This window comes from Camellia sinensis, chromosome 15 (genome assembly GCF_055761805.1).
Source record: "Camellia sinensis isolate YWXY chromosome 15, ASM5576180v1, whole genome shotgun sequence".
In the NCBI taxonomy this organism is placed as follows: domain Eukaryota; kingdom Viridiplantae; phylum Streptophyta; class Magnoliopsida; order Ericales; family Theaceae; genus Camellia; species Camellia sinensis.
This window is the reverse complement of record NC_138975.1, coordinates 52,924,542-52,996,630: the sequence shown is the minus strand read 5'-3', so window position 1 is coordinate 52,996,630 and position 72,089 is coordinate 52,924,542. Positions and strand designations below refer to the sequence as shown.

The 72,089-nt window shown below is 37.5% G+C and overlaps 1 protein-coding gene across 1 annotated transcript; it reads right to left on the bottom strand.

The window, feature by feature from the left end:
- Positions 1–45,685: 45,685 nt before the first annotated feature.
- On the bottom strand, positions 45,686–68,397 carry LOC145812692 (putative alpha-mannosidase At5g13980). Its single transcript, XM_082907705.1, has 30 exons — positions 68,024–68,397; positions 67,837–67,920; positions 65,950–66,038; positions 65,564–65,738; positions 65,231–65,350; positions 64,203–64,286; positions 64,038–64,109; positions 63,460–63,573; positions 63,035–63,135; positions 62,848–62,941; positions 62,580–62,747; positions 62,388–62,477; positions 60,817–60,882; positions 60,651–60,707; positions 59,526–59,745; positions 59,256–59,395; positions 58,813–58,872; positions 58,592–58,651; positions 58,437–58,508; positions 56,815–56,862; positions 56,560–56,679; positions 56,319–56,384; positions 53,258–53,370; positions 53,029–53,113; positions 49,992–50,102; positions 49,812–49,907; positions 49,631–49,678; positions 46,434–46,502; positions 46,124–46,358; positions 45,686–46,043 (listed from the first exon to the last, which is right to left on the bottom strand). Exons 1-29 carry the CDS (start codon positions 68,219–68,221, stop codon positions 46,125–46,127), a joined length of 3,054 nt encoding a protein of 1,017 aa, XP_082763831.1. The 5' UTR covers positions 68,222–68,397; the 3' UTR covers positions 45,686–46,043; position 46,124.
- Positions 68,398–72,089: the final 3,692 nt, after the last annotated feature.

Here is a 72,089-nt window from a genome sequence, read left to right as displayed (position 1 = left end):
GTTAGGCCAAGCTGTTAAGTTTTGAACCGACGTACAGATACAGCGGCCGCCGAAAAGTGAGAGTGAATGACTTTCTGCTAGAGGAGGCCCCCGAACCGGACCCAACCTTGCCACAAATTAGACTAATCCCACTGACCGCTGAAGAAGAAATGGCCAAGAGAAACAGAGTCAGGGCCCTCTTGACCGAGACAAACAGGGCCGAGGTACCACCACCAAACCAAACACAAGAAGCCGTGATGGCCCTACCATCCCAACAGCCTTCATCATCTCGGGCGAATAAGCGTGCCCAGACTAGCCAAACCGAGCAGCGCCTTGTGGACGAAGATGAGACCATTCTTCCGCCACCAAGCCTTCCACCGAGCCCTCAACCGGAGCGATCCGACCAATCTAGCTCTTCCAAGTGGGCACCCAAGCTCATTTTCCAGAACCGAGATATACAGGACACCGACTCGGTGGTCGCAGAGAAGGATCACGTACTGGCCTTCAATCTGGCCAAGAGTGTGTGTCTTCCAAAAGACATGGAGCACCACCACAACCAACTGAACACCGAACTGAAGTCCATCCGGTCTTCAACGAAATCAATGATTCTGGTAAGTAGGTTTTTTCGATCTTTCTAATTCTTCCAAGTTTCAGTTCGGCTAAAAAAGAAACAATTCTTTTACAGGCCATTCAGAAAAACAATATCACTCACAGGCGAGTGTTGGAGCTAAGGAAAACAACTAGGCAAGCCGTGGCAGAAGCCGAAGCCAGGACTGCCGAACTAAATCAATCCTAACAGAGGACGGCCGAGCTGGAGGCCGAGATAACTCGTCTAACCGGACTAGTTACCTCGGCTAACACCGAAAAACAAAGAGCGCTAACCGAGATAAAAGACAAGTATTTGCGGGAATTGGCGAAACTTGAGGGTGTTAAGGACGCCGAAATAAACGTTTTGAAGAAGAAAGCTGAAGATGCCGAGCAGAAGGGCTTCAAGGAAGGCGAAGCTGCATACATCCAGCAGTGTGAAGCTGCAAAGGACTTGTTCTTCAAGTGCGGCTGGAGGGGTGCCGTGGAGCAACTCGGTTGCGGTCCCGACACCGAGGTCAACAATGCCCCTCAGTATTTTATTCCGGCCTCACTGGCGGAGTATGCAGCCGATCTTCAGAAGCAATTCCTTGAAGCGTCTGACGACGACGATGAAGAGAATGACACACCGGTTGACAATGTTCCAGCTAACCAATCAATTCGGGCAGAGCCTGCGGTAGAAGATCTGACCATTGAGCAACCTGCTGAAACCGAGCTCTAGGCCGAGACCGAGCTCCCAACTCAGACTGTAATTCCGTCTGAAACCGGACTTCGGGTTGATGCCGAGCTGGATATTGAAATAGATGACCTTTTTAGTTGATTTTGTATTTTTTTCTTTTTCTTTTTTTTGCTTTGACTTGTAGCCAGGCTGGGAGCCCCTCCCTTGTAATCGCTTTGAACTTGATTAATGAGAATCATCTTCTTTTGCACTAATTGTTATTCCGGTTTAAACACTTTATTTCGGTCCTTGCTTATCAATCTGACTGGGCTGACTTGCCAACCACTCTTTAGCCGATATAAATACTGCGGCTGAAGAGTACAAAGAGTTGGTTTAATCCCGCCAACCATTTCTTCAGCCCAAACCCTTACTTCGGCTGAAGAGTACAAAGAGTTGGTTTAATCCAGCCAACCACTCTTCAGCCATATCCTTACTTCAGCTGAAGAGTAATAAAAGTTGGTTTAATCCAGCCAACCACTTCTTCAGCCCCTAACCTTACTTCGGCTGAAGAGTAATAAAAGTTGGTTTAATCCAGCCAACCACTCTTCAGCCATACCCTTACTTCGGCTGAAAAGTAACAAAAGTTGGTTTAATCCAGCCAACCACTCTTCAGCCATACCCTTACCTTGGCTGAAGAGTAACAAAAGTTGGTTTAATCCAGCCAACCTCGAAGTTAGTTTTTTCCAGCCAACTTAGAATAAAGTGTTTGGTTATTCCGACCAAACGTCCTGCAGCCTGGATCCTTATCCTGGGCTTAGGAGGGGTATTGGTTTAATCCAGCCAACCTCTAAGTTGGTTTTTCCAGCCAACTTAGAGTAAAGTGTTTGGTTATTCCGACCAATCATCCTGCAGCCTGGATCTTTATCCTGGGCTTAGGAAGGGTGTTGGTTTTTCCAGCTAACCTTTAGTTTGGTTTTTCCAGCCAACCTAAAGCAAAGTGTTTGGTTATTCCGACCAAACGTCCTGCAGCCTGAATCCTTATCCTGGGCTTAGGAAGGGTGTTGGTTTAATCCAGCCAACCTCTAAGTTAGTTTTTTCCAGCCAACTTAGAATAAAATGTTTGCAATGTTCCTAACTTCACTAAAACTAACTTTTACAGAGAACAACTATGTTGAAAAGAATCGATTTGTTTTATTGAGGAAAGAAAAAATTACACATGTTTGAAAGAGGAAAGCTAAAAATAAAATAACTTGAGATTGGCGGTGTTCCATGGCCTAGGGATTGCTTTGCCGTCCTTGTCTTCTAGGTGGTATGCCCCTTTGCCTGCTAACCCACCACTTTGTAAGGACCTTCCCAATTAGGCCCTAGCTTGCCATCTCCTAGCACCAGGGTATTTCCCATCACTTTGCGCAGCACCCAATCTTCGATCTTGAATTGCCTTGGATGTACTGTTTTGTTGTATTTCCTGGATAACTCTTGTTGATATGAAGCAATGTGGACTAGTGTTTTTTCTCTTCTTTCTTCAGCGAGGTCGAGCTCCAATGCTATGGCTTCTCCATTCAGGTCTGGATCAAAATTTTCGTTTCGAATTGTGGGGAGGCCAACTTCCAGTGGGATTACTGCTTCCATGCCATAGGCTAAGGAGAATGGTGTTTCTCCTGTCGATCGTCGAGGTGTGGTGCGGTAAGCCCATAAAACATGAGGAAGTTCCTCTGCCCATTTGCCTTTTGCCTTCTCTAACCTTTTCTTCAGTCCATCCAAGACAACCTTGTTTGATGCTTCTGCTTGGCCATTTGCTTGAGGATATGCTGGTGTAGAATTGTAGAATTCGATCTTGTATTCTTCACAAAAGCCTCTAAAGATTCTGCCATCAAACTGGGTACCGTTGTCTGATATTAGGGCTTTAGGTATGTCGAATCGAGTAATGATATTCTGCCAGACGAACTTCTTCACATCTTTTTCTTTGATTGATGCCAATGCTTCTGCTTCCACCCACTTTGTGAAGTAGTCTGTTGCTGCGAGAAAGAACTTTCTGTTTCCGGGTGCTGTTGGAAGTGGTCCTACTATGTCCAAGCCCCACATTGCAAAGGGCCATGGGCTGGTCAATGGTAGGAGTTCTTTGGCCGGCTGATGTATTTGATATGCGAACTTCTGACATTTCTTGCACTTCTTTACATACTTCTCTGAGTCAGCTTGCATGTATGGCCACCAGTATCCTTGCGAAATGGCTCTGTAAGCTAACGATTTTCCTCCTTGGTGGCTTCCGCACACCCCTTCATGTATTTCGAACAAGAACGCTTCCACCTTTCTGGGGTGAACACACTTTAGATAAGGTCCAGAGAATGACTTTTTGTACAATGCCATGGATGGAGAGAGCCAAAATCACTGCGACTTTGCTCTAATTTTGTTGGCTTCTTTCTTTTCTTCCGGTAAGATGCCGTCTTTTAAGAACAGTATAATGGGATCCATCCATGAGGGGCCTAATTCAGCGCAACATACCTCTTCTACTTTGGGGTCTTCAATGCTTGGCCTTGGTAGGTAGTCAATTAGTAGTGGGTGAGGGATGGATGTATCTGCCATTGACGCAAAGCCTGCTAGTTTGTCTGCTCTGCTGTTTTCCTCCCTGCCAATCTGTTCTATCCTTACTACTTCAAATTTCTTGATCTCTGTTCTGACCAATTCTTGGTACTTGGCCATCCTGTCATCATTTGCTTCATAGTCGCCAGAAATTTGGTTTACCACCAGCTGTGAGTCACTGTAGACCATTAATTCGGTGGCCTTCATGTAGAACGCTGATTTGAGTCCCGCAAGAAGTGCTTCATACTCCGCCTCGTTGTTTGATGCTGGGAAGCCAAGGTTGATTGCTTGCTCCACAACCAGGCCGTCTGGTGAGATGAGGACTATGCCAAGTCCTGCACCATGCCGGTTGGATGCTCCATCCACAAAGAGTTTCCACATCTCATCAATGAACAACTTCCAGCAAGTGGAGGGGTCAGATGATGTCGTAGGGTCAAGAATGTTGCTGGTGTTTTCTTCAAGGTCCATGCTTGCTGTCTGCCCCTCGCTATCTGATTGTACTAAGTCTTTATTTGTTGGTGAGTCTTGGCTTGGTGTAGCATGGTTTGCTTCTTCCTTACTGTCTTTAGTCTGGTCAGCCATGGGATCTGATAGAGTACCCTGCACCAGGGGTTGCGCTATTCCGGCGTCAATTTCTATTCCTGGTTTGGTTGTATCAGTCAGGTCGACTGGGCAGATATGATGACTTCCTGGAGTGAATTCTGCGACAAAGTCTGCCAAAGCTTGGGCTTTTATCGCGATTCTGGGTTGGGATTTGATGTCAAATTGTCCCAACTCTACTGCCCACTTTAAGATTCGCCCAAAAAAGTTTGCCCTCTCAAACAAAGCTTTTAATGGGAAAGCTGTGAGGACGACTATAGTGTGGGCGTGAAAATAGTGTGATAACTTTCTTGAGGCCATCATCAAGGCCAATGCCAGTTTTTCCAGTGGCAAGTACCTTGTTTTGGCACCCAGCAATGTCTTGCTAACATAATAGATGGGCAGATGTTGGATTCCTTCCGCACGGACCAACACTGCGCTAATTGCGTGCTGAGAGACTGCCAGGTACAGGAAGAGTTCTTCCCCAGGAATTGGGGTCACCAGCAGTGGTGGAGAAGACATATATTCCTTTAAGCTTTCCAGAGCACGGTCGCATTCTTCGTCCCACTCAAACTTGGCTTTTAGGGCATGGAAGAATGGTCGTAGTCTGTCCGATGACCGGCTTATGAACCGATTGAGCGCAGCTGCCATGCCGGTGAGATGCTGCACTTCTTTTACTGAGTTTGGTCTCTCCAAATCCTGGATTTCTTTGATCTGAGAGGGGTCTGCTTCTATACCCCGGTTGGTCACAAGGAAGCCCAGGAATTTGCCAGATCCTACTCCGAATGCACACTTAGACGCATTGAGGCGCAACTTGTGCTTTTTCAGGATCTCAAACATCTCACCTAGGTCCTTGAGATGGTCATTCTCATCCTTGCTCTTGACCACCATGTCAACGATGTAAGCCTCCATTGTTCTGCCTAATAATGGTTCAAACATCTTGGTGACCATCCGTTGGAATGTTCCCCCTGCGTTCTTTAGGCCAAAGGGCATGACCTTGTAACAGTATAGTCCTCTTGGAGTTGTAAAGGATGTGACCTCCTGGTCTGATTCATGCATGGCGATTTGATGGTAGCCTCTGTATGCATCCAGAAAACTAAGTCGGTTGTGCCCCACCGTTAGGTCGACCAGTTGATCTATCCGTGGTAGAGGAAAGCTGTCTTTCGGACATGCCTTGTTGACTGTTTTGTAGTTGACACAGACACGCCACTTGCCATTCTTCTTTGGCACCACAACTGTGTTGGAGATCCATCTTGGGTAGTGCACCTCTCTGATTGCTCCTGCCTCCAGCAGGTTTCCTACTTCTTCAGCCACTATCTCGGCATGGTGGAGTGCCGATCTACGGGTGCGTTGAATGATTGGTCTAGCGGATGGGTGGACATTGAGTTGGTGACACATGAAGTTGGGATCAATGCCTGGCATGTCGTATGGTGTCCAGGCAAACACTTCGATATTAAAGGTTAAAAATTCCAAGACCTCTAATCTCTCAGTGCTGGACAACGATGAACCGAGCAAAAAAAACTTATCCAGGTTCTTTTCATCTATTCTTACCTCTACCAAGTCTTCCACCGCTTTCTGATTAGCTGCTTTGCCTACATCTGCAAACAGTTCATTGCTCTCAGGTTCTTCCACCGAATGAACGTATCCTTTGGCAGCGCAACTGCCATTCACCATGATAAAGCATTGCTTGGACATAATCTGATCTCCATAGACCTCTTCAATTACACCGGTGTCATTGGGGAACCGCATTACTTGGTGGTAGGATGATGCCACCGATCGCATGGTATGCAGCCATGTTCTGCCCAAGATGATGTTATAAGTGGAGGGGACCTTTAATACCCAGAACTCCACTTATTTCGTCACGCTTCCTGCCTTGACTGGGAGGATTATTTTGCCAACGGGCCATTCTGGCATGGAGTTGAATCCAATCAGGGGAGATACGGCTGGTGCCAAGTCTTTATCTTGTAATTTCAACTGTTTAAAGGTGTCGTAGTACATTATTTCACATGAACTGCCTTGGTCTATCAAAATCCGCTTGACGTCAAAATCCTTGACTCCGAGAGTGACAACCAAGGCATCATTGTGAGGGCAATATATCCTTGCCAAGTCCTTATCCGAAAAAGACATGATGTTCATGGCCTCTGTTTTCCCCTTCTTGATGGCAGGTTGGGCACTTTGTACCTCTCTTAAATGCTCAGCCTTTTTGATTGATCCTCTGAGCTCGCATACATGCTCAGGTTCGAAAACTCCATGTATCACATTGATAACGCCTTGAGGTGGGGCGTCGATTGGCATTTCGTTGGGGTTGTTATGGTCTTGGGGGGTTGGTTGGGCCCCTCCTTCAATGTATTTATCCAAGTGACCTGCTGCCACCAGCTCCTCCAGGTGCTGTCTCAATGGCGCGCAATTTTCAGTGCGGTGCCCCTTTTCTTTGTGGAAGGTGCACCGTGATCTTTCGTCATAGTCCTTCTGAGCTTCCCCAAGCTTAGCTGGCCATCTAACGAAAGGCTCATCTCGTATTTCACTTAGAATTCGGTAGATCGGTTTCTTGAAGACCATGGTTATGGCAGTGCGGACTCTCAACCATCTTTTATCCTGGTCCTCTTCGTTGCCTTGCCTGCCTCGTCCGTTTCTGCTTGGACGATCTACCGCGTTGACCTTTATCGAGGCCTATTTCTCTGGCACTGTGGTGGTGCCAGATTTTGTTTTGGCACGGGCATTATCCTCTTCCACCCTGATGTGCTGATGCACTCTTTCCATCAAGGCTTCCATGGTGAGGGATGGTGTCATGGTGATCGAGTCCCTTAGCCTATTCCCGACTGGAAGGCCTCTTTTGTACTGTGCAATGGCGAGATTGGTGGGGCAGTCCCCAATCTGGTTGAATGTCTCCCAGTAGCGACTATTGTAGGACCTCAGCGTCTCTTTTTCACCCATGTCGATGGAGAGTAACTGGTCAATCTCCACCGGGGTTTTGGTGTTTGTTCTGAACCTTGTGACAAACGCCTCCGCCAATTGTGCCCAGGAGGCTATGCTGCCTTCTAGAAGTTTTTCAAACCAAGTCAAGCCTTGATCGCCAAGGCTTGACGGGAAAAGGATGCACATTAGAGCCTCGTTTCGCTGATATACCGCCATAACTTGGCGGAAGTGGCTTAGGTGAATGTAGGGGTCCGTTTTCCCCTCGTATGTAGTGAATTTGGGCTGAAGGAAGCCTGTAGGTAGGGGTGTGTTTTCAATTGCCGGAACGAACGGCGAGGTCTGCAGCCTCGCTAATGCTTTGTCCGTCAGTTCGTAGGCAGGGCGTGGTAATGGCATTCCAACCTCGACGCTTCCATGCAATCGAGGAGCCAATCGTTGAAGGGCAGAAACTCTGCGAGGGTCGCATGCCCTGGTGTCCTCCTTCCATCGTGCCTTTTCTTCTAGCATGATCCACAAATCGGATGATCTGGGCAACTCCGTCTGTTTAGATGATGTTTGGTGCGAGTGTGAGGGTCGGTAAGTACTTCCCTCTATGTAAGACCTCAATGATCTCGTTCTCTCAGACCTGGAGTAACGAGTTCTGGAGGTTCTAGACTGAGTATCGCCTGTCCTGAGGCTTCTACTCTCTGCTTGTGATGGTGTGGAATGCCTTCCATGGTCTTCTGAGCGGCGATGGGGCGTCTTGTTTTTGCGCCCCTCTCCTGTCGCCGCTCCTTTTCCCTTTATCTGGCGCTTTAAGGCCTCCATGTCCGCCGCCATCTTCCTTATTAATTCGCCTTGCTCCTTCACGCGGTCCTCCAGAACTTGAGGATCAATCCTCCGCCTTTGCCTGTCAAGACTTTGTGAATGAGAGTGACGGGGGCTGTTAGTCCGCCTCCCCCTAGTATCCCTCATGGAGTTATGTCGTTGGGGCTCCAAGTCCGCCATGGGAGGGATAAAAGGTAGTCCTTCACGCCTTGCACCCCCATCTGGTGTTTGCCCGTCGATGGCGGACTGCGGTAGATCTTCATTGTGCGCCATTGTTCCTAAAGAGGTAAAGCTTGATCAAGAGGTTTTGTCCTGTCTGTTTTTCCCACAGACGGCGCCAATTGTACGGGAAAGAAATAAACATTCTCGTATAATCCTATTGATCAAGTCTGCGCTCCTCCGTACGACGTCGCTTTACTCCTTGAAAATACAAACGTGAGCTAGCCGGCGGGTGTGTGCCGAAAACCTCTCCGATGCCTAAGTCAGAAAAATAGACAAGTAGACAAAAGCTCTGTGTATTCAGGAATCAAAGTTGTGTTACCTCTCCAAAGGTGATGTTTGTGAGCTTTTATAGGTTTCGTGTGGCACAATCCTAGTAGGACTTCTACTCCTCCATGCAGAGTCCTCCTAGGATTCATACTCCTGAAGGATAATGCTTATCCTTCAACACCCCCCTCACTGCTTAAACCAAGTGAGATGGTTTTACCATGGCCGAACTACCATACGACCGAAGTAAGCATAGCCCTACTTACCCGAACTATAATTAGTTTGGTTCTCTGTCCTTTGTTCCTCTTCCACTTACCAGGGTATGCCCAAAACCGAACTATCTTTTTACCAAGGTATAGACCGATCTAGTTTAGCTGCGCCATGACCGGTATACGTTCAAAGTATCCTTCAACCGAGCTAATCACCAAGAGTCCTTCAGACCGGTCTAACTTCTGGCCTTGAGAGCAGACTAAATTTAAGCCTCTTCAAGACCAGAGTAACTTTTTGGCCTTTTTACTCACCCTTCACACCGAGGCCCATAACAACCCAGCTCGGCCCAATTCGCATATAAATTACCCTCTCAACAACATAAAATATTCTTTATGATTTTAACAGCAAAACCAAACATATTTAAGTGAAATCGTTCTGAAGTTCAAGAAGAAGAGATCAAATTGTTCAGGTGGGAATTTATTACTTAGGGTAGAGGCCAAGAGGTTGAAAGAGAAGCAGTTGATCATCTTTATCACGAAATAGATGTCAAACTCGATGAAAACAAGAGCTTCAATTCCATGCCTGATGTAAATTCTATCAAATTAATCATCTGTAGTCTTCCTTTTGATCACGTAGCAGATATATATATATATATGCAGTTTGTGACAAAATTCTAGGAGACATTAAAAGCTGCAATACGAATTAAATATATATATGCAGTTCAGTGAATCAATTTCCTCCAAACCAATGTTCGATCAAAAATGAAATTGCTATCTCATTTCTCTCTCTAGGAGTACGAATTAGTTACCTGGTGAATGAGAGAGGAGAGATCTGGATTTGTGTAATTTAAACTGCAGATCAGTTAAAAAAATAATTAGAAATTAGAAAACGATTTATGGAGAAAATAATCAGTTAAGAAAATAATCAGACAAATCATAAATTATATACGATTGATTTATATTTGTAGAGAAATAGAGTGTAGAGAGAGACAATGAATCGAACTCACAAAGAAATCGAAATCGAACTCACAAAGAAATCGAAATTGAACGACCTCACCGTAGAAGAAATCTGCCGCCAGAGATGCCAAGGCCAACAACGGCAGTGGCAGATTTATGGAGGCGAATCAAACTCCAAGGGGAATCAACGCCGGAGATGCATTCATGATTCTGAATCGGAGGAATAGTGGTTGGTGGTGGTGTTTGTGTGTTTGTATGAGACACCGATGAAGAGCGAGAGAGAGAGAGAGAGAGAGGGGGTATGAATATGATGTAAATAGTGATATAAGCATGTAAATTATTTTTGTATTAAAAAAAAATCTAGATCATAAATTTTTAGTTTATTAGAAATCAAAATAAAAAATTTTCATATCTACTATATATTTATAAATATTTAAGAATATTTAGAATTTTGTTTTTATTATTTATAATTAAAACATAATTTCTCTAGAGATTGAGAAGGTTTGGGACAAAAATAGGTATGGATTTAAAATGAGAGGGATTGTGGCGTAAGTTTTTAAATAATTTTTTTTTTTTTTACTTTTTATATTCAAATAATTTTCATATACTTAGAAGTAAAATATTTTTTAATTTTCTAAAAAAATCACTAAATTCAAAAAATATAAAATTTAATATTTTATGACATGAAATGTATGTTGTCTTAAGTGCAAATATTTTATAACATATTTTTGTATGTCGTGAAAATATACATTTTTTACGGCATACTTTTGCATGTCATAAAAAATCAGATTGAATTTTTTTTTAAACTTTTTTTTTAAAGAAGTTTTCACGACATTCATTAGCATATCGTATAAAGTTATAATATTTTACAATATGAAATATATGTCGTCTTAAGTGCAAATATTTTACGACATATTTTTGTAAGTTGTGAAAACATATATTTATTACAACATACTTTTGTATGCCATAAATATATGAATTAACAACTTACATGGTATGCATGCTGTTATTAACAAAACATTAACTAGAGAAGGCCGCTTCGAATTCGGCCACAGACATGTTAAGTTGCTTGAGGTCTTGGAACTCCTTTCTCAACCTCTCCCTAGCCGTGGGAGGAAGATACATGTCTTGGAAGGCCACTACAAATGCCTTCCATGTTGGTTCAATTCGGCCCTTGGCATACTTCCACCATTAGCCCGCATTCCCCTTGAGATAGTAACTTGCAAGAGTCACTCTAAGCTCACTGTCTTCTATGTGAAGCATCTCGAATGTCTTCACTATCTGTTCAAGCCATTCATCCGCCTTTGTTGGCTTGGGGCCACCATGGAATTCCTCCGGTTTGGCCCACAAAAACTCCCTCGTGAGGAAGCTCGCCCTTGTCTCCACGGCATTCTCCCTAGCTTGGGTCTCCACCCTCAAAATGTTCATGGACTCCCTCAATGCCCCCGCCATCTCCCGGGCTAGGGCCCCCATTGCGGCTTGGCCAGCTTGTCCCGGTGCCTCCGCTTGCCCCACATGCTCGGCCATGTTAGCTTGGCCTAAACCCTCTTCTTGCAGCGGTACCTCATGGACCGACACCCCATGCACACCCCGGCGACCCCTTCCACGTCTTCCACCACTACCACCATGACTTTGAACCCTTCCTGACATCCTAATTAAGGAACAAGATAAATAATTTAGCACACAATCCCAAATGTGCTCCCAACTTGACTCATACGTTAAATTGTAACAACTATATACATTCTACACACAAACAATTCAATTCATTCCACATAAGCACGTAGTCACTTAAGCACATACGAATTATCCTTTAGTGATGAGATTCATCCCATGAGAAGCCAAGAATTCTTAGTAGAAGGAGTATTGATCAAGCACCCTTCTAATAAGACCTCAAGGAATCTAATAGGCGCAAATAACATCCCAAAAGTCCAATCTCATACCCACATAGTCACGTAAGCATGCTATCACATAATCACAATTAAACAAAACATTTCCTAATCATACGAAATGAACCTATTGTGGTATAGCAACCACTTCCCGCGAGCCCCAAGTATTCAAACCCGGTAGCTCTGATACCAAGTTCTAACGCCCTGAAATAATTCAACATGAACTACCCACTTTAATGAACATTCACTAAACAATAACAATAATCCTTCCATCTTCACATATTTAATAAATGAGTTTAATACAAAAGCTCTACATGTGGTATATATTCAATGAAACAAAAGAACACATGAATCTGTAGCATATGAAGCATCTAATCTCAAAACAATAAAATGCCCTTAGGGGCTTACATCTTCCAAGGCTATAGCCTGGTTACACAAAATGGTCTCTCAGACCCATACACATTTAGCCCTTGGCTTTACAAAATTCACAACAAAAATAAGAGAGTTATTTCCTCTTCACAAAATATCCACGCCCTCAATTCGGCGGGATCACCACATCTTTACCTGCACCAAAGTCCCATAAGGGTGAGCAATAAGCCCAGTAGAGAATTCTCACAAAGTATATACAGTTATGCAATTCTCAATGTTAATGCAATGCCAATGTCATACAATGCTCTTTTTAAAGAAAATTTCATTTCATGCTCGTCTCAAGGATTTCCATTTTTCAATACAAGCTTGCAACCTCAACACATTTCAAAATTTCAATTTTAATCAACAGAGGCGATAAATACGACACTGGTAATCCCTAGGCTGGTGTCTGCAAGTAAACTCTACGAGTACTACCAAATTGTCATTTTTATCGGTATTAATCGAAAGGCTCGACACCTATTCACGCGGGTTTCTGGTCTTTCACCATAGACACTCAGGCCAACTTATCAAATTCAACTACACCCCCTATCAGGACTTACCACGTATTTACCCCATTACACAATTCTGTTGATTCTCATTACAATATAATCCTTCTCAAAACAATCATGATGAGAATGTGCAACAATGATAATAATTCACTTCATGCGCATTAATGATGATAAATCAAATGAGAATGCAATATAATAATTAAGATCTCAAAACATTTCTCTATCTTCAAATATCTCTACAACAAGATTAATGAATTTCATCTCTCATTTCTTCTTTTGCAATGTTATTTCACAACATGACCATAAGCCATCAATTCATAACAACAACACTCTCTCACCATGCACAATTCAAACAAGTTGGTCTCTTCATGACCACATGTGGTGTTTTTCAAACCTCAATTCTCCATGTTTATAATTTTTGCAACCGTATATCATCATATATATAACAATAGTTTCTAGAATGATTTCTTCATTCCAATATATTCATGTAATTACCATTTTGTAAACCATATCATAAAACTAACATAATCCATTTCTTTTACCACAAGATGAATAAGTTTACCCTAGACATTTCCAAACTTTCCAAAACCCCTAAAATTTCTAGGGTTTTTCATGTCAAAACAACATTTTCTCATTTTACTAGTGAAGCCCTATCTAAACCATCCCTTTTTGAGTTTAATAGAAGGAACCCTCTAAAATTTATTAAAAGATTCAAGACACAACTCATTTTAAAAACTCTCCACAGATGTTGAAATCAACATAAGAAATAGAAGAAAATCCTTAACTCATCATCAAAATAGCAAAACTTGTATATATAACTCAAGAATGTCCCTACCTCAATGTTTGATGAAGAGGAGAGAATGAAACCCTAACTTCAAGGATGAGAAGGAGCCTTGATTTCCACCACACCAAGAAAAGCCCTAACTTGATCTTTAAGATGAGAGAGGTATGGTGATCTAGATCCAAGGGATTTTAAGAATCAAAGGGTTTCAAGTGTTTTATGAGGGTTTTCCAGAGAGAAGGAGGAGATAAATGATCTTTAGAGTGAGAGAAAGAAGCCCCAATATGAGATACACTTTGGCCAAAAAGATAAAAAAAAAATAGGGTTTTTGGACTGGACCCGTCTTGCACGTGCGGCACGTGCCCCGCACGCACGTGCCCCGCACGTGCGGCACGTGCCCCGCACGTGTGGAGCCTCCCTCCCGCACGTGCGGCATTCATCCCCATACGTGCGGCCTTCCTCGCACGCACCTAGCCGCACCTGCATATTTTATAGTGTGCTACCCCAGCTCTCCTCTGAAATCCGCACGTGCAGCCTCATTCCCCGTACGTGCGGCTCCTCTCCCGCACGTGTTGCCCTTGATTTCCAGCCCAGAATTTTCCCCCCTTTGATTCTAGGCACCTTGGACTGGACCTCCCATCCTCCGGGACAAAAGAAAATTAAATACCAAAGAGGCAAAAACAAGATTTTGAGACAACTTCTGAGCACGACATCAACTCAAATGATTTAACAAGACTTCAAGAGTGACTCGGCACACTAACGTGACAAATTCGAGATCAAACAAGGAAAAAACGAATGGATGGCATACTAGGCTGTCACAGTAATGGCCCTATGGCTCTGGCTAGAAGTGATGAGATTCCCAAACATCATAGCAAAATTGCTCAACAGATCAGACTTCATCCTCAACACCATAGCCAACGAAGCCACAACCTGTCTCCAAGCTCTTGAGTCCAAAACCTCCATCTCCTTCCCTTTCGGATCCACCATGTCAGTCACAGCCAAAATCATAGGAAAACCCATCTCTGTCCCCATGATCACCCACATCAAGTTCACCGCCATAGCCGAAATCAAAACCTTCCTCAACAATGTTTGTTCTCTAGTTTTCACAGATATTTTACAACAGGTTTTGAGTTCTCTTAATCAGCCACTGCCTGTTCCGGGTTTTCCTCATCCGGTTTTTGGGAATATAACGGTCATTTCACTGCCCCTCAACCATCACTTGCCAACCGGAGGGCTGTGGGGTTGGTCGCATGAGATTAAAGTTTTGGTGGATGATCGAACCATGTTCTTGACTTTCTCAAGAGGGTACCCGATTAGTGAAAGCGAAGTTAAGGAGCTTTTTACGGGGTGTTTTGGCGATTGTGTCGACAATGTTGATATGGATGAGTTTAACTCGGTTGATCAACATTTGTTTGCTCGAATGGTAGTTTGGTGTTTTGATTGTGGATGACATTTTGAAGGGGAGTAGTATTGCAAAGTATCAGATGAATGGGAAGCATGTTTGGGCAAGAAAGTATGAACTCCGAGACGGTTAATGAAGAGCAATTGCTAGGTCTGAATTTTCAGTATGAAGAATATGGAGCTTGTTACTATTTATTAGGGTTGCGGCATTGGTTTATTTTTTTTCTTTTTTTTAGCACTTTAAAATTCAATGCGTGTGTGAAAAAATTTGAAAAATATTTATATTTTACTCCATTTTTTTCAGTTAGTTTTTTGGCTTTCTTAGTTTGAATTATGTCAAATTTATTTACTTTTTAGATCCATCTCGATTAGATTTTGATATTGTTTTATTATAAATTTGTCTTTTTTTTATTTACCCAAAAAAAATCAAAATTGAAAAAGTTTTAAAAAAGACAAATAAGTCAAAAAATTAAGCTTGCTTTTTAGTTTTAATCAAATGAAATATCTCCATCTTGAATTTCATTTTCACTTCCTCTTGCGTCCACTTTTCCCTTAATTTTTTCCCCTTCTTATTCCTTTCATAAATGCATTATTTTCTATTCCTTTATGTGAATTATTTCTTCTTCTTTTTTATCAACAAAAGAATATTTATTGATGAGCACAAAAAATATTACAAAGTGATACATCAATATATGAATTATTTCACTTCATATATTTATGTTCATTATTTCTAATAGTATGTAGAAGAAAATTCTGATTGCAAATAGAGAGTTAAATGCATCACAATTGAAATGACAATAACTAAAATTTAGGAATGGCTGTTTATTGAATTTTGTATACATCACAAATATCATAAGTAATACAAATCGAAATTTAATATATATACATATATAGATATATATTAAATTTTCATTCTCCATTATGTTCCAACTATTACAATGCATGACTAAAAGTGCCTTGTGATTTGCATGTTTCAGATACACACATGCTAACTAGGTCTTATTCTCCCTAAAATTTATTTTTATTTTTACAGTAATGTGGGACTAAAAAATTCAGACGCAAAAAAATATTAAAATAAACCGTTTATGTTATCTAGATTCATTCTAAGTGATACCTACTGTTTTCATGATATTTTTCTTTGGCTGACATTTTAATCTCTAACATTACTAGTATTTTTTTAATATAAAAAATGACTTTAATATAGTATAGAGAGAAAACAAAGACCTAGTGACTATGATAAGCAAGACACTTTAGGTATAGTAGAAACAAAATTTCCTCAAACATTCAGATCCATTGACGGTGTTATTTTGATATGTTCCATTGTAATGTTGGTGTAGGGCACATTTGGGGTGCAATCTAATGTAATTGCTTCTTTGTTGGCCGATGGTCCATGCACATCCGCAAAATACACATTACTCACTTGTACCGCATTTGTCTACATCATCGTTAAAACCAAACAATACAATCAAACTTTCATGAAATTTTTCTCTCATTTTTTTTTATTTTATAACAATTGCAGATACTTTCCCCCAAGTTTCTAGAATGATTGTTACCTTCCCTGAGTTGCCCTCCATTAAGATGGTATTATTTTTTTGAAGTGTTGTTGGAAAACTTGTATTTTTTTAGTGTTGTAAGGTTGGTTTCTATTTAGTGGAATGGATGAAGGGTAAAGTGGGATCTTAAAAAATATTATGCTTACCACATCAATTCAAATCCTTCTTAAAGATAGAAAACTAACAGAAAGGGGGAATTTGAAAGACTATTCCAAAGCAAAGGGTATGATAGTGTCATTTTAGAAACCTGGAGGAAGATATTTGCAATTGTCATAAATTTTAAGGGAGATTAGTGTAATTTACTTTTTTGTGTCAATAGTTATGTTATCAGAAAACACTAATACCCTAGCGATTTACGTATTGGTACACATGTTCCGAAACATGATACACTTTCGTTCTAAAATGGTAAAGTTAGTGATCCATTTAGGGATAGTCCATTTATCTAAGGCTTCCCTTATGTCCTGATAGGCGACTAGCTCAGCTGCTTCTGATGTAGAAGATACTGTATTGGCTACTGTAGTAATTGTATCCCCTGTAGGTGCAGTACTCATAATGATATATTGTGACCATATATGTATAATTTAGATCAAATATAATGATAATACAAATAGTACTAAACGTGGCTCTGATACCGAGAGAGGTGCTTGACACAGGGTAAAGCTAAGTACGTTTGTCAACGACTTACAAGGATATGACCTAATCGCAATCACTGTTGACTGGTTTACCTCTACGCGACTTGGATGATGTCCCACTTAATCTAAATCAGTTCTACCCTCACTTAGCACAAACCCAGGAATACTACTATTCATATTATTATTATATTAAATTCAAATCATGCCATATATGGTCTCATGAATTTACTGTAGAGGAGGAGGTGGCCGAATGGCCGTTACCAACAAGCAGATCTGCTTCTAGATCTGCTGCTCAATTAACTGTATTTGATTATTAATATTCTGTAATTGTTATGTTCTTACAGACTGCAAAATGGTGATTATCAATAGTAAGCCAGAAATTACGACGCCAATTATAATATGTTAATAAATCATGTAATTCAACAAGTCTATCAATAGGCATACACTAAAATATTAAAAGATTAAAAGAGAAATACTTACAATCAGAACTGCAAACTTTATTAAATAAGAAAGAGGCACACAGAGAGAGAGAGAGAACACTTATGTTTAAACTTAAAACACTCTGAAAGAAAAACTTGTCCTCAACAAGGGTGAGGCTATCCCTTATATAGACAAATAATAGACAAGATAAGATAAGGTTGAGAACAGGTGGCGTGTCCTTGTAGGTTGGAGTCGATCGTCCTTATCCTCAGCTGATCTGATGACTCAACACCTTATCTTTAAAGTGGATAGCTGTATGGTAATACTCGATGGCAGACAGGGAATTTGCTTTTGCCGTAAGTTAATATCCTACTAATTTGTCGTTTTGTGCCGACACTGTGCTGGTGGAAGACAAGGTCATTCAGCCTTTCCTTTTCCTTTCCTGTCTTTTTCTTTTTCATTTTCAATTTTTTCTGAAATGAGACTAGTCAAAGAGTCACAAAAATCACCAAGATTAGGTTCATTGTTGGCAGGGTCTTGAGATTCTCTAGCAAGGACTGCAAACTCATTTTCATCCTGTTCTGGATCTTCTTCTGGATCAGGCTCTTCACTGCTAGAAATAGATTTCATACTGGTATCATCACTAGATAAAGACTGAAGGAACTGTTCCTTCATATAATCCATACTTTTGATAATTAATTCTTATTCGAACAAATTTAGATACTGTAGACACCCCATTTTTGACCGTCCTCAAGACTTGGACGTCACCGTTTGAACACCCGGTGATTATCCATGTTTGTGTTCGTTTGGAGTTCCTGGAGGTCTCGGCTTGCGCGCCTTGCCTCAGGATCTCTTGACTTGACTGTTTAGTGTCTGGTTTTGCACCAAACACTTGTGTTTTGCCTTGGAGGGGCAGGGAATACCTTGTGAGGCATCCCCACACACCACCGGCCATGGCCAGAGGCCACCGGCTGGCTTTTTATTTCTATCGGCAATGTATATTGCCGGCCGGCATTGTTTGTTGCCGGTCGGCACTCCATTTTGTCAAAATGGCAATTTTGAGCAGCCGACTACTGTTCATCTACTTTATACAGATATTTTGTGCCAGCTGTGATAGCTGGAACCCACTCTGTTTCCCTCCATACACGTGTATGGAGGGATTTCCCTCTAAGCAAGCTTGTTGAATAAGCTTTGCAAGAGGGACTTCTATAAGAGGAGGGGTCTTCTCCTTGTTCTAGGTTAGCAATTTTGGAAGCAAAACCAGTGCTTAAACATAGATACACCATATCCCTCTATATTTCCCTCTCTCTCCTCCCTTAGTGTGTGTTTGGTAGCCTAAAAGTGTATTTTGCCTTACTTTTGCACTAATACACACACCATTACACCTTGCTCTGAGGTTGAGAGGCTTGGGGGGTTGATTCTTGAGTTTTTGGACTGATTTTGATCAAAAGAAGAGGGCTGGACCAATTGTTCTTCAAAGGATCTTCAAGGGTAATCACTTTGCTTTAGTTTCCCCAAACTTGCACTAGTCTTTTACCTATCTTGCTTGCTGATTTAGTTTTTTTGCATAACATAAAAAAGGCTTATATTTTCATGCTTAAGAACTTTCATCAAGGGTCTTTTGTGGTTTGGGTTCAAACTCACCCTCTTAGGCCTTATTTGGCCTTTTTGGTGCTCCCTTTGTGAGGCTTTGTTTGCTTGAGTATTTTGGTCTTCTCACCACTGAAAACCAGTGGATTTTCAGTGGTAAGGAAGGTGGTTTGAAGTCTTGCATAGGGGAGGGACACCCCTCTCCCTTCATTGTCTCATTTCCTTGCCTTTTGGCTTAAAGGGAAACATGTATGCTTGATTGGTTTTGGCCTTATTTCAGAGCTTTTTGGGTGTCCTTAGGTCACATATGATCTCTGTTTTTGGCCGGATTTGTACCCCTTTGCATGCTTAACATACTTGCTTTACATTCCTCTATTTGGCCTAGAAATGCATCTTGTGTTTAGGTCATGGTTCTTGCATGTATTGGCTTAATCTCATGAAGGTATTGGCATCATTTCATCATGTTCAAGGTCTGTTGGCCATTTGTTTCAATCATGCTTGCCATGTTTGGTGTCCTCTCTTTGTGTTTTGGCTTGTGAACCTTGAGTATATTAGCTTCTAGCATGCGTAGCTTGGACCACCTTCATGATTTGGCATCATTTAGGGTCATATTTCAGCCCATAAATCATGCTCGTATGCTTGCATGTGTGACCTCTTTCATGCTTTGAGGATATGCCCTTTTATGCCTAGAGTTAAGCTTTGGTGCATGCATCTCATTGGAGCCACTTTAGTTGCCATGTTAGTAGGTTTTTGGGGTCTATTTTTGCATGCTAAAACCCTGTTTTGACTTGTCCAATTCATGCCATGAATGGTCATATTGGTAGAAGTAATGTGCCCCTTTTTGTACCTTAGCCTTAGGACCATTGGCTTGCCTGTTGGCATGAGTGTTTGTCTACCTTCTTGGGCACTTTTGGCCACTGTATTGAGGTGAATTAAGGTCTGCCCCTTTATCATTTTAAGCCACCATTGCATGCTTGTTTCATGTTTGTTGCATGATTGCTTCATTAGGTGTTGTAACATGATGATCCTATTGCTTAAATTGTCCATGTTTGCATTGCATTTGCATCTTGCATGCCTAGCATTGCATATTTGCCATAGTGGTTGCATGGCATTTGGCATGCCTTGCATAATTAGTATCATGTTGCATTTTGAGCCATGTTTGCATAACATGCATTGCATTACTTGGTTTGGGGTGTCAAACCAAGTGTGAGGGTTAAGGGGCGTTCATACTATAAGTGGTGCAACGTGCCTTAACTCTCGGTCACCGAGGCCTTTGACTTCGACATGATAAGGTCTCGGTCCTCATTTGTGTGTTGCATGCATTTTTACATCAAGTGGCAAGCTTGACCCCTTGGGCTATCATGCACCATTGATGGCTCAAGGATCGAGGGCCATGCTTCCCTGAGTTCAACACATGATGGGAAACATGACCATACTCACATGTGCCTGAAATCCCATGCCATATACTGTCTGTTCTTTGTTGTTGTCAAAACTGTCTCCTGCAGGAAGTTTCTGCCGACCGGCAGTATTCAATGCCGACCGGCCATAGGAGAATGGCCGATAACTCCAGAAGCAGCCGATGAAAATTATGCACTGTCGGTGGGCATTTCCCCCAACCGGTGGTACTCTGCAGTATGTAACAAACCTGTCCCAGAACTTTGGCATTTTTCAGAGAAGTAAGGCAGTGAAAACAGAGGCAGCAATGGTATGGTATGGACTTTCCGGGCGAGACGAGTTCGAGCATGCATCATTCGCGCATCCCGAGGCGGGGCTGTGGCCACCTTTCCTTTTTTGCATTTATTCTGTTAAGTAAATTAGAAATTCTGTAATAATTTATTTGCTTATCATTCGGACTGTAATATTTATTCGGATCCTCCGAGTGAGGGCAATTGTGTAATAAGTGTGCGTGAGTGTGTGTATGTCTTCCAACCCCACGTCTTTCTTCCCTTTTATTTACCCGCTTATGATGGTAGACTAGGGCATATTTAAATTAGCATTCCTTATGCTATGCATGCGTGCATTCATACATTTTTATTGCATGTACCAGGCTCGGTACATCATGCTAACTGCATTTGTACTTCAATTCCAAATTGAATACATGCATCAATTGACTGCATTTCACATGCCATGCTTAGGTTAGCCGAGCCTACTTTGATTGCATCTTGTGTGTGTTACATTAGGCAATTTGACATGAACTAAGACCACGCATGTTTGCTAACTAGTTTATTGTTTTGGCACGGAGTACATTGTAAGTATTTATGCTTTAGCATACCGCATGCGTGTGAGTGTTGCCATGACAGTATGCTTGCCATGCGGCTAAATGCTTACGTGATATTACTGATTGATTGCCCGTGGGTGAAGGTTGGATTGTCTAAATTGGAAAAACTCGCTGAAATCCGTATTTTAGCCTACTTGCGGGTAGCAAATTCCAAAACATTTTCCAAAATAAACGGATGTGCAGTGCTTATTTCAAAATTAGGCAATCTAGTCTATATTTGTATGCTGCGCGCATCACATAGTAAATCTAGGCTAATAAACGGAATAAGAACGCATAAAGTTTTCAAAACTAGATATCACGATTAGTAGAGGCCGGTCTTCAGACCGGGCGAGAGGGGGTGCTCATAGCTGACCTTCCCCAATCATACCCAAGCTCCCGAGCCGAGGCAACTTTGGCAATGACGGACACGTGGCCTTCGGCACCGAGTTAGGGTTTCCTAAATTCCCCCATTTTAAAAATATTTAGGTGGCGACTCTGTATCTGGCAAAGCAGTCCATGTTTGGCACTTCTTTCAAAAAAAAATCTGTTTTTCTCAAAACGATTTGCCAGATTTGGACTCTTTGGTTCAGATCAAGAACCGTGACACAAATTGAGTCCGAACTGTAGTGAGGCCCACGGGCGCGTCTACAGATACTTTTGTCGTAATTCTATTTGAATCTGTAAAAACGGATTATTTATTACTGGAGTTACTGGGAGTAATTTAGGAACAGCATCCCAACATGCTTTGGTATGAGTATGGATTTTCTGTAAAGTCTCTTGCTATTGTTTAGGGATATCAAGTTCCTTTGTCCACTACTTCACAAAGAAAACTCTTTTAAGTTGTGGGACTTTGTTCTGGAAGTCACATTGGAAATCCCATTTCCATACCTATGGAATGCCAAAGCGAATAACAAAATGGACAACGGATTTAGACATAGAAATGTCTTTGTATACTGGAAGGCGACTGTAGGCAATTTACCATTCACTAAAGGCCTGTCTAATGGGTTCTGAAAAAATATCTAACTGGAGCCTGAACTTATTAGAGCCGCGTTTAGTACTATTTGTATTATCATTATATTTGATCTAAATTATACATATATGGTCACAATGCATCACTATGAGTACTGCACCTACGGAGGATACAATTGCTACAGTAGCTAATACAGTAGCTTCTACATCAGAAGCAGCCGAGCTAGTCCCCTATCAGGATGTAAGGGAAGCCTTAGATAAATGGACTATCCCTAAAGTCAAACAAGATACTATCTATAAGATAGGAACCTTTGACTTCACCAGTAGAAAGATAATTAAAACTTTTGAACATGTAGTTCCTATATAGAATGAGGATGAGATTATATATCTTCTTCACGTACAGGACTTGTATCCATTTTTACAAAAGTATAAGTATGTCCATATAGGACTTGTACAGATAGCATTTAAACCCTGGACCTTGCTTGGGCAAAATACCAGCATTCAATGTACTCTCCGGGATGGTAGATGCCTTGATTGGAGAGCATCTCTCATAGGAGCTATAGAAACCAGTCTCTCCCATGGTCCAGTATATTTCAACATTTATCCAAACCTAAGCATAGCACTTATTGACCCTAATCTGTCAAAAGTCTTAGAGCTTAGGATCCTTTCTCATGGCTATAAGTATCTTCCAGGATCACCACCTTTTATAGTTATTTCTAGGATTCATTTAAAGGTATTAACCACTCTGAATCCTTACATTAAAAAACAAAGTGAATTAGGACAAACAGTTTTAATTGATACAAACCTTTTCAGTCAGGAATGGCAACTGGTTGGGCCGGGCCCGGGATTACGCTCTCCGTTCCCGAAGGTAAAAAATCCCCGTCCCCGCCCCTGATCCCCGGCGGGGATGCACCACCCCCCTCATCCCCGCCCCCTAATGGGGATCGGGTTTCCCCGACCCCGGAAAAACCCCGACTTTTTTTTTAAAAAAATTTTGTTCAACACAAGAACACAAAAAAAAAATGTTTTCAGTATGTTTCAATTCATCATCAACTAAAAAAAAAAATCTGAGAAAGGAAAAAAGATCTGAAAAAATCATCAACAACAGATCTGAAAAAATCATCAACAAATTTGAAAAAAATCATCAACAAACAACAGCAATGGATTCTGCCTCTAAAACTCTATTTTGATTTGGATCTAAATCTCACAATTGGTGGTAGCGGAGATAACGGAGGAGACGACGGGGGAGGCCATAGAGCAGAGGATCGGCGACAGAGGAGGCCATGGAGTGAAGGATCGGCGACGGAGGAGACCACGGAAGATCAGTGACGGATGAGGGAGAGTGAGACAGTGAGTGTGAGAGAGTTGAACCATCGAGATCATGAGAGAGTTGAGTGAAAGAGTTGAGACAGTGAGAGAGTTGAGAGAGAGTTGAGAGTGTGAGAGTAAAGAGTTAGAAAGTGTGAGAGAGATATTATATAATAATCTCTCTCAGAAAGTGTGATATATAATAATAATAATAATAATAATAATAATAATAATAATAATAATAATAATAATAACCCTAAACATATATATATATATATATATATAAATGAGGGATGTTTTGGGGAAATGTAGGGGCGGGCTGGGGCTGGGGCTGAGGCCGGAGAATCTATCACCGTCCCCGGCCCGAAAATCATTGGGGGTGTATTTTTTAATACCAGCCCCGGCCCTATGGAGAATAATTTTTGGGGAAAACCCTATTTATCGGGACGGGGCGGTCCGGGTCCCCGTCGAGCCGGGTTCATATTGCCATCCCTTTTTTTCAGTAGTCAAGTTGTTGTCCCAAGGATGATACCATGGCAGAACATTACTTTTCCAGAAAGATGGCAAATTCCCAATGCGGTTCCAGTTAGACCTATAGTCCAACAATCCCTAGATGATGTTATACAAACACAAAGAGGAAATGTATACCTCACTTTTACTACGCCAAATCGACCATTATCCAGAAGTATGTCTAGTGCTAGTTTTAGAACTGCTCCTTCTTACAAAGTAGATCTACCTGCCTCCTCCAAACAATCAACTTCAGAACCACTCGAGTCTGTATTACAAGGATTGTCATCTAGAGCTCCAAGTGATACTAATCCTGACAATACTACATATCTAGTAGTTCAGGGAACCCAATTTTTAGAAAATCAAATACCTCATGGAGTATATGAATCCAGAAGGCCTTATAGTCCAATGGCTAGTGACATGAATTTTGAGGTATAATAGATTTTACACCAGGAAGTGAAAATTGAAAAATCCTAAATTAGGATTTCCTTCAGAATCAATATCAGGAATTTAGGACATGGTATTTTACAAATCATAGTCCTATCCAGCTTAAACAACTTAAACAATAGTATTATTCTCATTTAGAGAAACACCAGCAACTTCAGTCTTTTCTTTTATGGTATAAAGAAAATTTCCCAATTCCGGCTACACAAATTAATGTTCTTGAAAATATTCAAAAAACTTGGGTTACCATGGATGGCCAAAGTATTACCTCTATCCACTCACCTCCACAGTTATTGGAATTAAAACCTAGTGATCTTACAACTTCCAGTAAACCTCTAGTTATCATAGCTCTTGTGGAAACTCCAGAAAGACTATCTTAAAGAGCAAGTACATTAGTCAAAGATCTTATTTCTTTGATTAAACAGAATAATTATACAAATATCTACTGCCAAACAGTTGGAAAATAGTTAACCAGGATTGAAGAAACTGTCGTCCAGATAAAAGACAGTTATACGATTCAACCTAAGAAAGAATCCATCGTTCCAGTAACAATTAAACCACCTTTAAAAGTGATAAATCTCAAGTTGCACAAACAGAACAATGAATTCATGGATACCCTAATAAAAAGAATTAAAGATATAAACATAGGGGAATCCTTACAAATTAATATGATATCCAGCCTACACATACAAGATGAAGAGACAGAATACCAAAATCCCACACTGTCTCAAATTACAGAAATTGAAGAAAATTTTAAGGAAACTCCAACATCCATAAATAAGATTAATTATGGTAAAGGTACCAATAGGATGGCTTTAACAGGACCTAGTAGATATTATTATCCTAGACCTACTCCTATAGACGTCCTCTATGAAGAAGATTTCCTCCAGACTCAGCCAGCCTATCTATCTATGAATGGAATATAGATGGACTTTCAGAATATCAAGTTTTTGAAGTAATGCATCAGATGATAATGTATTCAACTGTTTGCCAACAGAATGACAATACAGACTATCAAATTGCTCGTTTCATTGTAAATGGGTTTACAGGAATTTTCAAAGGATGGTGGGATAATTATCTCACTAGATCCCAACAAAATGAAATTTTAACTTCTTATAAAACCATTACTGACCCCATAACAGGTCATGCTCGCCAAGAGCAAGACGATGTCTATACACTTATCCATACCATTGCGTACCACTTCCTTGGTAGCATCAGTACCGGCCTTGAAGATAAAAGTCGAGAACTATTACAAAATCTACGATGTCCCTTTTTGTCCCATTTTAGATGGTATAAAGATGTTTTCATGATGAGAATAGTGCGTCGTTCTGATGCAAGTGTTGACCATTGGAAAACCAAATTCATTGATGGTCTTCCCACTCTTTTTGCGGAATGAGTCCGTAAAAAATTAAGTGACCAACACAATCATATGACTATACCTTATAGTGAATATACTTAGGGCCAACTTATTTGCATTATTACCGAAGAAGGGCTTGCTTTATGCAATGAGCTTAAGCTTCAGTATCAAATGAAAAAACAAAATCTTACAGGCAAAAAGGAACTTGGAGAATTTTGTGAACAATTCGCCAATGATGTTAAAATCCAGTGTTCTTCTAAACACAAGAACCACAAGTTTGGAAAACCTTTTAAACATTATTCCAAAAAATACAAACCTAATAAACCTCCTAAATCAAGTTACCCACAGAATCAATCTCACAGATCTAAAGGCAAGCATAAAGCTTCTTACAGAAAGAAAGACAAATCCACAATTAAATGTTACAAATGTGGACAAACAGGGCATTATGCCAATCGTTGCAGATCAAAAATTCAGCAAAAACTAAATGAGATGGCCCTTGATGATCATCTCCAACAGCAGATTCTTCAAGCCTTGTTTGAAGATGAATACGATACCAGTCCTAGTTCAGATAATGGACTTGCTAAACTTTATTCACCTTCTAAGTCCAATTCAGAATCTGACTCAACTCCAGAAATTTGTTCTTGCAAATAGAATAATATTAATCAAATTTCAGAAGCCAACTATTGGAAAGCAATAGTTGAAATGAATGGTCTTGACATGGGAGGACCAAGTTTAAATGTTCTGACTGATAGTGAACAGCATATGTTAAATATTGCTGATCAAATAACAAATCCAGAAATGAAATTAAAATTTTTAGAAATGTGTTACCAACAGCATAAAAAGGAAGATATTGGCCTTCCCTCTAATCATTACAGTATGAAAGAAATTTATAATCGTTCGCAAAATTCTTCTACAGAAAAACCCATCACCATACAGGATCTTAAGATGGAAGTTAATGTTTTAAAAACAGAAATTAAACATCTCCAAACAGCAAACTTAGCAATTACTGCTGATATTAACAAAATTAATACTCAGCTCACTCAACAGAAAACATCCGCTCAGGATAAAGAGGTAGCAGAAGAAGAATCTAGTAACAAATCTGAACCTGAATATTTATTTCTTATGAATCAGGTTACTTTCCAAAAATAGTATATCAGAATAACTTTTATTATAAAACTAGAGTTTATAATAAAAGATGTTGTCACTCTAGTCGATAGTGGTGCTGATATGAATTGCATTCAGGAAGGATTAATTCCTACCAAATATTTCCAGAAAACTATCTAGTCACTAACCAGTGCTAGTGGTAATTCCATGTATATTCGTTATAAACTTCTAGAAGTTCTTATCTGTAATCAAGGCATTTGCTTTCCAACATCTTTTGTCCTCATCTGCATTATGTCTCAATCCATTATTTTAGGGACATCGTTCCTGTGTTTAGTAATGCCTACCACCAAGATAGATTCTATTGGCATTCATACAGCCATAAGTAATCAACAAATTATTTTGAGTTTATTACAAAACCTTATACTAAAGAATTAGATCAAATTAAAGATCTCGTCAATTTTAAGGAAAAACAAATTAACTTTCTTCAAACAGAAATTCATTTTCTTACTACAGAACAGAGGTTACAGCAATCTTCTTTGTAGAATAAAATTAAATTGCTTGAAAAAGAATTCCAGGCTGAAGTCTGCAGTGATGTTCCAAATGCTTTTTGGGAACGCAAGAAACACATTGTTTCTTTACCGTATGAACCAGGATTTAATAAGCACGAAATTCCTACTAGATCGCGACCTAGTCAAATGAAAAAAAGAGTATTTAGAGATGTGTAAAAATGAAATAAATACTCTCTTACAAAAAAGAGCTTATCCGACCAAGTTATTCTCCTTGGAGTTGTACAGCTTTTTATGTTAATAAAAATGCAAAAATTGAAAGAGGTGTGCCGAGATTGGTCATCAATCACAAACCTCTTAATGATGCCTTGAAATGGATTAGGTATCCTATCCCGAATAAAAATGATCTTTTAGATCGATTACAAGATTCAATTATTTTTTCTAAATTTGATATGAAATCGGGATATTGGCAAATTCAAATTGCTGAACAGGATAGGTATAAAATTGCTTTCACAGTATCTTTTGGACATTTTGAATGGAATGTTATGCTATTTGGATTGAAAAATGCTCCATCTGAATTCCAGCATATTATGAATGATATATTTACTCCTTATACAAAATTTGCTATTTGTTATATTGATGATGTTATTATTTTTTTATCATCCATTGACCAGCATATTAAACATCTTAATATTTTTAAGCATGTTATTATCAGAAATGGTTTGGTAATTTCTGCACCAAAAATAAACTTTTTCAAACTGCAGTATGTTTTTTAGGCTATAATATTCATAATGGCACTATAATCCTTATTGACCGAAATATAGAATTTGCATCTAAATTTTCAGATGAAATTAAAGATAAAACTCAATTACAGAGATTTCTTGGTAGTCTCAACTATATTAGTGATTACTATCATTAGTTAGCACAGGATACTGCAATCCTTTATACCAGACTTCGGAAAAATCCTTCACCATGGACTCCATAACATACTAAAGCCATTCAGAAAATAAAGCTTAAAGCTAAGACCCTTCCTTGTCTTGCTTTACCAAATCCTGACTGGAAAAAGATTGTTGAAACTGATGCCTCTAATCAAGGATATGGAGGTGTTCTAAAACAGTTCAACCCTAACAGCAAAAAAGAAGAACTTTTACGGTTTATTTCAGGTAGTTGGAAACAAGCAGCTTTAAATTATCCAACTATTAAACAATAATGTTTAGCCATTGTTAAATGTGTTTCTAAATTCCAGGATGATTTACTAAATTAGCATTTTTTTAATTCGTGTTGATTGTTCTGCAGCCAAACAAATCTTTAAGAAAGATGTCCATAATCTTGCTCAAAAACAAATATTTGCTTCCTCGCAAAGTTTACTTTCAGCATTTGATTTTGATATTGAATATATCAAAGGTGAATAGAATTCTTTACCGGATTTTCTAACCCGTGAATACTTGCAGGGTTCACAAGACCAGTAGAGGCCGAGGCTCCGGCCGACAGGGCCGTGGAAGCGGATCTAACCCTTACCATGTACAGAATCCTTACCATACGGAATTTCCAAGGCTTTAAGCTGCCATTTTCAGTAAAAAAGGGAAATCTAGCCAAATGGCTAAAGATGTCCTTCTTACTCCTACAGAACCATATATACAGAATACAATTATTAAGGAAACAGTCCTCTACATTAATACAGAAGACGAACAATGGATGTCTAATCCATGGGAGATCAAAAGGAGGTATCTTACCACCCAACAATTTCCACCTCACTTTGATCAGTACTGATATATTTATGAATAGATATTCGTTGAGACTGCTTCGATTGAGTTCAAACATACCTTGGATAATCCCAATCGCACTGCCAGTCCTATTAATTTCAGTAAGGCTACCATCAAGAAAATTATGCTTATGAATGCTTGGGGTATGCATTCCCATGTTACTAGAATTTTGGATATCCGTAACAAGGAATCCTGTTACAATTATTGGGATTATATTGATGCATTCACTTATGCATTTTATTATCAGAATCCCCCTCAGAGCCATTCTTGGTTTCTCCGCATTGTTCCGACGTTCTTTAAACGATCTCCCAAACTGGTTTCTCGTTTGGTGGGATAAGTTCGGGCTTCAGTTAGATATTTTTTCAGAATCAATTAGACAGGCCTTTAATGAAAGGCAAATTGTCTACAGTCGCCTTCCAGTATACAAAGACATTTCTATATCTAAATCCGTTGTCCATTTTGTTATTCGCTTTGGCATTCCATGGGTATGGAAATGAGATTTCCAATGTGACTTCCAGAACAAAGTCCCACGACTTAAAAGAGTTTTCTTTGTGAAGTAGTGGACAAAGGAACTTGATATCCCTAAACAATAGTAGGAGACTTTACAGAAAATCCATGATCATACCAAAGCATGCTGGGATGTTGTTCCTAAATTACTCCCAGTAACTCCAGTAATAAAGAATTCGTTTTTATAGATTCAAACAAAATTACGACAAAAGTATTCAAATTTGTCCGAACAGGAATTAATTATCAAAAGTATGGATTATATGAAGGAACAGTTCCTTTAGTCTTTATCTAGTGATGATACCAGTATGAAATCTGTTTCTAGCAGTGAAGAGCCTTATCCAGAAGAAGATCCAGAATAGGACGAAAATGAGTTTGCAGTCCTTGCTGGAGAATCTCAAGACCCTACCAACAATGAACCTAATCTTGGTATTTTTGCGACTCTTTGACTAGTCTCATTTCAGAAAAAATTGAAAATGAAAAATAAAAAGACAGAAAAGGAAAAGGAAAGGCTGAATGACCTTGTCTTCCACCAACATAGTGTCGGCACAAAACGAAAAATTAGCAGGATATCAACTTATGGCAAAAGCAGATTCCCTGTTTGCTATCCAGTGTTACCATACAGCTGTCCACTTTAAAGATAAGGTGCTGAGTCATCAGATCAGTGAAGGATAAGGATGATCGAATCCAACCTACATAGACACGCCACCTGTTCTCACCCTTATCTTATCTTATCTGTTATTTGTCTATATAAGGGATAGCCTCACCCTTGTTGAGGACAAGTTTTTCTTTCAGAATGTTTTAAGTTTTAACATAAGTGTGCTCTGTCTCTCCGTGTGCCTCTTTCTTATTTAATAAAGTTTGCAGTTCTGATTGTAAGTATATTTCTCTTTTAATCTTTTAATATTTTAATGTATGCCTATTGATAGACTTGTTAAATTACATGATTTATTAACATATTATAATTTGCGTCGTAATTTTTAACTTACTATTGATAATCACCATTTGCAGTCTATAAGAACACAGCAATTACAGAATATTAATAATCAAATACAGTTACTTGAGCAGTAGATCCAGGAGCAGATCTTCTTGTTGGCAGCGGCCGTTCGACCACCTCCTCCTTTGCAGTAAATTCATGAGACCATATATGGCATAATTTGAATTTAATATAATAATAATAACATGAATAGTAGTATTCTTGGGTTTGTGCTAAGTGAGGGTAGAAGTAAGTTAGGTTAAGTGAAACGTCATCCAAGTCGCGTAGAGGTAGGCTGGTCAGCAGTGATTGCGGTTAGGTCGTATCCTTGTAAGTCGTTGACAGACGTGCTTTGCTTTACCCTGTGTCATGTACCTCTTTTTGATGTTACATTTTTTCTACTAAAATGCATATTTATATTTCTTTATTTACATTGTTTCAGCTACTCTAACCTTACTAAATGGGAGATTAATATAGCTATGTCAAAAATGTAAGATTAATTATATTTTCGCAAAACTTTAGAAGTAAATGTAATTTATCCTTGTTTAAAATAGGAAAGATAATTGTAAAATATCAAATATGTATGTTGATGAAATCTAATTTGATGTTGTGTAGATTATAGCAACAAATTGAAGACAGTATCAATCAATCAATTAAACTCTCCTTACAAGTTCACAAATTTCCATTTTGATGGCAACTAAATTTAATAATCTTTGTAATTCATTTGCCATGAATTATATGTTATTCGCCATGAATTATATGTTATTCCGCTAAGAGGCCTTTGATAATCCAATGATAACTGATTGGTTACGACGCTAAACCTATAGGGGCGGGTTTGGGTCGTGACAGAGTGGTATCAGAGCACATGTGATACCACACAAACGAGTCCATATGAGCTATAGGATGTCCTAGAAAGAAGTAAGGACATATCTCCAACATGTGTGAGTGTGTGGTAATCTTTATAAATGTGAAAATTGAATTTGAATCTTGAGAAATAAAATTGAAAAAAATGAACAAGATTATTCCTATGTTTATTATTACTTGGTGTCTTTATAACAACATGGAGAATACAAGGAGAAATGATACAAGTGAATCCTCAGAGGCTTGCATGAGCCGAATGGAACAGATGCTTGCAGCATTGACTGAAGCCATGACGCAGCAACTAAGACAACAACTTTTACTTCCTCTGCCTCCGTTAGTATTGGTTGAGCCGGACAATAGTGACATCATCAATTTGACTAAGAAATTTATGAAAATGAAACTGCCAACCTTCTTGGGTGGCATTGAACCATTGAAGGCAGAAACCTGGTTGCTAGAAATGAAAAAGTTATTTGAAGTGTTCCCTTGCTCCGCAACTCAGAAGGTGCTCTTGGTCATTTACACCCTAAAGAATAAAGCCTAGGGATGGTGGCTGTTGGTCCGAAATAGCAATGGGGACATGATATGGGCTCAATTCAATGAGATATTCTACAACAAGTACTTTTCCCAATGCTTCATAGACCGAAAAGTGTCAGAATTCCAAGAACTCAAACAAGACAGGACGTCATTGGCCGAATATTAGGCCAAGTTTACTGAATTAGCTCGTTTTTCCCTACACATGGTGGACACCGATTATAAGAAAGCACGAAAGTTTGAGGGAGGACTAGACCTGGACATATTTGATCGAGTAAGCGTATTGAAGTTACCAACATACGTGGAAGTCCTTGATAGAGCCCTCATGGTTGAAGCCAACTTAGCCGCGAACAAACAGACTAATGCTCTGACAACTGAATAGAGGAGTAAGAGATCGGGATCTAATTTTAAAAGAGGTCGATCATTCTCAAAGAAGCAAAATACGGGATCTTACAGTAGTTCTAGCCAAAGTAGTGGATCTGCACCGACTTGCCCAGAATGTGGTAGGAAACACAAGGGGATTTGTTATCGAGCGATGGGTGCCTATTTCAAGTGTGGTAAAACCGGCCATATGATGAAAGATTGTCCTATCAGGCTCAAAAATACCAATTGTCCAGTGGCAAGTTCAGTGGGATCTGCTTCTGCATCAAGAAGGAATACGGAAGCTAACACCGGAAAGGAACCTTGAGGCAAGGTTGAGTATTTGTACTTGTGCTTGGTGATGTGCAGAAAACCAAATTTGTGATGTCAGGTATAATCTCTATATGTGCTCAGAATGCCTATGTACTGATTGATTCTGGTTCCGCACATTCATTTTTATCGCATGTTTTTTCTCAAAAATTAACTAGACTTTTGGAATCCATGAATAGTTTACTATTTGTGTCTATATCGTCTAGGGGTTCTATGATATGTGCTCCTGTTTATGGGTCATCCGAATACCTTTGGCCGTCTCTCTATGGGTCATCGGAATGCCTTCGTGACAGTCCCTTTGTGGGTCATCAGAAACACCTCTGTGTGCATGAGTCATCGGAATGCCCTTTATGGTCGTCCCTTTATGGGTCATCAGATTTGTTAATGCTAATGGATGTGCCACGTACTATGATGAGAAATATACGAACTTTGAATACGGATGCAACTACGTATATGAATCTATTTCTGTTTTGACGATTGAATATGTGTATGAATTCATTTTGATTTGAAATTTGAATATGCATAAGACTCTGTGACGGACAACATTGATTAAAACCCTTTACTCTGTTATTATTCACTGGGCACCAACTCACTATTTGTTATTATGTATGTAGGTGAGCAGGAACATGACCAGGCCTAGAGTTTATGGCCTAAGATTCTGTTTTGTCAACCAGCCATTGTGCCTCCAATGAGGTTCCCTTTTATGAGCAAGTCAAGTCTAAATGGCATATGTTTAAGATCTTGTCCTCTTTGAAGTATGAACAAGTTTTCTGTAATGTGTATATTGGGTTAAGTCCCTTTTGGCTACTTTTGTTTTGGATGTGACGTAAGACCTGCATTATGACGTCACGTATATTTGTAAAAGGTTTAATCTTTCTGTCTCATATATGTCTGCACAGCTCTATAGACTATGTATATTTTGTATATTTGCTTCCTCAGCCCCTAATTATATGTTATTCCATTGAGAGGCCTTTGGTAATCCAAGGATTACTGGCCAGTTACGACGCTAAACCTATATGGGCTGCAATCTAACGTAATTGCTTCTTTGTTGGCCGATGTTCCATGCACATCTGCAAAATACACATTACTCACTTGTACCGCATTTGTCTACATCATCATTAAAACCAAACAATGCAATCAAACTTTCATGAAATTTGTCTCTCATTTTTTTATTTTATAACAATTGCAAATACTTTCCCCCAAGTTTCTAGAATGACTGTTACCTTCCCTGAGTTTCCCTCCATTAAGATGGTATTATTTTTTTAAAGTATTGTTGGAAGACTTATATATTTTTAGTGTTGTGAGGTTGGTTTCTATTTATGGAATGGATGAAGGGTAAAGTGGGATCTTAAAAAATATTATTGTGATGACCAGTTTCGCTTTACGTCACTTCACCTTTGTCTTCTTTGGGTTTGTGATGTCCATAAGTTTTCCTCAAATAAAATTCTTGTTCTTGTCTTTTTTTTCGGTGTTGAATTTCACTTGTTTCGGAGGGTGCACGGCTGAGTCCGGAGTGCCTGAGAGCGAACCAGAAAAATTCTAGACTGCAAGGCCAGAGCCGCACGTGTGGGATGGGGCCGTACGTGCAGGGGATGAGGCTGCACGTGCGGAAAAGGGTGAGTCTTAAGGGGTTGCACACTGCCTAAATTGCAGGTGTAGAGGGGGAGGTGCGGAAGGAGCCGCACGTACCGGGATCAGAGTTGCACGTACGGGAGGCACACTCTGCATGTGCGGGGGCAAGTGCCACACCTGCAGACGGGCTTGAGTCAGTGAGCCTTTATTTTTTTTTTCTCTTTTTGGCCGTGTGTATCATTTTTCATATATCTCTCTCCCTAAAAACATATTGCTCTCCCTTTTCTCTACATTTTTACCTTAAAACAAGATCAAAACCCTTGATCTTCTCCCATCTATTTGAAATTCACCCATAGCTCCTTCATCAAAGATAAAGAACTCCTCAAGAGCTACATTGTGTACAGTGGAGATTGGGCCTTGGCATCTTTGATTTCTAGGGCTTTATCTCCTTCCCTTCTTCAAACCTTGAGGTAAGGACTCCTTTGAGTCATATATACATGGTTTGCAATGATGATGTGTTTAAGGGTTTTCTTGAAATTATTTTATTGCTTTTGATTTTGTGGTTCAAAATGTAGAGATTTCAAAAGTGGGTTTAAATCTCAACCTTTTTGTTAATCCTTGAGGGTTTCATTTTCATTAACTTAAGAAAGATGATTTTGAAGAGATTTCACCAAGGGAATGGGGAGATGTTTTGGTTTTGATGAAGAACCCTAGAAATTTAGGGGTTTTGGAACATGTGGGAAAAACCTATGGATCTCCTTCTTTTCTTGTGTTAAAGGAATGAATGAGTGTAGATTTCATAATATGGGTTGGAAAAATGGCAATATTCTTGATATATGAGGATTGAGAATTTATTTTTAAATTATTGTTAAATGCATGAACATATATAGTTGTGAAATGACAAATTGTTGAGTACCATGGATTATGAGAATTTTAAATCTTGGAAATTGATGTTCGAAAAATTACATATAGTCTTGAAAAGACTAAATTGCTAAAGGATTGTGCATGATGAGAAAATATTGCTATGTGTTGATGGCTTTGGTTGAGCATATGGTTATTTTGTGAAATAACATTAGAGGGAGGAAAAATGGAGAAATGTTATGAGGCATTAATTATTGCATTACATACTCATTCAATTTATTATTATTATTATGCATCTTGAATTGAGTTTGGAAACGCTTACATTGAGAAGAGAATAATTGAATGAGAACTATTGAAATGTTATGGAGTAAATACGTTGATAAGTCTGGATAGGAGGTGTAGATGAAATTGATAAGTTAGCCTGAGTGTTCGGGGTGAAAGACTGAAAACTCGCGCGGAGGAGGTACCACTTCCCTTTCGGTTAACAACCGGTAAAGTGAGGTTTTTGGTAGTGCTAGTTGGCCTCGGCGCGCATGCCATGCCTGGGACGGCCTCGGCCCGCATGCCATGACACGGCCTCGGCCCGCATGCCTTGCCATGGCGTTGCACAGCATGCCATGCCACCGCGTTGCCCGGCGTGCCATGCCTACTTGCAGACACCAACCTAGGGATTACCTGAGTCGTATTTACCACCCCCATTGAATAAAATTGTAAATTCGGAATTGTTAAGGTTGCAAATTGTTGTTGAATATGATGATGTTTCAAAAGAGCACGTAAATAAATTTCTCTTTAATTGGCATTGCATGGCATTTGCATTAAATATTGGGAATCTTGCATAATTGTATATACTTTGTTAAGGTTTCTCTATTGGGCTTTATGCTCACCCCTATGGGATTTTGGTACAGGAAAAGATGTGGTGATCTCGCCGAGTTGAGGGCGTGGACATACTTTTGTGAAATGTAGATGATTCTATTTTTCTTGTGAATTATTTGCTAGCCAAGGGCTTTAAATGTATGGGTTCGTGAAACCATTTTTGTGTAATCGAGCTCAAGCCTTGGAATATGTAAGCCCTTAAGGGTACTTTATTTATGTTGGGATTGATGCTCTACATGCTATAGATTCATGTATTTTCATACCGTGGAATGTATAATTGGCATATGGAACTTTTGTATAAACTTTGTTGATTAATGATGTAAAGATGGGAGAATTGTTATTATTATTTCGTGGATATTGGTTGACGTGGTTAATTTGTGTTGGATTATTTCGGGGCGTTACAACTTGGTATCAGAGCTATCGGGTTTGAATACTTGGGGCTCGTGGGAAGTGGTTGTTTCGCCACAATGGGTTCATTTCGCATGATTAGGAAATGTTTTGTTTTCCTTGATTATGTGATAACATGCTTATGTGACTATATGGGTATGGGATTGGACTTTTGGGATGTTATTTGTGCCTATTAAATTCCTTGAGGTCTTATTATAAGGGTACCTGATCAATACTCGTTCTACTAAGAATTCTTGATTTTTCGTGGGGCGAATTTCATCACAAAAGGATAGTCCGTATGTGCTTATGTGACTAAGTGCTTATGTGGAGTGAATTGAATTGTTTGTGTGGTAGAATATATATAATTGTTGTAGTTTAACGTGTGAGGCAAGTTGCGAGCACATTTGGAATTATGTGCTAAATTATCTATCTTGTTCCTTAATTAGGATGTCAACAAGAGGTCAAACTCGTGGTGGTAGAGGTGGAAGGTGTGGTAGGGGTCGCCGGGGTGTGCATGAAGTACCGGTCCAAGGGGTTCCGGTGCAAGAGGAGGGGTTGGGCCAAGATAATATGGCTGAACAAGTGGGGCAAGCGAAAGTTCCGGGGCAAGCGAGTCAAGCCGCAAAGGGGGCCCTCGCCCGAGAAATGGCGGGGGCCTTGAGGGAGTCTATGGATATCCTTAGGGCAGAGAACCAAGCTAAGGAGGATGCTGTAGAGACAACGGGGAGTTTCCTCACGAGGGAGTTTTTGCAAGCCAAGCCGGATGAGTTCCATGGTGGCCCCGAGCCTAAGAAAGCGGATGAATGGCTCGAACAAACAGTGAAGACATTTAAGATGCTTCACATCGAAGACAGTGAGCTTAGAGTGACTCTTACAAGTTACTACCTCAAGGGAGATGCGGGCTAATGATGGAAGTATGCCAAGGGCCGAATAGAACGGACATGGAAAGCGTTTGTATTGGCTTTCCAAGACAAGTACCTACCTCCCACTGCTAGGGAGAGGTTGAGGCAAGAATTCCAAGACCTTAAGTAACTCAATATGTTCGTGGCCGAGTTTGAAGCGGCCTTTTCTAGTTTGTCCTGGTTTGCACTAGAGTTGGTAGCGACGGAAGAGTGCCGTTGTATCGAGTTTGAGAAGAAACTTAGAATCAAGATCTTGTTCAAGGTTGCCAGGAATATGATCCAGAACTATGACCGGCTTGTAGAAGCAGCGGCACACGTAGAGATTACTGTAGAGGCCGAAGAGGAGAGAATCCGGGGGTCAAGGTCGAGGGGTCAAGGGTTACAAGGGGACTATAGGCCCAACAAGAAGAGTATAAACACCTTTTCATCCCAGTCCCAACCGCAACAGTCCAAATCTACTTTTTCCTTGCCTAGTGCGGGCCTAGGAAAGAGTGTACCGGATGGGTTTTCTTGTTTCAAATGTGGCCAACCGGGTCACAAGGCCTTTGCATGTCCACAGAAGGGAGGATGACTGTAGACGCGCCTGAGGACTCCCAAGCTCCACGCTGCGAGGGCGCAAAATTCGTTTGCTCTCTAGCTACTACAGTTCGGACTCAATGTCACGGTTCTGAATCTAATCTCGCAAAGTGCAATACGAGGCCGATAAATCACCAAAGAGTCCAAATCCGGCAAATCGTTTTGGAAAACTAATTTTTATAAAGAAATGTCAAACATAGACTGCTTTGCCAGATACAAAGTCGCCACCTAAATATTTTATTTTGGAGGGATTTAAGAAACCCTGACTCGTGCCTAAGGCCACGTGTCCGTCATCACCAAAGTTGCCTCAGCTCGGGAACTTGGGTACGAGAGGGGAAGGTCATGCAATGAGCACCCCCACTTGCCCGGTCAAAGATCGGCCTGTACTAAGCATGATATTTTGTTTTTGAAAACGCATGTGTTCTTATTCTGGTTAATTAGCTAATCTTACTACGTGATGTGCACAGCATACAAGTATAGGCTAGATCACCTAATTTGGAACAAAACATTGCATGTTCATGTGTGAAAATGATTTGAAATTTGTTACTCGCAAGTAGGCTAAATCGAGGATTTCAATGAATTGTTCCAATTCAAGCAATCCAACCTTCACCCACAGGCATTCAGACAGTTATATCAATTACGCAGTTAGCCTCATGGCAAGCATGCTTTCATGGCAACATTAACACACATGCCGTATGCTAAAGCGTAAACACTCACAGTGTACTTCGAGCCAAAACAAAGAACTAGTTAGAAATCATGCATAATCCTAGTTCATGTTAAGATGACTAATGTAACACATGCCAAAATGTTGCTAAAATAGGCTCTGTTATTCTAGAATGTCATGTGAAATGCAACTTGGTACATATATTCAACTTGGAATTGAAATACAATGCAGTTAGTATGATGCGCCGAGCCCGATGCATGCAATACAAATGAATGGATGCACACATGCAAGCATAAGGTATGCTAATCAAAATATGCCCTAAAACTAACCGTCGTAAGCGGTTATGTAAAAGGGAGAAAGAAATGGAGGTTGAAAGACATACATCACACACATGCACGTTTATTACAACAGTTGGCCCTCTCGACGGAGGGACCGAATAAGAAGCTAACTAGCTAATCTAAGCTAATTAAACTAATTATTACAAAACAAACTAATTAACTAATCCTAGTTAACTAATTATTACAAAACAAATTGAAATAGCTAAACGCATTAACTATTAAAGTATAAAAAGAATGCCTAATCTAGCTAAGTAAAGAAGCTAAATAAAACAGTAAAACAGGAGGTTCTCAGAGGGAGAAGACTGGATGCATGCTCGGTCGCCTCGTTCAGAAATCCGTCGCGATGCCCCAATTTGCCTCTATTTGCAATTGTCCTCAGAACCTTGCACCAAGCTCTAGAAAGCTTCCAACTCACCTTGGAGACCTGTGGGAGGTTGGCCGACCACCTAGGGATGTCGCCAGCTACTGGCCGGCCACTTTTCTTTGCTGCAGACCAGAAAAAGTGGTCGGCCAGCTAGTTTTTCTGGCTAGCCGACCAGTTGTTGCTGCATTTCTCCAATTTGCTGCAACAGAGAGCAAGAAAGGGCATGGCAATGTATTTGCAAGATATGTGTGCACAACCACCCTCTCTATCATTTCATGAGCTCAAGGGAGTGTAGTTCTCGACCCTCGAGCCACCAATCGCGCATTTCAATGCGTGATGACCGAGAAGTCAAATTGCACAATTCAATATAAAATGAATGCACAAGTAAACACATAAAGCCTAAAACTCTATCATGTTTGGTCAAGAGCGTCGGCGACCGAGAATTGAGGCACGTTTCATCACTTCAAGTATGAAACGTCCCTCGTTTCTCATGCTCGGATTAACACTTAATCCAAACAACAATGCAACAACATAGCAAACACAACGCAAACCACAACATGGCATACTCAATGCAATGTGACATGATCAACTTAACAAAGCTAATGACATGCGAACAATGCTAATGCATGCATGCACAATGCAATGCTACAAGGGCAACTTAGCAATGTTAGGAACATGCATACTCAATGCAAAGAAACAACTTGGCATACACAATGCAAATAACCACATGGCATGCACAATGCAATGTAAGATGGCATACTTAATGCTATGAACAATAAGCATGTGAACAACATGTAAGCAAACATGCTAAATGGACTTAAACCAAAAGGGGGTAAACCTCAGTCATGCCCAAATCAGTGGCCATAACACCAAAATAAAGGCACAAAATACAAAGCATGCACGTACAATGCATTGGCCAACCAAGTATGCCTAAGAGCACAACCCTCAAGAAGGCTCAATGAGTGACAAATGCAGAAGTGTAACAACACTAAATGCACTAAAATTAAGTAAGAAATGATGCCAAATCATTCAAACAAAGCAAGCATGACATGCAAAGGTCCTAAAGCATGAAGACTAATAAAGAGGACTAAAAAGGAGGCATGCAATACATGGAAAATATGCATGAACCAACCACAAACAGAGCTCAAGTAGGTCTAAACATGGACCAAAACATGCTAAGTTAGGGGCTCAAAGGCCTAGGCAAGATGGCTTACATGCTAGGCCATAAGTAAAGCAACAATGCACAATACTCAAAGGCATTCAAAGCATGAAAGAAGTGGGAACATGACAATGCTATAAGCTCTGAAATGAAGTATTAAATGATGCCAAATCACTTAAATAGCTCAAAGATAGCATGCATGAGTCAACAAAACACAAAGCTAGCAAGGCCAATTGCACTACAGCTATACAAAGCATGAAGGATATGGCAAAGGCAATCCAAAAAAGTCCTAGAACATGTCAAAATGATACTAAAATATGCATGAAATGAAGCCAAAACAAGCTAGCATGAAGGGCATAAGGCATGATGCATACAAGGCAAATAAGGTGGATTACACTACACCTATTAAGACCAAGCATGGAATGATTAAGCAACAAAAATCAGAGTTATATCATGGCAAAATAACCCCAAATAAGCACTGAAATGATAGCTCGCAACCTTAGACATGAAGGCCTACGCAATGACCTATTCTTAAGGCATAAAGGACTAACCCTCCAACGCATTGAATGAGCGAAAGATGCAAGTGTATGGCCATGAAACATGGACTGAAATCACATAATAAATGATGTCAAATCATTCAAATAGTCCAAGCAAGGCATGCTAGTGGACTTGGTGCACAAAGCTAACAAGCTAGATTGAACCATGGCTATACAAAGCAAGTCATGCATGGCCAAAACAACCTAAATCAGAGCTAGAAGATGCTAAAACATGGACAAAAGTTTCTTGAAGTTAAGCCAAAAGCATGCTAGAATGACATGTCAAAGCATGAGGCATGTTAGGCTAATTCATGGAAATGCACTACAAGTGCATGGAGCATGCAAGAGGTGACCAAACCAAACCCTAAAAGAGGTATGACATGGCAAAACATCACCAAAAACATGCTGAGATGGACTCAAATGAAGCTAGAATGACATGCTACTTCATGAAGCATACAAAGCTAGTTTGTGTGATTTACACTACAAGTGTATTAACCATGCATGGGGTGACCAAACCAAGTAAAAACAGTGGTATGCCACAGCAAAATAACCACAAATCTTTACAACGTTGTTACTCACAGAGCACTGGGCTATAGACAGGCTAACGAGCATCCTCGGATGCCAACCCTACAAAGTAACAGAACGAACACACACTCGGGATCAATAACTTAGCCCCTAACTTTACATGGTGTGGTTCTATAACATTATCCTCATTAAGATGCCTTAAACTTGACCTAGGAATGCCTAGAATGGAATGAGGATGCCAAAATGCACTTTAAAACACTTTTCAATTTTTTGCTGAAACAAGGGTCTCGCTCGAGCGTAGCTTTCTATGCTCGAGCAAGCGTGCCAAAACAGAGGGGTCGCTCGAGCGTGAACTTCCTCGCTCGAGCGGTCTGTAAAAATGCAAAAAGTGCTGGATGTTGAAAATCTCCGTTCGACGCTCGCTCGATGCTCGCACGAGCGTGAGACACAATCATCGCTCGAGCATAGGTTCCTTCGCTCGAGCATGCGTCTGCATACGCAGAAAACCTGAGAGCTTGCAATCTACGCTCGAGCCAGCATTCCTTCGCTCGAGCGGAGCTCTGAACAAAAGATGGTCGCTCGAGCGTGGAATCATTCGCTCGAGCGTGAAAACCAAAATCTGAAATTTCCAGATTTGCCTCCCAAGCTCAAACCAAGCATTCAACACTTCAAAACTCAACCTTTTGGGCCCATTTTCTGGAAAACATTTGAAAACTCATACTACAACATATTTGTAGATCAATTTTGTAAAATCAAGCCCAAAGATAAGCCAATTGAACACAATTCAAAGAAACTTTCATGAACTAAGCAAAAACATAAAATGCTTGAGTTCTAATGGACTCCAATGCTCCAAATCATGATCAAATGTAAGATTGAGCTCAAAATCAAGGTGAATTCATGGACTACAACCAAAATATGAACATGCATGTTAGAATTTTCATGAAACCAACCTCAAAACTCAAGAATATGTACATGCATGCATGCATGAATTAATTTTCAATTCAACTCTTTAAATTAATTCTTGACTTTAACTCCAAATTTTACCATGAACCATGCAAGAAACAACTTAAATTCATAATCAAGAGGGTGAATTTCCTACCTTAGGTCTTGAACCCCAAGTATGGAAGTCTAATTTTCCAATCACTCTTCAAGTCTTCTAATTTTCCAAGCTAATTCTTGTTGAAACCAACTTCTCCTACTCTCCCTCTCTTGCTCACGGTTTTGGGGTCAAGAAGATGAATAAAAGTGGTGCATCAACAAATGTAAGGTGTAAGGAGTATTGGTGAATTAGGCCACTAAATGGCAAAAGTGTAATTTACTCAAACCGATGTGATTTAGCATCATTTAATCTAATTTAATCATTCCAAATCAAATTTTAATTAAACCTACTGTAAAATCACATAAATCCTAATTAGCATATAACACTAATCGATTTCTGGTTCGGTCGCTGATAAAACCTTCAATTCGCAGTTCAAAGTTAAAACATGAACAGATTCATTCAGAAATCAAACAGATAGAAATGCATTCAAAACAATACACTCATACGATCGATTCAGAATATCGTTCTTATCAGTTACTTATCATGCTCAATCATAGATTAGCACTAATCAGAGGTGGGGGTTGCCATAACTACTTTTAATATATATATATATATATGATTAAAATATCAACTATATAGAAGAAATCTAATAATGACACAACTAAATACGTGATAAAAAATATATAAAAAATAAGTATTTATCAAATAGAGTTCATAAAAAATTGATTATTATAATTGAAATTGAGTTTGTGTAGAAAATTATAAGTAAATGAAAAAGACATATTGAAGTGATTTTTTTTGCGGGGGGAAGGAGAATAAACCTTTAAAATGTGCCACCTAAGTAAAGAAAAAATATTACTTTTAATATAATATATATATATATATATATGATATGGATTAAAATAATAATTTATACCAATACAAAAAGTAAAAAATAACATAAAAACATATATAAAGTATGTTTGCTTGTATCCATATTGAGTTATAAAAGATAACAACTGTAAAATAATTTATTTACTAAAGTGAAGTATCTTAACTTGTGCTCAACAATCTTTCAAGTTATTTATGATATCTATGATATAATCAAATTAAAAACCCAAACTCTGTGTTTCTTAATAAATTTTATCAAGTCAACTTGTTAAATCTTCCTCCACTTAAAAATTAAAAAAAAAATGTTACTGCAAGTTTTTAACGGAATATTATTAAAATAACTCAATAATACGTACATATTTTGCAGCTCGAGTAAGTTGTTGATAGTAGTTGAAGGATCAAATTTTGGAATATTTATCTAGGGTCAATGGCATGACAATAATTCCAATTCCTCTTTGTAGGTAATAGATTAATTGTGTTTTTCAATCTTTTTCTCAGAAAGAGAAACTTTAGATTACTGCATACACTAAAATCTAATAATGAGTTACATAAAAAGTAACCACTAATAATATAAGGGTTCGTGGGTGGGGCAGGTTGTCCCAGTGGTTAGGGCGTTACTTGGGTTGTGTGGGTAAGGCGCACGGCCGAAGTTCGATTTTTCACTGGGTGAATGATTGCAGCAGTTTGCAAAAGGGTGTCCGGCTTCCCACCGACTACATACCTCTCAGGATTAGTCCTGGCTTCCTTTAAAATCAGAGGGTTGGGGATACCTGAGTTATCCAAAAAAAAAAATAGTATAAGGGTTCGTTTGTTTTGGATTGTAGGAGATAAGGTGTTTTAAGAAGTTGATAAAAATTTGATTTTTTAATTTTTTGACTTTTTTAGCTTTTTGACTTTTTTAAGAGAACTTGGTAAAAAGCCAAAAAATTGACTTTTTACCAAGTTCCCAAATTGCCCCAGGATTAAAATAGGATAGATGTGAAATCTACTAATATTGTGTTTGTTTATAAAATGGAAAAGAAAATTTGCAAAATCTTGGAACTATGATAGGCTTCTATGAATGGGATTAATAGTTCGCCATAAGAGATAATATTAGAAAAACAATAGAGAAGAATATACTATTTTCCTCTCTATTATCCTACCTAATTTACTCATTCTATTTTATTACAGTATGATTTTTTCTCTATCATTTTTTTTTAAAAAAAAAAATTATTCTACCTTTTTTAACTCTACCATTCTTTTATATTAAAATAATTCAATATGAAAATAATTTTTAATATAAAAAAATAAAAATATTTATACCAAAAAAAATTATATTAAAAAAATAAAATACTACCAGAAAATATATATTTATGACATTATTTTAATATTAAAATATAATTTTAATATTTATAAAATAATTTTTAATATTAAAGTATGTAATACATTTATTAGTTAATATAAACCCAAATTTGATAACAATGCAATGAAGTTATTTATAAAATGGAAAATGTTTAAGGGCTACAATTTTTGTGACCACAATGGCTCAAAACTGTCAAAACGACGTCGTTTTGGGTGCAAAACATGCCAAAACGACGCCGTTTTGACAGTTTTGAGTCATTGTGGCCACAAAAATTGTGACCCTCTATCATTGTTGTTATAAAATTTTACATGATTAATTCCACTCATCTCTCTCAAAACAAAAGAAATTATTTCTAGTCTATTGATTATTAAACAAATACAACTTTTTTTAAACTCCTCGCTAATAACCCTATCCAACCTATCGTTGATTTTTCTAGTAAAATTTATCATTGCATGGTTCTATTTTGTTGATTGGACTGTCAGCAAGCACATTAAGGCCTCGTTTGAAAACCCTCTATTTTAGTCAAAAAGTCAAAAAGTTACTAAATTAACCAAAAAGTCAACAACACATACCAAAAAGTCAAAAATTCTCTTTTCTCTCTACTTTTTGCACATCTTTTCGTAAAAAGTCAAAAAATCATCCCAAACATACTAATTTTTTTTATCTCATATTTTAACCAAATAATCAAAAAATTACTAAATTAGTCTATTCCCAAACAAGGCCTAAAGCATGCTTGAGCTTTGCAAGTCGGAAAACTCCTTGTGCAAGCTTTGACTTGTCATAATATTTTAAAAGGTCTGTATTTTTTTCAACTTATTCAAGCTAATTGTGCCCGGTACTCTGACACAAATTCTCAAAATACTAATAAGAAAAGAAAATAAGTTATAAGTGGCTCAAGAAACTGCACCAAACAGAGCCATAGTCAACTTTCACATTCTTGAGCAAGCACCTAGTCAGAAGAGGCACCTTTGCAAAAACAGAAACTAGTACTCAGATGAAATCCGATAACAAGACCCAACTAACTGATCAATCCAAAGCAATCTCATTTCTTTAAACATTATTCACCTAGCGTTTCTGATTACTGTTTTCCTCCCAATAATACAGATGAAAAGAGAGACAAGATTTCAGGGGAAGAGGCAAAGGTTGCAGAACGCCCATAACAATGATGTGGTCATGATTCCCTTTTACAACTTACAACAGAGGGCTACAAGAAAGGGCAATAATTCGAGCTGCTTCAAGCAACTTCAACGGGCAGGAAGCCATTTGGTATTTCGGGAAAGAATTAGTCTTCAATCAGCAATGCAAATGATTCAAACGCAACCTACCTGAACAATAATAAATAAATAAAATTCAATCCTTCATGAAGTTTGTGAGGAAGTTGTGATTGTTATGAAATGTTTCTTACCTCACAGAATTGCAATGTTTCTTATTGAAGCCGACAATGAAGTGAAGTCGATAATGAAGGTGCGGATTTCCATTGGAGCAAGCTCCACCACCTGCTTTACAGGATCAACAGGACCTCCCCTCAACACTTTGAAGTCTTCATCGGGAGAGCCTTCTACTTTCCATACCAATCTTTTATTGATCATTTCTTCTCTTTCTTGATTGGCTGATAAACTCATTTCTGTAATTTTGTTTATCTGCAGACACATTTTCAAGAATGATTTAGTTTTAATGAAGTACACGGATAAATTTCCACTGCATATTACTTTTACCTTCTTATCCGGAAACAATTTTTTCAATTCTACAACTGATGTAACTGAGAGATCCTTGTCCTCTCCAATCTAGAATCATACAGATAAGCAAAAAAGTTAGTTTTATAATGCATGCTCTGCTTAGGAAAATGAAAAGTTGTTTACATTTATTCATTTGATATTAACCACTGATAGTGAATGCTCTAGACTTTGATGTCCCATTATTGTGAAATGAATTTGACATACAAACACAACCCATATTTCATCTATACTCTATGTAAGAATAAATGATTCACCTAGCATTGTTGGTTTTGAAATAAGAACACAAGGAATGATTCAGAAAATATACTACCAAATTCCTCTCTTGCAGCAAAGCTTAAAAGAAAAGAAGTTTTACAAAACAATGTTGCAATAAAAATAAAACTAATCCAAACCAAGCAAAATCTTTCAAGTTACATTATAGAATCATTCTGTATTGCATGAAATTGGATACATGTGTCTGGTGCATGTGCGTATCTAGGGATAAAATGGGGTTTTATGTAACACACTGTCAAAAAAAGCAATTTACTCACTTTATAAAGTTATGAAACAAAAAAAAAGTGTTAAAAATATTAAATTGATGGATATGCTTGCTAAGCGCATATATGATGGGAAATATAGAAAAATCCAATACCGTTATCTAGTTGTCAAGTGTTTGACGCAGGTAATTGATTTATTTTTAAGAGTACGTAACATAGGAATCATTTAAAAACCAAATCAATAATGGAAGGGATTGGCAGAAAACCAGGAATAGTGATGCAGGAAATAAATATGTAAATAAAAAAGCATCTATAGACCTCTATGAAAGAAAAGAAACCCACTGTTACAAAAATTGTGACAAAAACTAGCTATACGATGCGAAAGAGATTTTATTTCCTATTTTATAACTTTGTGCCATTAGTATTTTATTAATGTTCTTTTAAATTTTAATTATAGTTTAATTAGGAATTTTATTAATATGTAGTTTCCCATTTTATTAGGATTTTAGCAATTTTATTAATATTTGCTTTCCTAAATACGATTTTAATCCGGGGTGCCTGCTGTGCACATGGGCTCATTTTGGGGTCCGGTTTAATGATCCGAACCGTTCACATTTTAGAATACATTAAGTAGAACATATCTATAAAAAATCAAGTTAATCAGATATCGTTAATCCTTTCATCTACTCACATTTGTATTCATTTTAATACTTTAAATCACAATGTCATTTATTTTTGTAGATATAAATGCGAGTAGATGAAAGGATTAACGATATCGGATTAACTTGATTTTTTATAGGTATGTTCTACTTTTTTTTGATCAACAGCAAAACTTTATTGATAAATCAAAAAAAGAAGAGAGGATAAGGCATCCTCTTACAACAAGACAATGAGAATACAAACACAAAATACCCCTAGCAAGCTAAACACAGGCAAAAGCCTACACTGCACACACCGCCAACCAATCTCTAACTAACAAAAAAAGTGGGACTCCCTTAAATAAAGAGTTCCCTGACGCCCAAAAAGAAGATAAGTGACAAACATGATCCCACAAACAGCCCACCTCCCGAAACTTATCTTCAAACAACCTCTGATTTTGCTCCATCCATAGAACCCAAAAAGTTGCAAAGAGGGCACAAGACCATAGCATTTTGGCTCTCTTCGATCCTCCAAATGTGCGAAAATCAACTAGGAGCATATGCGCACTCCCTTTTTGGGCGACCCACATAACATTTCCCAAAGAAAACAATCTATGCCATAAATTCAAAGTTATTGGACAATGCAAGAATAAATGATCTATGGTTTCCCCGTTCTTACAACACAGAATGCACCACTGAGGATTTAGAAAACGATTGGGTCTCCTTTTCTGCAATGTATCATTTGTTAAAATGCCTCCATGAACCAAGGCCCACATGAACACCTTTACCATTAAGGGAGCAAAAGCCTTCCAAACTTTTTTGCAAAAAGGAAACTGAAGAACATAAGGATTATCAATGATGAAATCAAAAAAAAAACTTACAAGAAAATATTCTGGACGAATAAAGAGCCCAAACCCTCTTGTCCTCCAAAAGAGGAGATAAAGAAAAGTGATCAATTCTGGACAATAAAGAAATCAACTGTGAAGCCTCCCTATCATTAAGATTCCTAAAAAAATCAAAATTCCAGGAAAATTGGAGCCAAAAGTATGAGAACAAGCCACTGGATATAGATGTGGGAAATCCGCAGCAAAAGAAGATTGACCCATCCAAACATCCTCCCAAAATCGAACAAATTCCCCATTGCCCACCCTTACAGAAAGATGTCGAGACCAACATGTGAAAATTTGAGAAATTGACTTCCAAGAAGCACGACAACTACCCCTCAAAACCACTCGTGAATCTCTACCATTGTCTTGAGTCCCATATTTGCTTCTTATAACCGAATGCCATAGTGAATCAGTCTCAAGTGGAAATCTCCATAACCACTTGCCAAGAAGGGCCAAGTTCCTAGCCACAATATTACCGATAGCCAAACCCCCCTTCTCCTTAGGTAACGACACTAACTCCCAATTCACCAAGTGATCATTTTTCCCCTCATCCTTTCCTTCCCAAAGAAAATCCCGCATCAACTTTTCTAGTGACCTTGCCACCTTTATCGGAACCTTGAACAAAGATAAATAATAAATAGGAATACCACTTAAAACAGCCTTAACCAAAGTGTATCTACCCCCTCGTGATAATAAAGCCTTACTCCACCCTTTCAATCTCTTGCCAACCTTTTCCACCACTGGAGTCCAAAAAACTTCACTCCTAGGATTACCCCCCAATGGGAGACCCAAATACTTAAACGGAAGTGACTCTATACCACATCCTAAAAGAGACACCCTGTTCTGAAGTTGATCTTGCTGCATATTAATTCCCACCACGCTATTTGATGTACTCTAAAATGTGAACGGTTCGGATTATCAAACCAAACCCCGAAATGAGCCCATAAGGCCGCACAACAGTGCCTGCTGTGCCCAATTTTAATCTGACGATAAAACTGACCAAATCATTGTGCAATTAAGGATTTCAAAGAAGAGTAACATACAAAGGCAGAAAATAGTTCTGTCTCGTAATTAAACCTTATGTGATCCAAGTGCTAGACAAAAAATTTGAAGTTGGTAACACTCAAGGACACTAGGCCTTTTTTGTAATTACTATATGAAAGACGTAAAAATACCTCATACAAGTGCGCCAACCGAAGGAGAACCTTTCCATCTTCAAGCTCCTGCAGTATTCAGAAAAGAGGTTTAAGGTGGAAGGTATCCCAAGAACTTAACTGGTCAGCATCAGGTGCACAAGCAACATGCAACAATCTAAAGAAGCAATCACAGTTGCTATTTCAGAATACATGAAAATACCTCGAGGGTTATCACGGCAATATTATCAGGTAGACTGTAGGAGGGGTCCATCCGAGAAAAACTTGGTACTGGAAAGTTTGTCCATTTATCTCCGTCCTGCAAAAACATGAACCATCCATATTACTGTCAAAAAAAATTTATCATATCAGCAACAAGAGCACTTAAAAGTCTTTCTGTCACCTGCTCGGTGAAAGCCAACAGAAATGGAGAATATATCTCCTGACCAAATGACCGACGCCACTTAGCTCCTTCTCCCAGAGGATCAATTCTGAGATAATACTTTCCTTGGATCTGTGAGAAGTATGCCATTTAAGCTAATCAGTTGTGGCTGTTGCAAACTAAGATTCATAAAAAGATTAACAAAGCAACACATTATATGCATACGTAGATAGAAATGAAGGTCAATATATTAATTATAAATTCGAGTATCTGAAAATGTATTCCATTGAAAACAAGACAACATGCACATAACCCAAAGCCACAAGCACATAAGATTTTACATATATCACTGCAGCAGATCCGTAGTGCAAAACTCAAGAAATTAAAAATAAGAAAGTCAGCCAAACTAGCATGTAAAACTGAGCTATGGAGTAGTGTAAAACAGAGGATTATATTTGCACAGAACAGATCCCAACCAAAGAGTATAGCATATATACCAAAAGACTGAGGGCTGTAAATTATGCCAAAAGTTAGTTCTGTACCCAATTTACCCCACACGTACCCCAATCAAGTGGAACTAAATTGGGCATACTTTTACTTACATATATAATTTTATGTACCTAAAGAACAGAATTTTCAGCAAACATAAGAATCTGGAAGATATAGATTTGTTAACAGATCAAAATTTCAATGCATCACTTTCATGGGATCAACCCCCAATGCAGCTGAGAAAACAATTCATGATGGGCTTGCCATTGGACTTCTGAAAAACAGAACAGAAACTAAGTAGAACAATTCATGAAACGACTCAACAAGATGGACGTATAAAGAAAGAAAAACAGTAGAACTCCTTGAGGAGTTCAAATTAACAATCAATCTCAACTACGGGCTTCGACGGATGAAAATATTCTTAGTGATCTATACAAGAATCTGGCCATCATTGCAGAAAAGGAATCACTGAGGAATAATAAAAAGTTAATCACTTGAAGAAGGCACCATAAATACAGTCTAAGATGTGAATGCTAATTAACAAGCCTGATGCTGTAACCAACTAGGTCTAGCCTAGTTGGCCACCATGACTTTTCTAAGGGCTTAGTCCCTAGGGGGAGTTGAATTAAGGGGACAAGCACTTTGTGCTTTGCAATAGGTGCGGAGGCTAACTCCCATAAGTGCTAATCTAATAATTAATAACTAACTTTCACCAATCAAAAAAATAAAAAACAAGCCTGACGGTGTATGGGAGAAGACACTTCCTGGTTCTTACTTCATGAAATACAATCATTCTTGAAGGTCCTTCAACCGCAATCAGCTTTAGCTAATGCAGAATTTATAGAAGAGGGAACACTGCCAGAGTACACCTTAATCTGCTCAACCTTTTTTTTTTTTAGGATCAACAACAAAAGACTTTATTGGTAAATCAAAAAAGTAAGAGAGGATAAGGCATTCTCTCACAAAAGAAAAGGAGAAAAACACAAAGCAAAACCCTAACAAGAAACTCTTAAGCAAAAGCCTACATATCACACACCGCCAACCAATCTCTAACTAACAAAAAAAGTGGGACCCCCTTAAATAGAGGATTCCCCAAAACTCAAAAAGAAGTTAAATGGCAAACACTATCCCACAACCAGTCCATCTCCTAGAACTTATTTTCAAGCACCCTCGCATTTCTTTCCATCCATAGAACCCAAAAAATTGCAAAGACCGCACAAGACCATAGTATTTTGGCTCTCTTCGATCTCCCGGAACTTAATCTGCTCAACTTTAGGATGCAATAATAAAAAGCCTATGAAAAGTGTAAAGGGTAGTTTTGGGAATTGGCTATTTTAGTTGTTTTTTTGACTTCTACAAAAAGACATGTAGAAAAGTAGAGAGAATAGTTGACTTTTTGATAGAGGCTTTTTGGCTAAAATAATAGGTTCCCAAAACAGGCCTTGAACTCAATTTGTATGGCTACCATGCACATAGGGAAAACGGAGATCTGGGGACTCATTTTGCAGGTTGATCCAAATTAGTTACCTTCAATATGCTGATATTGCATGCAGTATGCGTGGCCAGTTGAAAAATCAGGTCTCAAATACCAACCAGTATGTCGAGAAACGAGAGTTTGCATGCAAATTTTCCTTTCAACGTTCTAACGGTGTTACTGCCAAACAGTTTTTCCCCACCCAAACCGATACACAATTAAAATCCCGCAATGAGAAATACATGGAGTGACTTGGAGCACCTAACAGACATACAGGAAAACCCTCAATTCCACACTGACAAACTGGTCCCAGGGAAAAATGGATCTCTCTCTCAATGTCTCTTAACACCATTATGCAAGGTTGAGGATATTCTTCACAAGAATAGGAAGCCTAGCATAATTTGAGCAAAAGAGGGCATTATGTATTATGAATCCATTTTCAAATAAAACACAATAAACTGTAAGAACCATTCTTTAGTGGACCTCTTGAGCAAATTCAATCTGCTACCCTATCCTTGTTACATATGATACCTTGGAATTAGATGAATCTGACACTTAGACACGTACTTGCACCCAACAACATTTTAGTCACTCCTCAAGCATCAGTAAATGACAGACTTGATTCCAAAATTACTATGTCAAGGAAAATTCTAGTTGTAAGCAGGTTGACTTGAAGTTATTTGAATTGTGAATCAAGAAAACCTAATGGGTACCCTTTTGGGAGCAACTCCCCTACACATACATCAAATGCTGTAATGGTGAGTTGAAATGGATAAAATCTTTAGATCCTATCTAGTTAAGAATTATATAAAGCTATCCAACAAGAATAACTTGAAGAAAATAAATATATATATATATATTTTTCATACAGATTTAATTGAGTATTAGCATTATATATTTTCTTGATGAAGCAGTATTTGATTTATACATAATTCAAAATGTTGGTTAAAGTAACATTTCAGCTGTACAAAGTAAAACATTTTAACATTGCCAACACATGGAGCAATGACGTCATGTACAAATTCAATTTGGCCAACGAAAAAAACAAAACAAAACAAAAGGCAGATTAAGCAATTCGTGGTATAATATGCTTACTGTTAATCCAGTGCATTCATCACGAACACAAACTATTTCATTTAATGCCTCTGCAACGCCTCTAGAATCGTCATGAAGCAATCTCCTATACAATGGAAAACCAGATTATCTAACTTGAAACTTGGAACTGGTGTAATAAGCAGATAAAAATTATCATGGCTCCCAATCTAATAAAAAATTAGAAATTAAGAGAGGATTTGGAGAAACAAGAAACAAAATGGGAAGAAACCTATGGAGCATCAACTCCAGTTGCCCATCCACAATGCTGGATCCACCCACAGATCTATCAACCAAGATTGAGAACTCTTTGCTGTCATCTTTCATGTAGATTCCAAGATTAATCTGAAAGTTAAACAAACTAGATTTAATATGTGAATTCCAAATAGTCTAATCAAATTGCATAATAGACTTCCATAAAATCCTGTAACAACTATCAACTGCAGTGGACAAATCTTTTTGAACAATGGAAGAATGATGCACAAGCAACAAGAATATTGTACGGATGTAAAAAATAATTCTTCTTATCTTCAATAGCTACCTAGTCTTTAAAATATCCTCTCAAGTTAAAGAAATAACTACAAAACTAAAGATTTAAGGGCCAATCCACAAAAACTTTGACAAAGCTTTCCTATGTTAATTTACACATTTAATTCAAATAGTTCCAGCCATGGTCACAAACATAAATAAAGCACGAGCCAAGCTTAAAATCTAGAATTCATCATTGAGGACATGGTTTGAAATGTTGATGAGATAATTTATAATAATAATTGCTGGGCACTAAACTCCCATGATTACAAACATTTGTTTCTTTATTATTATTTTAAAAGCAAAGTATAAAAGTGAAAGTGAATTCTTTTAGATGAAAATGATACAAGATTGGAAAGCAGGCATGAGAAAGCTTTTTCAGAGCGGAGGTCGAAGTCAAGCTATGAATCCTCAATTTCACCATCCGTTTTCATATGAGTTGTTTCCAGCCTTGGTCTTTTTTTGTTCAAAGAGATTCTTCAGCCAAAGGAGTAAGTATTGGGTGTTGGCATGTCCAAAAGCTAAGATCGGTTAAGGCGGTAAAGATGGTTGTGTAGCTTACTTGGTGGACTCCTTTAGTTTAGCGGTCATGGATCGATTCTGGGCGGTTAACTAGTATACCCCTATTCTCAGAGTTCACATTTTGATCTAGCAAATTGACTTTCCAGATGCTGCTCGCTTTCTCTCAGCCACTATTGGCTTGTGTATTGGTCGGCATTCCTACGTGCTCCTCCTTGCCTATCACAATCAATCGGGTTTCTGCCACTATCTATGACATTTCGAAATCCAGTTTTGATCCACACAACCAGACACCCGTCTTTGGGATGAAGGAATCTGGCATTAGAGTCTCACATCAAGCCAATGTTTTGAAAATCGAACCGGACCGGCCGATTCAACCGGTTGAACCGTCAATCGGTCTAGGGTCTGGTCCGGTTCAGATATACTCTCCTAACCGATCCCACTTGAAAACCGGCCATGTTTAGCTAAATCGGTTAAACTAGTCAACCAGACGAACCGGCGCTGGTTGAAGAGAACTGGGCCAGTTTGCTATGCATGATCCAATATAGAAAAAGTTGGTACTGTAAGGAGTTGAACCCAGCATCTCAATCTCCAAGGAACATGAATTTCCACTATGTCACCATGGCTCCTTGTTAATATAAAAGAGATATATAACATTTATTGCATTCAAAGTAATTTCTCTCAAACACATGTATAATTAATATTTTTACGACAATATTAATATAAAAATATAAATAACCATATATATTTGATAAATATATATCTTAAATTATAAAAAAATATTTTAAATAAATGTATTTTATTTATTTTTAAATTATACGAATATATATAATAATTATGACGCTACGGTTCAATTCTAGTTAGACTCAATGGTAGAAACAATGACATGTCCACCCAATCCCTTTTCCGATTCGCTCACTGGTCTGACTTTTACAACATTGCATCGAGCTATAGCTACGAAACTCGATCTTTTTCATTAACAGAAACAACGCGATTTTCCTAATCAATCTGGTATAACACGAAACATTGTTTGCACATCATCTGATCACTTGGATTTGATAACATTATCCCCCTTCTTGGTCGTGCCTTTGGGCTCACCCCTACCTTTGCCCTTCCTCTTTGGTGTCTGATATAGCTTATTCCGCTTGAGACTGCATGGTGCTCTAGACTTTGAACGAAGGAAGTAAGGGCTCTCCAGCCTTATGGGCTTTCCCTAAATAAAATAGTTCATAGTAAGTACTCTTTAGAAAGAGGTTCGCTTCCTAACCCCTCACCCTGCTGACCACTCCAATTCTGGAAGAAACAAGTTTACAAGTAACTAGTAAGGAGAGATGGAAAAAAAAGACAACCACTAGCTGAATCATTTAGGTTTCTTTCATTATTACAAGATTTTCTAGGAACTCCCCTTCAATCCTTAAGAATAGATATTCAGAGTCTCAAACTCAGAAAATTATGAGGCAAGGCAACTGACTCTCTCTTTAGTTAGGATCCACTCCAAAGAATTCCCCTCAGAGTTCTTGTGTCCTCCTTCCAAAGGCTTCATCTTGTGCCAAAGGGATAGGCATCTTATCCAACTTCCTCATTGAGCGCAGGAGTTTAAGAATGTCAACTATAAAAAAAAATTACCAGGAGATGTTGGGAAGGTCTAAGATAATGAAAATAACACAAAATTTCTCAAAGAAAGAAGAAAAACTACAATGATTTCATACATGGTCTACAGAAACTTCCTGAACCATACACAATAAATCCAATTGAGAAGATTGATAGTAATATCTGTGTTCAAGAAGACAAGAATACCCAAGAAGGACAAAGAAGGCCAAATAAGAAGGCTTTCAGTTTCACTACCAGTCTGACTACAATGTACCTCTCACAATAAAATTGAATTTACATTCAACATATGTACATATGGATATATACAAAAGAGTTTCCCTAAACATTTGCCTACTCCATGTGACAGATAATGTTAGCAACATCAAATAAGAGCAGGCCAACAAGCTTCTTCCATCAATTTATGAAATTCCATGTTCCCACATTGTGAAGCAATTGTCACATTGTGACTTTATCAATGCAAATCATTTTCTTTCCCAAAAGGTTATTGCCATCTACATGGTGAAAGAATCCCATGCCACAACAAAATTTTGAACTTTCTCAATACAATTTTCACCATGAAAAACATAGCTTTGGAATCATAAACAATTTACTGAACAGATAAGATCTAAATAGTTCCAATTATGACATAAACTTACAGGGTAATAATTTCCTGCAACTGGTTGATTCACTTCAAGGTCCCAGTCAGCTCTATAGTCTCGAATCTGCAAAATAAAATTATTTCCTTCAGTTAAAAAAAATTACTCACGCTAACCTATTTTTAATGAGACTCAAAATGTGATGGTATTCAAGAAATGTGCTCAGTGGTCAATGTCATCTGACAAAAAAGGCATATGCCACACTGGTAATAACTAATGTGATTGTGAGTACACAACCTACCCTTTCAATGAAATCACGTCCATTGGAATCTGTATAAAATGTCTTATTACTTTTCAGGGCTGTTGTAACCTTGGTTACAATCTCTTTTCCAACTCCATCATCAATAGGTATGGGACCAACCTGAAACTCAGTTTATTATTGATGAAAAGAGCTTCAGAAAGAAATTAGATTCTCTTCAATATAAGTTTTCCTATTCTAACCACCACAAAGAACTCATGCAAACACAAAGATGATGGCAAACAAAAATGTACTTACAGTGAATTCAACTTCAGCATGCTCCTTTTCCTTGTACACTCTAGTGATCTGCTCAAAAAAACAATGTTACATTACTAAGAATCACAAATAGAGCTTTCAGAGAGCACAGTGCTCACATATGTCATTATTTAGATTTCCATCATTTAGTGAGACTATAAATCCGTACTAGGTCAACTTTTCCACATTTCCACATACCATCGCATCATGATCAAGTTCTAGCCAGGAAGAGAGAGAGAGAGAGAGATGGATCAATCATGGTTTTTTGCTTCACATAATTTTTTTTTTCACTAGATATAATTTTTTTTTTTTTTTTTTTTTTTGCACAAGATAGCGGTTAGTATGCTAGTAGTTAAATTACAACGCAGGCCAACATCTCTCCATAGATTTGAACCTAAAACCTCACTCACCTTGGCACCTAAGTGCCCTCTCCATCACCACTTGGGCAATTGCCCGGGGTCTAGATATACTTCTTCAGCCACTAGCAAAAGTTGAATAAAGGCGCCACTCTTTATAATATTATATATATATATTTTTTAAATGGTTATAACTTCAGCATCACAATTGGAGCATTATCTTTATAACTTTCTAATATGAATTATTTCCTCCAATTATCTTTTTTTTTTTTTTTTTTTTTTTTTCAGCAACAAAGAAGAATTTTATTAAAAAGGGAAAAAGAGGTACAAAGGAGGACAAGAAGTCCTTGTAGTTAAAAACTGAAAACTAAAAAAGCTCCAAATCGCATACTGCCTTCCAATCACTAGAAATCAAAAAAAGTGGTATTCCTCTGAACAGGGGAGCAACTGAAAGCCCAAAAAGATGAGAGAAATCTGATTTTTTCCCACATCGAAAAGACATCCGAACTATTGTCCTGAAGATCCTCACATTCCTTTCCAACCATACGACCCAGAATAGAGCAAACACTGCACAAAGCCCCAACACCTGAGCATTTTTGTTAAGGCCTAAGAAGCGAAAATCAATGGATAGCATCAAACTACATGATTTTGGAGCCACCCAAGCAAAAAACTGCTGCCACAAACTTCTTACCACAGGACAGTGCAAAAAAAGATGATTCAGATTCTCCCCCTCCCTTACATATAATGCACCAATGAGGAGAGAGAGAGAGAGAACAATTAGGCCTCCTGTTTTGAAGGACATCATTGGTCAAAATAATTCCATCAACCAAAGCCCATATAAAAAACTTCACTTTGGGGGGGCGCAAAAGACTACTAGATCCTTTCGCGAAGAGGAAAAAATGGAATATTGCTTTCTAATGATTTTTTAGAAGACGGATTTGCAAGAAAATACACAGGAAAAATGCAAGAGCCAAACCAATTTGTCACCCGAGGAAGGAATCAACGACACATAATTAATGCCAGACAAGGAGGCTAAGTCACCAGCCTCCCTATCAGTAAGACTTCCAGATTATTTCCTCCAATTATATCAAAATGTTAAATCAGGTCCGGAATATAGTTCCCCACCTTATCTCCAAGATGTTACTAAAGTTTCATTAGAAAAATGTGTCTTCTGTCACTATATCCAAGCCCTACTCTTAATTTTAGTACACCATGATTTTCAATGACATCATAATTTGGATGAAAAAAGAAGAAAAACGAGGTAATCACCTGATATATCCATGAATTAATCCTCTGATGAACTTCGTCTAATAGTGGTCCTCGCACCACTGTAAGTGGAATCTGCAGCTTGAAAAACAGCTTCTCATTTTATCATTTCCATCAGTATAAGTTGTGCATGCAGTGCTTTGATAGGCAAAATATACCTGCCCTTCAGATGTCAAGGGTAATGCACCATTTGGAAGAAAGATGTATGCTCCAGAGGCCTTCAACAACAACCAGAAAAGAAAAAAATTCTTGTTATACAAGCTCGAAATGGTAACATTATATTGTAATACAGTCATATGAAAAGAGAAACAGTAATACAAAGGTGTATAAACAATCATACAAAAGTAGCTTGGACAAAAAAAAAAGAGGTTTAAATTACCTGGGGACTTCCGTCATATGCAGAATAATAGCTGTATGATTGCTCAATAGATTCTTTGACCTTCAATTTTAAATTAATATCAAACCAAATGCATGTCAAAAAATTGAAAGAAAAGAAAGAATAGAGTAGCATTTTTTTCCCAAACATTGGAAATGCAATAACAACAATTATAACAATTCATCTCATCATAAAAAAAAAAGGGGTTGCAATCAAGAGAAGGGGCAGAGACAGGGTAAATAGCTTGGAAAGGCACACAGGCATAAAAAAGAAAAAGTTACTTCGCATACCCACCTCAGGTTTTCAAGGAATGGCCTAAAGTTTAACAAGCAACAAAAGAAGTACTCAAGTTTTGAGGCCAAGGCCTTAACTTCTATGTAGCTCTATTTCCAATATAACAATGAAGATCTTACGTAAATAAGTAAGGTGCCAACCGAATAACATACCAAACTTCTGGTATTAACATATTGAGTAAGTGTTCCTTCATTAGCAGAATATGTAAGCTTCAAATTTCCTGGCCCTACTGCTATAGTGTCATTCTGGCTTCCCATGGACTCGTATGACATTTCCATTGCTAAAGTAGGGGCTGCATTTGTAAAAAGGGACAAAAAGAAAATGCAACCATCTGTCAATGATTCTCAATACTCAATAAATGAGCTAAATGATTTCTCTACTTTGTATGAGTAGTTTCAAAAAATGGTAATTAGATGGTTAACCTGCCCGTTCAGCAGTTGAGATGACATAAGTGCTGAAACCAAGAGGTGGAACAGATGCTGTAAATGCAAGCCAATATCTGGGGGTTGTACTTGGAGATTTACCCACATATGCAGTAGCATAGTAGTTTCTTATGCCTAGAGAAGCATTAGCAAGTGGTAGAAGCTGTGATTCAATTTCTGTTCCATTAGAATCCTGAACTGTGACATTCCCATTGATCACCTGTTGCAAGTTTATGAATTGGGATAGATAATGCTTGAAAGTTAATAAACAAATCATTAAAATTGTCCACTTTCCAGCAGAAAAAGAGAAAATATGAATTAGGGTATTTTCACATTAGATCCCAGTATTATATATTTTTGAAAGGCATATAAAGAGATTAACATTTTCATGGAACTAGATACAAACATATTTATAAAAATAAAAATAATAAATAAATAAATGGAACTAGGTAAAAACATACTGTAACACACATAATTGTGACTATGTTGAAATTTGGATAGCTTATAAATTACTGGTTAGGTAAGGTAAGACGACAGATATGCAGGTATTGAGTGGGAAAAAAAATGATGTGCTTCTTCAAAGCCATGGCTAGTAGCTTAACCAAACCAAGCCTTAAGTCCCATCAAATGGGGTCGGCTAGTAGCTTTATTTCTAAGAAATAAAAAATGCTATTCTTATATAGATAGGTATCAAATAAAGATGTGAATTTCTCAAAATCAAACAATATAAAAGCCGTATCCATTTCATGTTATCCATATTCTTGAATCATATATTTTTATTCAGGTTAAAAGAATAGATAGGAAAAGAATAATACAGCTCCTCCTGATGTGTTTTGCAAGAAGATGAACAGAGCCATGTATTGATTGCCTCTAAATTAGAGGCTTTCTGTTCTGAGCAGTAAATTGAAGACATACATTAACATGTAGGACCAATGAATTCAGATGTCAAATATCTACTCAAACTTACTACATAACAAGTTGGAGCAAAGATATATGGCAGGAATAACAAGGACAAATGAAGAGTCAAAGGTAACAAAGACTAAAGAATCTTTTATATGACCTCTATCCTAAGAGAATACTAGAGTGGCTGAGGATTGAGACAGGGAGTAAACAAAAAATACTCACAGGAATTCTTACAACATCATCTCTTTTCCACCCCAGGGAATTGTAGACAACAACAACCTACAAAAAAGATGGCAATAAAAGTGTTTTACTTCAGATAAATTAATCTATTTTTGTACCTGATGTAGAAGCACTTAAGTTGAAAATATTGTTAAAACATACTCCTCACCAATTTTTTTCCAAGAGAGAGATCTATTTCTGTTGCAGGACAATAACTTATATTCAGAAGCGGGCACTGGCATGAGAAAAGGAAACCTAAATGTCAATTCAACAATTCAATGTTTCTTGACTACTTAAGAATTAAAAAATAAATAAATTACATAAGTCAAATATGGCACACCAAAAAAAAAATTCAGTGGGGAAAAAAAAAAAAAAAACCACAAATTTGCAAAACATAAGTCAAACTCCAATACTGACGACTCATTGATGGAGATGCTGATTTAGAGATATTACCAAAATGAAAGTAATATTCAAGCAAGGACTTAGTTGGTGAAGTCTGATAGGTAACCATATAAAATACTTGAGATTAAATCCTGCCTCATCTGGATGAGGGTTATGATGGGGGAGGTTTATCTAGTTGGTAGCCATTAGGAGTGTAAAAAAAATTGAGTGCGACAATTACACTGAACCAAACCGACCAAAATTTTCAGTTTCAGTCAGTATTCTGTTTTAAAGTTCTCAACTTGATTTTGATTTTTTGAAAAAGTGGATATCCCGGTTCAGCCTTTGGTGCAAATAACGGTGAAACCAATTATCCCCGAACCGACCAAAAATATATATAACATTTATAATTTTATTCTGTCTTTTAGTTGTCACATTTACTATCCAATCTCTACTCCATTTGCCAGCCCAAATTTGCAAGTTATTTCATTTCCTTTTTCAATTTTCAACTTGCCCCCTCTCTCCATCCTCGAGCAGCTCACCCATCACTCAATAACTCTCTCCTTCTCCCCCGCTTAAGTTGCCCACCCACCTACTCTCTGCATCACCAACATGATTGAGCATACAATGACACATGGCAGACCCTAGTACAACCAGGACCACCTTCTTCTCCTCCAGTGAAACTTGTCACATGGTGACTGCAAGGATCTTTTGAACACAACAGCTTTAGATGCAGTGAGCTCACCGCTGTACGGAACAGAGAGCTCAACCACAATTTTAGATCATGCAACCAGAGTGCACTTTTACACTTGATTTCACCAGTGTTCACTACTACTCTCTCTTTCTATGATTTTTTTTTCTTCCTGTATTACTATATATCCAAATATGGCTATAGATCAATCGATTTAGGATGTTCTTAAACCAAACAACTAAACCGAACCAAACCAAACTCTTTCAATTCACAGCAGTTTGACTCAGTTGCATGTTCTGCTGGTCAGTTTTGGTGCAAATTTATACAAAACCAAGAGGATCAGTTCAGTAGAGAATTTGCCAAAAACTGCTAACAAACCAAACCACTCTCACCCCTACTAACCTTTTTTGCATTTTGGACCCAAGATAACAATAAGATAAAATAATAATACAGAAAGGAATACAGTAGCTCCTAAAATGACTGAGTTAAGGTGTGCAAGCATCTGCACAATCAATTTGAATTACTTTAAACTTTAAAGCCTGAACTAATGACAGATATTTTGGTGGAACATTTATAAAGAAAACTGAAAGGTTTATGGTTATGCATGTTAATCTAAATACAAAACAAACACAGCCAACTATGAAGCATATAGGATTGTTATCGTTTGCCTGTTGAAATTTAGTCAATGGACTCCTGCATCCAGATTTAGATGTTGATTCTACCATACAAGCAAGTGAAGCTGCAACTAACTCCTCAGACTGCAAAAAATATTGGATTAGTGATGGGACTCATAGCATAAACATAACTGCATAAGGAAGTTGACTAAGAGGAAATATGGGACTCTTGGAGCAAGTCTTTACCTCCTTGTAGCCTATTGACAACCGTGTCGCGTAATCATCAGCCACATGCTGCTTTTCGGTGCCAGTAACTGCATCATGATGTTGAGCAATTGCCAAAGCATCAGCTAAAGTGTCTGTAGTGGGTCCTATTTTATTCCTCCCTCTAAAAAATTCCAATTGCCTTGCAAGCTGCCACGTATTGGAATCTAATAAGCATCACAATTTGAAATTCTTTTCCAGTAAGCAATTTGCTGGTCAATGAAAGCCAAAATAGTTTGTATAAACCTACCAAATAATATCCACTCATCACTCTCACATAGCGTTTCAGAGAAGGCCTGCTTGTAAAATATCCTGTCCAGTAAGCATTTACACGGTCGGCGTATCTGATAAATACATACACAAATCCTTCATTTTAGACAAGTGGTAAAAGTAGGGGCATTTATTTCAACTTCCTAATTGTCAAATTTTGTACTCACGGGAAGAAGTCATCCGTCTTAAGGGGCCAGGATTCATTTTCTCTATATTTTGCATCGGTGTAAATTGATGGGGTCGAGTACAGTGCATTGACACGCCCATCCTGCAAACATACATGAAGAAATGTAGCCACAAAACTTAAGTTTGTTCACATTTGTAAATTGTAACCCTCCACCTTTACCACATGCCATGTGATCACATACAAAGAAAAAATGTAACAACAGTAGGTGGCATCAGGTATGAGTCTGTGTGAACTCTCAACATGTTGTATAGTGTTTATATCAGGTAAAGCATGGCTAATTAAACTTTTTATTTTTTCAAAATAAGAGGACAGTCAATTGAATGGAAAATATAACATGATGCAAGAACAAGCATAATCCAATTCAAATATGGAAAATATTTAACCATGATTTTGAGGAAAACTAACTTGATTGACATAATGAATTAGCTTGTCCAAATTCCGGAACCATGTCTGAGCATATTGATACTTGAAATCCGTGCCCATGGTCCACATTATATGATTTGTACGGGTTATGTTAGCCTGAAACAGCAAACATAAACAAAATTGCTAGTAAGCCTCACATAGTTAGACTGTTCTAGCAAAAAAATCTTCAAGCCAACCCAAGCTGTAATACTGCAATATCACAAAAGCAAACAAACTCGCTACATTTTCTAAAGGAAGTCCTTCAAACACGTACTTCAAAGCATCATCTATCAAGATCTTAATTTTTAAGGGTTAGCTAGGTTTGTGGCAGCATTTAAGCCATTTTATAACTGAAATGTAGCTTTTCACTTTTATGTATAACTAGTAGAATAACTATCTGACTTCCATTAATAATGGAAGAAGACGTGTTTCTATTTTTCATCAACACATTTAAAGCAATTATCTTTGCTCTGTTTTCAGATTGGATAAGTAACAATTACATGAAACCAAGCACTCCAACTGTAAGAGGAAAGTGAACAGGTTTTTACATGGAGCAAGTTAAACAACTGCACCCATCTTACCTGTGATAAAGCAGCAGCTACAAAATCGTTGACGCGCTCTTGGACATTGTAATCAAACAATTTGATATTATCCTGCAGTGCACAAAAGAGACACGGAAATTACCATATGCACAAGCACAAGTTAATGTTCAAGATACTATTAACATTCTTTTTTCATGTATTTACCTGAACAATGGGAGAATCATCATTAATTTCAAAGTAGAAACCTTCTGGAGGTTCATAATTCTTAGGAAATGCACCAGCAAAAATCTACAAAAAGTGATAATACAGATAGAATTCATTTCCAAGCAACAACAAATGACCTACCAAAAAAAAACCATTTGTAAATGAAATCTACGTTACACAGACTCAGGTACGGGTATCGGGTGCAGGTGCGTATCTAGGGGTCGGACATCTTATAATTGAAAATGGAGGATACGGAGATATGAATCCAAATTTGGATATGGGTACGGGGATACGGTAAATAGTTATTTTAAAAAAATATTTATTAAATTATCATGTTAAAATTTATCCGGATAAATTTTTCAATAATATTTAATTAATTAAATACAACATAAAAATATTTTTAAATAAAATTATTATCTTTATAAAGTTATTATTTTAAAAGTAATGGGGTGAGAGAGAGAGAGTTATTATTATCTTTAAATAACAGTGGGGTAAGAGAGACAGAGAGTCATTATATTTAAATAAAATTAGTGAAGAACAGGAGAGAGAGAGAGAGAGAGAAGAGGAGATCGAGCGATGAGAGATAGAGAGAAGAAGGGATCGAGAGATTGAGAGAGAGAAGAACAGGAGATCGACACGTGTACAGGTAAGGAGGACGAGATCGAGATCGCACTTCGATTTCGACTTCGACGTCGAAGGGGAATTTGAAGCCAGTGACAGAGGATCGAAGGGGCCACACTTGTCGAAGTTGTCGAACAAAGGATTGAAGCCAGTGACAGGTTCTCTCCTTGCTCTCTCTTTCGTTTCTTCTGCATTTAGGGCAAAATAGAGCCGTATCCATTTGTAAAGAGCCATATCCCGGCCGTATCCCGCACCTGTAACGTGTCGTGTCGTGTCGTGGTACCTCCCAAATTTCAAAGAGTCTGTGTAACGTAGAATGAAATGTGAACAAAGGTTGCATCCATCATGAATATCCTTATCAAATCTATTATAATAGAGACAAATATAAACCACTTTGAGTCACTCACCTGTGCAGATGAACCAAGACTCTTGGAGCCCCGCCACACAACCTCAAGACTCTTCTCATTTTTCCGCTTAGCTCTATCTTGGTAGTCAATACGCCCAAAAAAAAGAGAGTCAAATCCAACCTAAACCAACAAAAAGGATCAAGTTTAGTTAACCGGCATTAGGTGCAGCGATTTGAGTGGGTCAATTTATTATTATTTTTAGCTTGTATAAATTTTTGTATCCTTCAGGCTTCAATATGATTATATTCTTCAATAGCTGACAACTCATGACTGATGAATGTCAAAGATGTCAAGGACTTATAACACAAGGACTTATAACACAATAGGCCATACCTCAGACCCCAGAAGGTAAGCCTGCACTGCTGAATGTCCAAAGGGATCGATTTGCCAACCAATTCTCGGATTCACATCAAACTCCTCTTTGATAAATCGGTGCCCAAGTGTTGTCTGATCTATCATGTCGATATAATGTGGAGCTGCCTCATCATGCATGCACATACCCCCATTTCTGTGTCACCGCCAAGTAATAAACAATAACACTTAATTCATAACGCTTAACATGCTCAATTAAGAGTTGCATACTCAACATATTTATGTCATTTCCTGTCTCCTATGATTGATATATACTAGATTGGAAATGACATTAATGAAAAGCCTGAATCAAATAAGTGACCATAATTTCTATATAAAACTATATTTGAGTACATGACATTTTATACATGAACTCTAGTTGACCCGAGCTGACAAGCTGCTTGACTGTACTCTGGACTGCCTCGCTCTGATCCGTCCACCAAAGCTGGAAAAATGCCTGCATCATCCAATATGCCTAAGTCAGTTTCACATTGGGTTCTGTCTATGTCAGCGTGTTTGTGTCAGCCTATATGCAAGGACAGACCCAGGATTTTGTCTGGTGGTCTCTTTTGGGGTAAAAAGTCACTTTTTGGCTTTTAGCCTATTTTAGGTCACATCACCTCTCTATTTTTTTCCAAAAAAAGCCAGCTTCTAACCAACTTTCCAAAACAAATCTTAAAACTAAAATTTGAAAATTCAATAATCATAATAATAATGTATATTAATAATATCCTATTTCTTTTTTCTTTTCTTTTCTTTTCTTTTTCAACATTTCTCAAAAAACCAATGGACATATTCCAACAGAAAAAATCCAAATTATCATTTTTTTTTAAATGCACAAACGTCACAATTCTGCTAAAATATATACATGAAAATACTGATTTTGTAACTTTCTAAAATAAATATAAAAAAAAATAATAACTCTCAATGCATGTTTTATTTATCAGAGCTCCATTTATCATGACAGAGCTAAATTTAGAAATTTAAGAAAGATATATATATATTCATAAAATTCATTTTGAATAGACATTGATTTTCTTTACCCAGATAGAGACTAACACTCCGTTTGGATCATGAGGTATGAAAAGAAAAGAAAAGAAAAGAAAAGAAAAGAAATGAAATGATTATGGTTTCTCACCTTCTTGTTTGGATGTTTGGATGTACATTGATTAAAAGAGGATACAAGTATCTATATATTTTATTTGTTTTGTATTTAGAAGGGTAATTTAGGCATTATAATTTTTTTGTACAAATTTCACCACTTTTGGTGAGAAACAAAACTTAAGTTTTGTGTAATTTGTGTTTCTCAGCATTTTTCATCCGTTCCATCATTTCTCACCTCATTAATCATCCAACCAAGTGATAAGTCTCATTCTCTCTCTTTCCTTTCTTTTCTCACCAAACCTCTCCGTCCAAAAGAATGTAAGAGCATCCACACCAATCTCTTTAAATTTTTAGTCAAATTATAACTAAAAAAGCCATTTTTCTATTTTAACTAATCATCCCACTACATCAAACTCTCTATTCTAACTCAATCCTATTAAAAAATTTGTTATTCTTTTTTTTTATTAAATTGATGAGTTGCTAGCCAAACAATTCTTATGTTCCTTTGTAAAGGTAAAACTGGAAGAAATGTAAAAAAAAAAAAAAAAAGTCGTTGACCGGTTGACCGGCGAGTTGATCGGCCGGACTTCCAGGCAGACATCTGGCAACACATAAATAGCATGAACAGTACCTCGCTTGTTATAGCGAGATACTATAGCAAACACAAATTTTGATGAGCTGCAATCGAGATTGATGGAGGTGATATTTTGAAATTTATATCGTTAATTTAGCTAAGAATCGATTATAACGATCCTGATGCTGATGCTCTAAGAGAGAAAGAGACCAATATGAGATGGAAAAAAATTCCTAATTTAAGACCAAATCAGTGGGGGCAATTGGGAATTTTTTTAATGAAAAATAAAAAAATTTAATTAAAGATTAAATAATAATTTTTTATAAGCGTATGGGAATATATTTATATACATACTAGCGGTCTGCACAGGAGATGCAATTGGGGAAAAAATAATATTGCAAGAATAATGACACAGAATATGTGTTGCACAAGCGGTAAGTATCTTCTTAATTAAACTCATGATCTCAATTTCGGGTCGCATCCTCCTCCCAAAGTATGAGACAATTTAAGTCAACACCATCTCAAGCTTCACGTAGATAATACTACTATAGATATGGAAAGGCAACAAGATTGTGACCTGTTCAACGTAAATGAATTTCCGATTTTTATCAGCCAACAGTGCTGGAACTAATGAATCCAATACATTTTGAACACACGCCCCCTGCAAACAAACAAAAATTTCAAAAAAAAAAAAAAACACTCAATCAAAACCAGAAACTCAAATGTCAAAAGCAGAAATAGAAATTAAGAGTAGAGAGAGAGACCTGGATGGAGTTCTTGGAGCCAACATAGTACTGATCAACAGTCTTTAACCATCCAACATCGTCGTGCGTATGAGCAACCAAATGAACATTGAGCTTATCACTAACAATACCTTGTGAAGTATTGTAGATCATGTACTTCGATTCAGCGCACAGAGTAGTCAAGATCAAAGTCAACAAACACACTCGAATCGCAGCCATTGGTGCTGAAATTGACAAGTTTCGAGCTCCAAAAACACTTCTAAAGAACCATTTTTTGGATTAGGTATGTGATTTGATCGAGCGGGGTATCCAATGAAGAAGTTGCAATTTCTTTGGCACGAGCTATAGGGCTTTTGCCGTGGATTGAGTGAGAGTGAGAGTGAGAGTGAGAGAAAGAGAGAGTGAGGTGCCATATAGATAAGTTTTGACGCTGACCCGTGCCTCGTTTGGAAAATTAATTATTAATTTATATATTTAGAAAAATAATTAATTTTTTTTATAATTAAATATGATATTTATGAAAAAAAATAATTATCAAATTGATATTATATTATATTTTATTTATTAATTATTTTAACCTATCTTACTTATTTTTTATAAATTTTATTAAAAAAAATTAAAAAATCACTAGCCAAACAACACCTCAGTGTTGCAGGACTTGAGTCAGTGAACTTATCGGTATGGATATAATAGCAGCGGGACTTTTCTTGAGGAAGATTACAACTAAATTTTTTGGATTAAAAAATAATTTAAAAAAATATACAACGTATATAAAATAGAGGTTATTTTTTTGATAAATTTTCTTTTTAAGTGTTTTATTATGTTTAATCTATCCTTTTTTCAGTATTTATTTAATCATATTAATATGATTAAATCATCTTTCTAATTTTTTACACATGTTTCTATTTTGAAACTAATAAACAATAAAAAATAACGAGCAATGATTGAGATCACCACCCCACAAGACTTCCACAAATCTGAACCACTCATGATGTGAACCCTACACATACATGAATAGGTCCCACACATTCATGGAGGGCCAAGATCACTTTGAAAGTGTGGGGGTCATCCTCAAAGGGAGTCCCAAACGTTTCTGAAAAATAACAATAGTCTATCATTTTAGGGAGCAAATTTCTCTCTCATTTTAAAAAAAAAAAAAATCTCTTATTCTATAGATAAAATCTCTCCTTCATTCTAAGAAGAAATTTTCTCCTCCATTTCACAGAAAAAATCTCAAATTATGAACTTTTAACTTTTTTATAATGTGAAAATTTTAAAAATAACGCAACAAAAAGTTTGAACGAAAATCAAAATACAATGTGAATGTTCAGTAAACAATAAACATACAATTAACTTTTGAAAAAACAAAACACATGTTAAAGTACAATGTGAATATTCACAATAAACAACGAACATACAACTAACCTTCGAAAAAACAAAACTCATACCAAAATACAATGTGAATTTTCATAGTTTACAATTAACATACAACTAGTTTTAAAAAAATAAATTCATTCCAATAGGAACATTTACATCACAATGTGAAAATATAAAACAAGCATGAAAAAAAATGAAAATTAATTATTTCAATTATTCAATAATAACAAAAATTATTGTTCAACCAACAAACACAGTAACAAAAATAACAAACATACAACTAACTTTCAAAAAAACAAAACTCATATTAACATACAATGTGAGTGTTCACAATTTACAATTAATATACAACTAGCCTTAAAAAAACTAAATTCATACCAATGTGAACATTCACACTGCAAAATGAAAACATGAAATAAAATTGAAAGGAAAAAAAAAAGATTGTTCAAACAAGTATAGTAACAAACAATATACAAAAAATCATCAAACAATATATAAAAAATATCAAATAGTTCATATATATCGACGCATCTTTTGAGAAAAATCTCTATATAATCAACACTGATATAATATCGGTGAACAAACTACACAATACCAGTGGCTACACAAATCGATGAAGAGAATACGGTTTGTGTAACAATGGTAAAAAAATGATTGTTCATCACCGATTTACCATCATCTCTGTTACAAGTCCATTATCATCTCTATTATCAGTTTACAACTAACCTTCTCATTCAAATATTCTTTCATGACAGGACTTTAATGCAAAATAATGATAAAGGAAGATCCTTGATTAAGTAAATCCCTCACATTGAGGCAAAAAAATACAAGAATAATAATCTTTCATATTCTATACATAATGTTTTACATATATCACAAATAAATGTATCTAATAATTGATATTCTCTCTACTAGATATATGGCATAATATATGTATATAATATAATAAAAGTCTAGATAAAATAGTCCACATAATAATTCTAATATGAGAAAAATGACCTATTAGAATATAAATCTAAATATATGGGACTTGATGGAATATTACAAAATTTTATAGACTTATTGGGTTATAAGTCTACTAAATGGAATTTATAAATAAATCTCCCTATAAAGATACTAATTATTCCATGATTTATGTTTTTCAAAAGAAAAGTTAAAAGAAACTCTTTCCTGATTTATTCAAACTTATTATCTCTTATAAAAATTCAAAATGATAGATTAAAATTTCTTTTATCTTCTCTTTTTTCTCCAATATATTCTCTCTCTACATAAAACCCGAATTTGGGGTGCCTGCTGTACGGGAGTGCACAATAGTCACTGTTGTGCAATCAAATGGGCCCATTTCGGGGCCTATTTCTATAATTCAAACCGTTCACATTTTAGAATATATCAAGTAGAACATACCTGAAAAAAATCAATTTAATCAAATATCGTTTACCCTTTCATCTACTCACAATTGTAATTTACTTTTGTAGATACAAATGCGAGTGGATGAATGGGTAAAACGATATCCAATTAACTTGATTTTTTACAGGTATATTCTACTTGATGTATTCTAAAATGTAAATGGTTCGGATTATCGAAATGAGCCCCAAAATGGTTCAATTTGACTGCACAACAGCGGCTGTTGTGCATCCCACATAGCAGCCACCCCAAATCCAGTTGTTATACAATCAAACTTTTTTTCACACCATATAAAACTTGTTTATTGCTCAAAATATTATTTCATGCAATAGATCATTGCAACACTTTTAAACTCCTTTGGCAGAGATATTCAAGGTTAGTTAATGTTTATTATTTTCTATTAATTATGTTCTAATTTTTTTTCTTCAAAATTTATGGCTAGGTGATAGCGGTGGGGTGGAGAGGGAAGGGTGGCATCAACGAATTTAAAGTGTACATCGACTCTATTAAAAAAGTTAATGTTTTGGGATTTTTCTAATTTTTTTTTAGAGAAATATAATGGAGCGTTTGTGACGATTCAGTATGTAAAGAAGATACCTCCGTGTTCACATTTAACAAATAAAAAAAAAAATATGTGTTTATATTTTTTTTAACAATAAATATTTTAATTATTTTCAATATAACATGTTGGTACCTTTTTTTTTTTTTGTTTTTTTTTTTTTTTTTTTTTTTTTTTAGAGGTTGTAACCCCATTCATAGATACTTTTAAATACCTTAAATTTATTTACTAGCAGCAAGTTATACATTACTCCAGCAGATTTTAAAAATCAATCTTGATTAAGTTTAAGTATAGCAAAATTGTGCAAAATTAGTAAGTCAAAGTAAGTTTTTTTATATTTAGGATTACACAGTTTCCAAATATTTTCTTTAAAATAGTTTAATTTTGCAAGTGTTGAATATAACCAAAATTCGATGTGATTTATTCAGTTATATATATTTTTAAGAATTTGGGTGAAAATGTTTGGTTTAACATATTTTATAAGGCATAATTATTTTAAATACATTAAAAACTAAGAGATGAATGTTTTTACTTTGATATAATTTTAGATAATAATTGCAAAAGAGATGAATGTTTTCACATTTTACTTTCTGATATATATATTTCTTTTTGTAAATTTTACACCATTAAATGTTCCATATATCATTATATCTTGCAATTATTGTCCAAAATTAGATTTATATAAATTTAATTTTAAATTATATAAATATAATTATTTTAGAGTTTTAAACTTATATATAAATTAGA

What these genes read in the sequence shown, in the direction of transcription:
- LOC145812692 (XM_082907705.1), bottom strand. Translation starts at nt 68,221, where the DNA reads ATGGCTGCGATTCGAGTGTGTTTGTTGACTTTGATCTTGACTACTCTG. An exon ending in CTGGAGTTGATGCTCCATAG is followed by an intron (nt 53,114 to 53,257) that starts GTTTCTTCCCAT and finishes TCCATTGTATAG; the next exon opens with GAGATTGCTTCATGACGATT. An exon ending in TTGCCGTGATAACCCTCGAG is followed by an intron (nt 49,679 to 49,811) that starts GTATTTTCATGT and finishes TGAATACTGCAG; the next exon opens with GAGCTTGAAGATGGAAAGGT.